Source organism: Indicator indicator, chromosome 5 (assembly GCF_027791375.1).
Source record: "Indicator indicator isolate 239-I01 chromosome 5, UM_Iind_1.1, whole genome shotgun sequence".
Lineage (NCBI taxonomy): Eukaryota > Metazoa > Chordata > Aves > Piciformes > Indicatoridae > Indicator > Indicator indicator.
In genome coordinates this window covers 23,147,739-23,219,827 of record NC_072014.1, presented here as the reverse complement: position 1 = coordinate 23,219,827, position 72,089 = coordinate 23,147,739, and the positions used below count along the sequence as shown (strand labels likewise).

Below are 72,089 nucleotides of genomic sequence, written 5' to 3'. Positions count from 1 at the left end.
TTTCATAAAAATAAAAACAAACAAACAAACCCCCCCCCCCCCCCCAAAACCCAAAACACAAGCTAGGTAGGCTACAGCTTTATATGCCTTACATGGAACCAGCAACAGAAATGCCCATGTTTAGTTCAACCAACTGACTTGGGCATTAGATTAGATTAAGAAGACTGCAATGTTTTATGCACAGCAGTACAATTGCACAATTAAAAGATCTGAAGCTTCAACTTGTTTTAAGTAGCTCACTAAAGGTATTTTCAACCTTTTCCTTTGAAAATAAAAAAAACAACTAAATACAGCAAAAAGATTTTGAATGCATCAGTCAGTCCCACTGCATGACCAACGTGTAGCTCTACGTGTCAGACATTTACACCAGGAGCTGTGAAACTGCCATCGTCATTCTAGACTGGAGTCACAGGCAACTCTAACACTACAGCTATTTCTGACTTTGTGGAATGCAGCCAATATTTTTCCCATAAATAAAGGTTAGAAAATTAAAAGAGCACCAGTTTTATCTCCCTTATCTCTTCCTGGAGAAGACTGGGCAAGTTAGTGGGAAAGAAATACATCAAGAGTTACTAAATACAAAGCACCATCTCTGGATCAGGAAGTTCCTGACCAACAGATTCCTTAATAATAGGGATATTTGTGTAAGTATATATGCTTTCCCTTCATTTACTGTGTTCCCTGACATCCATTTTTGGACATTGTCTGCGACAGGATACCAGGTCTGACAGAGAAGCCATTCTTATGTTCTGAGATTCTTTTAAGTAAATTTGGGGATCCGACTTTAAAACAGAATTTTTTTAATAAACGAAAAAGACTTCTATAGATGTGGTTCCTTTGAACCTGCTGTAATTATTATTTCAAGATTTTGCCTTCGGTCTTATTTTTCACATTGTAATGAACCACACTTTTCAAGCACTAGGCATTCAAAGAGCTGGTAGAGGCAGTTTGCTGGTGTTACAAGGTAAACTACAGCTTTGCTGAATGGCTTTGATTGGGTATTGACTTTAGAAGCTCTATAAAGTGATGATGCTGAATGGCCTTATTGAGAACTCTGGAGGCCAGTGTGTGTGAAAATGTCAGCATTGGGACAAGGAGACGTTTTATCTCTCTCTAGCAGTCTATGAAATGCTTATTGACCTGGTTGAACCTTGAAAGTCAGCCCATTACAGTCAGATACAAGTTCCTGGGCTTCATTCCAGGCTAAGATTCACAAAAGGAAACATGTATATGCTAATAAAGGCATCAGAGTCTATTTAGGCCAAACAGTTAAAGAGAAAAGGTTGAAACAGGATTGAAACTGTCCCGATGCAGAGGAAAATAAGGGGAAATAAAAAGTCACCCTAAATGGTTTATACTTCTTTTTAATTTTGCTACTTATGAAACTGCATTTGAGAAATAAGGAGCTCTAGACTCTGGTTATGTGATAACAGTTTGGGTTGAGTCACACAACCATTTTCAAGGGAACTAACTCCCCTCTCTTGATTTTACAGAGAGAAACCCTGCTGCTTAATCCGTTTTAAGTAATTCAAGATGCACCTTGGAAAATCCTTGCCTCCAGGGCAGAAAGTTTTTGAAACACTTAAAGTGAATGAAAATGAATGTGGCTCAGGGGATAGATTCCTGTGAAGGCAGAAAAAAATTGTTTTGAAATATAGACTCTGATTAGTAACATTAAAAGCAAACAAGTAATTTTTCAGCAGAAAATATGAAGACTGAGATGAGAGTAAGAGAATTAAGAGGTTAAAAAAGTCCAGCAAGGCCAGACTACATGGTAAAGGAACATGAAGTTATAGGAACAAGATTCATGGCACAATAAAAAAATCCTGTTCCTAGGCTGGACAGGTGATTAACCTTGCATACTGAAGCTTTAATCTCCAAGTCACTCTGTCCTTTCCAAATCAGAGTGAGTATTAGGATAGACTGTATAACTATTGGTCATTATTTGTAGCAAATAAGCTATCATTATTATCTTTTCCCCTTTTTCAAGCCACCTTTTTCCATTTCACAAGCCACTGATGAAAAAAATGCAGAGTGCATAAAGAAAAGTGCAATGTGAGTTTTGCCACAATTTTATCCTTAATCAGGAAGGAAACAATTTAATGCTGGTACTTTTTAAGGTCTGGAATTACTGAATACAAAATTAAATTATTTTTGCCCATGTTTTTCAATAAAATTCTTCTTATGATAAAAATTGTATGTTTTAGAATAAATCTGTAGCTGAAAAAAAATAAAGATTTGAACTACTAATAGTGATAGGATTAAAGTGGGTAGTGTCTTTACAAATTAATTGGCTAAGAGGAAGCTGAAATAACACAGAAAGAACCAGACAGTTCACCTTATCTATGTGTATGCAAATCACAAATAAGGCCCTGCTAAGGGCCTTATCTGGGGTCTTGCTGTAAATCAATGGGGGGCTGTCTGAAGACAACAGACACTGAACACAGCCTGAACTTCTGAACTTTTAGGACAGAGTGCAAGCTTAATAGACTTCTGAATATTAACTTCTCCATCCAGAGAAGTGAAGAACAATGCATGATGCAGGGGGGTTACACGTGAAGGGGTACATGTAGTAGGTGTATCGGGAAGACTGTAAATCCTGAGTACCTCAGCCAATGGGAGAGAGGGAAATTTGCATCTGGGAATTTAGGATAAAAAGAAAGATGTGCCTTCCAGCAATTTGAGAGACCCCACCGGGATTTGTCTTGTGGACTCTCCCTTTATCCGAGTAAAGTTTTACAGAACTCCTCTGTCTTTGCTGTGAACAGGAACTTCTAGATCAGATTAATTTTTCCTTAAAATAGTTAACCTGCATGCATCTTTATTCGGTTGTTATGTTGAAAACAAACAATAAAAGTGAATCTGTTTTATTCTAAGTCAGAGTCACAGAAACATATGTTGCTTCTCCATAAAATAGAAATAACTCTAGAAAATAATTTATTCTACTGAGTCACCAAGGCAGAACATGCAGACACCATGAATAAACTCCAACCCACTGCCTTCAAGGGCAAGATCCTTTGTGATTCTTAGGGGTGTAGATTTACCTGATGTTTCAAGGTTCAAGCATAGGTGTTTTCAGGGATTTCCTTCTTCCTATCATTCAGACTAAGGAGTTTAATTTCTCAAAGAATTCTCACAGATTTAAGTCCTCAATTCTTTCAGTTCAGAACAGCAGATGAAAGACAGGACTTACTTAGTAGCCACTCAGAGAATAATGAGCAAGGGGAAGTTATCTCAAACTATTTAAAATGTATGTGTAAGCTTCTTAATTGCTTTCTTTTTCCTAAATAAATTTTACTATTGTGGACAGCACGTACTTTGCTTTAAATATGACATAATTCTATCTGGTATGCATTTTCTTTTATTAAGACTTTTAGTCTTGATGCTACTTACAGCAGATTTTGTTGTATGGTTTATGACTACGACTTTGATCAGAAGCTAGTTCACCTGTATGAGGCAGACAGCTGGAAACTGCTGTCCTATCTTCTCAATTGGTATCAGGATTTTCATCTCTGCTATATAGGTGCCCGGAAGTGTACCGGTAGCAATTACTGATCCTTGCAAAGGTCATCCCTAAGTGATGGCTCTTAGAGTGTAATTTTGGAACACATTCCACAGTTTTCTCTAAGTTCATAGAAAGATTTGAACCACAGTGCTGAAGAAGAAAAAAAATTCAGGAGGCAGATTTCAGAGGAAAATTTTTGTAAAATATCGACACTCTAACCTTACACATGCATTTTTCTAGTTTTAACTCAGCCTATCTCTTAAGTCCAACTTAAATCACAAGATATATTCTGAAAGTTACTTATGTGAAAGAATCCTAGATATCTAGGGCCCATTATAAGAAAAAAAATCACTTTGCAGTCTTCAGCAAAATAGAACATAGAGGAGATAGTGAGGACAGTGTTAAGAATTTATTATCAGTCACTGTGAAGAGAATTTGTGAAGAGCTGCAGCAATTACATATAGCTGTTACAAACATGAATCTAAGTTGCATACAATTCCTTAAAAAAAAAAATGGAAAGCTTTTTCTCATGACTGTGCAAGACAAATATCACCCAGGTAAAGAAACAAGAGTACAGCACAGAAAAGATAACCAAGTTCATTGTGATATGGCACATCTGTAATGTGTTTAAGTTGTAGCAACTTCAACCTGATGCTGGGAAGAAGAAAGTGAAATAATATTTCTTAAATCCTTCCATGCAACATTGCTTACTCCTCATGTTTATCCAGCAAACCTGCCTTTCCAAAGATCTCTCCAGGTTGCATTAGATACCAGCAAGTATCACACATTGCAAAATACCACAGTAGACAGCAATCTGATTAGAATGGTAGCATTTCATTTGTAAACAGTCTACTTCAGTTACAGATTAACAGAAAGAATTTAATGTATTGAGGGAGAAAATTAGTAGCTGGTAAAAGCATGGTATGAGAAAATGGATGCTGGAAATTACAAGAAAACCTCAGGACTCAACTGTAGTACACGTTTTAGCTTTTGCATACAGCTATCATTTTCATGTGAGAAGTCCCATTGAGATCAAGTATATTTTTCACAGATTATTAATGGCTTCACCTTATCAAATGATTTTACAGTGATTTTACAGTGATTTTACTGAATTGTAGAAGTCAGCTCAACACCTCCAAAGTCTTGCCTCAAATTTACATAGCAGGCATGACAAAAAATGGGACCTACTGGGAATAATAATCTAATCTATTAAATTTTTTATGATTGCCATCATGGAACTGGTGATAAAGGAATGGGGTTTCCCCCCCCTTTCCCCACTTCTGCTAGAAATCTCACTGCTTATCTGCTTCAGGATCTACTGCACCAGCAGATCCTGCCTAAGTAGTACTCTTGTTTAATCTGCAGCACATGAAACAGAAAAGGAGAATAATAAAATTAATCGAATCCCCTGCCAAACCTACAACAAACAGCAAGTTCCAACAACTCCTCTTGTCCTTTCTTTCACGACCCAGAGGCACACAAAAACTGGGTAGCTGGTGCAATTCAATCTCTTTAGCAACACCTGACCCAGCAGACCTAGAGTATTTACTTCTACTCTACTACATAGATACATGCACTAGGCATCATAAGCCTAATTTACCAGAATATTATACAGCCCATTGTAAGGATGGGGAGATTCTACAAAAGAGACCTCAGTGTCAGCCAGCAAGAAAAGCTTTCCTGGATTTCTTCCACCTGGCAATCACTATAACCCTAGCCACTTTTCAAATTGTTAAGGCACATAAACTATTTTACTGAGAGTGTGAATAAGCAGATAGGTCTCCATATTAAAAACATGATTAAAAGCAGCAAGTCTTAGCACACCATCTGCAGTGACTGCACTCAAATATTTATTATGTAAGTTCCACTAAGGAATAGTCAATAAGCTTTGTCAGAAAGCTGATGAGAGTTCAGAGGAGAAAGCTGTGTGTCAAACAGCTTGTGACAGTATAAAGAGACTACAGAAATATATGTATCCAAAGGGAGAGCTGTCAGGCACTTAGAAGTTGGAATATAGCATCCCGTCACTCTCAGTTTCACAAATACATGCTGGATTATTACATGAAAGGAAACTGCAGTTCTAGCAATACAGGTGTGTCTGCTGCCAAGGATGACCTTCATGACAAGCACCTTATCCTCACCTCAATGCCCTGGATTTGCAGTGATATACTTCACAGTTTCTTTGACATGATGAGTACAGTTTTCCTCAGAAGATTGTCTTACGGCTTGTGGTAAGAACAAATGCTCAGAAGTAGAATGAATAGTCTCAAAAAGAGGCAGAAACTCCTCTCTCTCTGCTTCTTAAAACTCTATTCTCAGCTGTTAGACTGCTAACTTTCTAACAGTTATTCTCTTCCAGAGGCATCTAAGGATCAGCAACTTTCTCATGAATAGGATCTCAAGTGCTCTGTGCTTCAGCTTGTCTCTTGTGCAGATGAATACTGCCCTGCCAGTGTTTGTTCAGCAGTTGCCATTGTCTGATACAATGGGCCTGGGTTACCATTTATCAGACCTGTTCTTCCAGCTAGTCTACATTCTTTGCCATTGCCACTTCCAGGACGGAGAGATCCTTTATGAAGATACTTCCTGAACCTCCCAAAGGGGCATGTGCCCTCTTCAAGAAAGAAGCAACAATCATTTTCACAATAAATCTAAAATAAACAAATGCTTTGAAAGATATTTTGATTAATAGCCCTGTTTTAGTGATATTTTTCTTCTTATGCTTCTTGGTTCAAAGTAAATAATATACCATCTTTCTACACTCTAGCTTGATTTTATTACATCTTTTCCAAGATTTTTGTATTTGCACTTTTGCTTTTCTCTGCAAGGTCAGTGCAAACTCTGTGGAGTTTGAAAAGGACTTTAATAGTGTAGCACTGTACACAAACTAAACGTAAAAAATTATTAAAATGCGTTATAAATTAGTAATAATTGTAAAAACATCATAACCAAAATGAAAAAGTAGTTTAGCAAGCAAAATGGTATTTTGGTTTATGAAAATACCTGTCCATCTCATAGAGCTTTTCTTACAATCGTATTTTTCAGCTATTTCATATACACCCAAGTATAGGTTCTTAGTATTCACAGAAGGCAGGTATGCTCAGTAAACCAAGTATCACAAAGCCCCTGATTCTTGCACCCTTAACTGAGATAACCATAAACAATGCCTTGAATTCACTGCCAACTGGAAAGGATGACGTATAGCACGAATGCCCTCTGCAGGTAGAACGAGAGACTGCTATAACGCTGTGGTTGATTTCAGTGAGTTCATTTCTTAGGTAGCTACTAAATAAACAAGTCTGTATTACTCTTATTAGCCTGTTCTGACATTGCCTGAAAATTGTAAATGGTGCAATTATATCTCCTGATATCGTTGACAAACAGCTGATAATCTATCACAGACTTTTCATTAGCCATAAACGCAGGCTGCATACATACTGCTGAATTACACAGGAACAGGCAAACAAGATTGAAACCTGCACCCTAGTTCATCAATGCTGCTTAACTGTTACACTATTGATACGGTTTGACTGTACCAGCTAGTGTTCTTTCCCACCAGTCCCATGAACTGCTGCACATCTTTCACATAATTCTAAATATTTTGAGCTGAAAAAACTCTCCCACACATGCATGCCCACAGAATATCTATGTCTAGATCCAAGCAGTACTCTATTCTGTCCAGGGGGGGCAGTTGATAGCTATTGTGGATATAAGAGTTGTGTGCCACATGGCCTCTCATCCAGAGACCAGTAGCCTCTCCCTAAAGCCTCAATAACCTACTGCAAGAGCCAGTAATCAATATGCCATTTTCCTGAAGGGCCAATTTTTCGTGGAGGACACTGTATGTTACACATCCCACTAGCACCAGGTGAAAATAGCTTCCTGTTGAAGCTATTGTCAAAACAGATGCTAAACCACCGAGGCTGATACAGACCTGTTCTGAGCCTACTGCTATCTCTGTCCACTACATGTTGCCAGAGGTTTCAAAACCTCTGGCACTGCCATGTCCTATTCTCCACAGGAAAACAGCAGCCAGCAACTACTGCATGCCTGAACTCTGTGACATTCATCCCCATGACCTCCATCTCAGCATATCCATGCTGGTTTTCTGATTGGCCAAGTCTGCTGTGGATGAGATCAACAAAAATATAAATATATGCACTCAATTCAAGAGAATGATCTCATCCTCTAGCCAAAGATGAATGTGAATAAAAGTGTTTGAAGACTATTATGAATTCAGAGCAGGAAACAAGGCTTTTAAAGATAGTCTTTACTGGAAAAGGAGGAGTGATGGACATTATGTGGAGTGCAGTAAATGTCATGTGCAAAAAGAGTTAGAAAGTAACAAAAAGTACTAAAAATCAAACCCAGGAAAGAATGGTGGTGTGACAAAGAAAAAACTATGGCTATGTTTAATATTCACTGTAATCCTTATTTCCAATGGAGTCCCCAATCATTTCCATGAGAAGATGCCCAAAACATCTTGCTTTGGGGTAGATTCACTCTAATGATTTGCCTTGATTTCAAGTTGTAATTCTAACTTCATATGCAGTAGAGTAAAGGCTGTACTGAAAGATTCTGGCTGTATATATAAATGACTTGCTTATATTTGTCTGTAACTCTGCCACACAAATTCAGGTAACGCATACAATCCACAAAATCAATATATACCATTATACTGCTTTTCTGTGACTAAAACATGAACAAATTTCTTCATTCATATATTTGAGAAAGCAAAGAGGTGGTCTACATATAGAAGCCTAAGCTGCCAGCACGAAAGAACTGAGCATAAACCTGTTTGATCAATTTTTAGTTCAAAGACATGTCACAGCATATATAACTTCCAAACTGGATCACTGTGACATTGGTAGTTATAAAGATACCTTTCTTTTTCTCTTCATGCCTACAGCATACTTGAAACTCTCTCTCCGTATGTATGGCTTTGGAATTGCTGAGTAGTCTGATTCATTCTCAGTCTACCAAAGACAGTAAGTCACAATAATAAGTCCACAAATATCACATTGCATGTATGCTTGCACCACTTTGAACTGCATCCTAATTTACATTTTAGTAATTTAATTATTTTCTACTGGAAATCCAGCAATCTCAGTAACTTACAGCAGAAAACCTAAAACAGAGAAATACTGAGGAATATACAGATCAGCTATAAGAGCTGTGATTATTTGAAAATGTTTGTGTGGTTTTGATGGGGTTGTTTGTTTGTTTTTTGGGGTTTTTTTGTGCGTGTGTGCGGTTGTTTTGTTCAAGGCATTATATTAATGCATTAACAGCAAGAGAACAAAGACTGCTTCCTTGCTTTATTTGCATGCTCTTTCTAAATTATAGTCTCTCCTTTCCAAGGAATGCATGGGTGGTTTTGGTTTAGGGTTTTGTGTGTGCACATATGTACACATGTAATTTTGACTTCCTAAGTTCCACTGTAGCGCATACTCTGCCTGCATTTTCCTGGAATGTAGGTAACCCAAAAACTGTAACTTGCCATAGACTTAAACTAATTGTAAATTCTACACCTGTCTCCACTGATATGGAAGCTAGCACTGTATACATGCCTGCCCTGCCAAAGACCAGTTGAATTCATCCTTCCTTCACAAAATGCCACTATGAATATACCATTTGTCATATTTTTGATTCTTTGTCTAATTTCTTTTTTCAGTACAGCTACCTCAAGGCAGTTACCACCAATGTTACATTTTTACTATGCAAACAAACAAGTTTCATTAGCTTGCCAATACATTTAATTAAAAACAGATTATACACTTTGGGTGGTATTTACTGAAGTGCCCAAGCTACGTTCCTTTTCACACTCTTGCATAAATTGAAGTGGGCATTTATCAAGGTGCCTGAAAGTGAAATATCCAAAAAAGCAAGAGCTGCCAGGTTTTGAAGTACCTGGGCATATAATTTGCAGCATCTAGAATACAGCATGTCAACAGGCTGTCACAGCTATAGACTGAGAGTTAACAGGATGGCAGCACTTGTTAAGTTTACTGCATTTTAACACAGGCCAATACTTGCTTTCTGAACATTAACTTAACATTTAATTTTCTGATTTGCTGAAGGTTTTACAGTTAATATACTGTGCATAAAATTCTAATGGCTCTTAAGATGGTGTATCTTTGCATCTTACCTTAAGTTCAAGCATGTTTCCATTAGTCATGCATTATTATCATCCTAGAGGAAATAACAGAATTCACGTAATAATGCATGGCTACAGAGGATGGGTTGGAAAAGTTACAATAACTGCTCTGTAGTTAATATAGGTTGAGGTAAGTCTGTCACAGTGATATTTTTCAGCTGAAAAGGTTTCTAAAGCACACATTAAAATGAAAGCAATTTGGCCACCGTTTTCATCTAAATGTACCATATGTCACCCCTACCACAACTCATCAGCAAGGAGGAATGAGATATCACTGCCATCTTTTATTTCTTGCAGAGTCTCAGACGCTACTGGAAAGAGTTGTAGTGAAATCTACAAAGACAGAACCTCACTTTCAAATATATCATCATGATTACTTCTTGCTCACCTCTTGCTCCTAGCAATACAGTGCCATCTGCCTTTCTTGTCTTTCTCTTTACTCCATTCCAAAAAGAGAGAGACCTAATATTTCCTCTAGGAAAAGATGACAATGTCCCATTTTAGGAGCCTGGATTCTGATGAGTTCAATCATTAGCAAATGGGGAGCCTTATTCTTTTTTCCTTCTCTCTGGAACACAATATACATATTTGCTTAATTTGCACTTATCAAAGTATTCTGTAGTATTAAGAAACCTGTACTTACTTTCTGTTAATTTATTTCCAGTTTGAACTGCCTTATAATATCTAGTTTAGAAGAGAGCCCTTGAATCTTTCCACTTTCTCCCCACACATCTGCTAAATTACTTAAATACCACAAACACGTATAATTGACTAAAGTAATTTTTAGCATCAAACGATTTAAATAACGATTAGTTTCAGTATCAAACTGGACATACAGTCTGCAAGGCCTAGATATAAAGTGCTGGTCTGCTGATACACTGGACAGTTATCTAATTAATTTGAATATTGAATTATTGATTAGTCAGTAATGATTATCAATTGAATTTTTAATTTATTCATATTGTATAATTGCATGGTGTACTGTCGAGAGTATTGTAGTCAGTGTGGGTACATTCTAGCTAATGGTCCGTATTCCACAGTAGACTGTTGCCAGAGTAAATCTCAGTTCCTGCAATACTCCAACAAGCAACTGAACCTTATTTCTTTCTACAGATTGAATAGGACTGCTTCTACATTGTCAATTAACCACGTAAATTCAGGATTGAGACTTTGGAAACAAAAATTAAAATCAAAGTAAGAGATCATGCAGAAGGTTGCTCTTTATGAATTGAGTCTTTTCAGAATGGAAATGTGCCTCAAACTTCAAAGAACACTAACACTTCATACAGGAGAAAAATACCCAAGTTATTAGTCTGGATCAAGATGGTTCTAAAAAATGAGAAAGAGCAAAGAATTTGTAACAGCCACTAGTAATTTGCAGGAATCTCAAGCCAATTGATACATTGTTTTGTACACAAAAATACTAATAATAGGGTTAGTCACCAAACAAGTATGGAATAACATAAACAGGAATGTTTCTGCAATCCTTTCATGTTCCAGTTAAGACAGTATTTTTGAATTTGCAAAACAGCAGTTTAATGGTTTGATTTGTGCTCTTTTTTCTAAAATGGGAGGCTATACTACGATGAAAATATATACGTAACTGTATTGGTTTAAGCTGACTGGCACCACTAGGAGGTATGAGGGATGGGAGATGTGAAGACGGAGCTATTCCCTCCCTGCAGTGACACACAGAAACAGAGCAAGCTGGAGTGTATATTCTACACCATGCTCATGTCATGCTCACTGTATGACAGGAAAGGGGTTGGCCAGGGTTTATGGGACTTGTAATATATTCTGTAGTTTGTAAAGCTTTCTGTTCCAGGTTTTTTGTGTTTCTTCCCCAGTTTCTGGGCTGGGGTTCATCCCTTTTTGTTCTGGTTTTGGTTTGTGTGTGGTGGCAGTAGTTTTTTGCGGTTTCTTCTACTGTGTACATTGGTACTTTTTCTCCTGGTTTTGTTTGCTTTCCCTTTGTATAATCTGATGTCTCTGCAACAGCTGCCAGATGAGTTAAAACCAGGACAAAAACTTTTTATTATTGTTCTATAGAGAAGGAAAGTTAACTAAAGATTTTAACACAACTGTTTATCTAGTTGCCTTGTGTATTTACTTCGTCTTTTCACACTAAGAACTTTTCTCTTGGGTCATGGTGATATTCTTGATGAACTTGCACCAGTCCCATGATACTCTGTCCAGCACCTAACGACATCCTGATGCATAGGTTCTGTTATTTTAAAATCCTGCATTGGTACTATCCCAGTTTTTATAGGCAGTGACTAGAAGTTGCTGCACAAGTTACTAAGCATTAATTACCTGTAAAACATTATCTCAACAATTTAAAAATACAGTCCAATGAAATGCAGTTTACATTGTTAAAATATTGATGTTAAGAACGAGTTCCAAGCGAGTTCCCAGCTTATATTTAACTATAGCACAATGGGCACAATGTTATTTTTGGGGTTTGGGCTTTGTTTGGGTTTTTTTCTCTAGTTTTTGAAGCATTGTGAGTATTTCCAAATTTTCATCAAAGATCCTTCCTCAGTTTGTGATGGCTACTCCTTTTATGCCCTACTAAAGTTTCAGGATGTCTTTCTTGTTGCATCCTGCTTTAGTTCCAAAACAGAAGCTGTCCTGGAAGCCCCCTGCAAGTTTCAAAGTCTTCCAAGGAAAAAAATTACAATAGTTTTGCATTACAATACATTTCTGTAGTCTGCTACTTTTTGGTTTTCTTCCTAACTTCTATCCAGTGTTCACACCAGACAAAGCCCAAGTAAATCCTCCCATTTAAGTTTTGTTTGCTACTAAGTCACAAATACTAAATAGTTTATCTATTAAACAGATAAATATCCTTCCAATATTGGATCCAGATAATATGTGTGACATGACAGATACATATAGATAGATAGATACATAGAATTATGTCCATTTGACAAACCTGAGCCATTCAGATGCCTCCTCCACAGAGATAACAGAGAAGGAATAAAAATTCTCTAGGGAGTCTATGGTAGTACATAGGTTTTGCTTATCTGACAGACTTTCATAAGAAATTTTGTGAATGTGCAGAAGTCTGATTGATAAGCAGGGTCCTTTAGAAAGTCAGAAACTGTCAGCTTAGCTCCTGTAAGAATGGTAATTGTACATCTGGTGTCCTGAAATGCCTTCTCAGCTGGAGAGAGGAACTTGGAAGAAACAGTGAGTCCCACTACTAGATTTTGATGTGAGAACCCTGCCAGCAAGTGCTTGTGGAACATTGCTGTTCTCCCTGTGCCTGGACTCGATGAAGGCCTGTCACCACAAAGCATTTGGAGCTGGGGGTATTGCTGCTTCCAGCACTCCTTCCATTTTAGTGCACAGCACACCTGTGCTTGAAATCCTATGGTAGTGGTGCGATTCTGCACATGCTGAGAGAATTGACAGCATCCCAATGGATTTTACAAAGCTAGAACAAAACTCCGTCTGCACTGTTAGGAAATCAAAACAAGTTAAAAACCCGAGAAGGTACTAAGGGGTGAAGAAGAAAACATTATCATACTGAAACATAAAGAGCCAAAGGCTGTGACTTGTTTAGTAGTTAAGCAATGCTAAATACCTCTGTCTTACCAAACAACCCTGCTTTAGAACTACAAATTTAAAGTATACTCTTCAGTGCAAAAATTTGTCCAATAGTATAACACAGGTAGCTACTAGTTTTCACTCTAAGTGAGCTCCATTAAAACTAGCAGATTGTCAAGTGCTAATTTTACCTATTTTTTTTAGCCACAGAAAGACATTTGTGTGTCTTAAATTAAGCTTAGACTAAGTATAGTTGCTAGTAATTTTTTACTGTTTGTACTTTCTTTGCTGTAATGTTTTCCTTAAAGTTTACATATTTTTTTCTGTTGCATCAAGACTTACCTACTGACATACTTAAAACAACTTTACTTTTATATCCTTAAATGTTTTCTGAATCCTTTTGGTGATAAATATAACTGTATTTTGGGGCATTTTAACTGTTTCCAAAAAGACAAGGGCTATCACCATTTTCATTATGAAATTAAAAGGTGCTTCTTTCTGTATTCAGACTTCCTAATTCTTGAGAAAGCATAGAGCAGGTCATTGTTATTTGTCATTTCATAGAAGTAATACTGGGAAGGAAGGAACCATAGCTTCTACAAAGCCATTAATCAAATAGCAGTTGGAATTCTGGCATCTGTGACATCTGACTTCCCTTTTTCAGTATACTTACGATTGGGAGAAACCCATCATCACTTGGCAAATTCATGAATGAAAACCACTGAGGATGTGATTACAAGATTGCAATTAGTTTTGGCAAATGAAACTTTAAAAAAAAAGCTTTATCAGTAATGAAAACATTTAACTGACCATTGCTGCCTCAGACTTTACACTGTTCAAATTACAGAGCATTGTGGAATTTTTTTCTTTACATCTGCATTTGTAAAGTAGAAAGGCTTGTCCTTCATAACGGACAATGTTAATACAATTTAATACTGACACAGCCTCATCAGAATCAATACTACAATGCATCCTGTAAATCATTCTACTCACCCTCTAAAGCAAGGATAGCTTACAATTTAATACTTGAAACAGGGGGAAAATACTTCAACAAAACAACATAAAAACAAATAAAATCAGAAAAAATAATGGGAAGGTGCATGAAAGATTTCTGATTCATCAGAAAGATCTCATTGTCTGTCACAATGAAGTATTATTTAACTTCATTTGGAATAGAAGAAGGGTAATCTATCTACTGACTATTCACCCACAGCTAAGACAAAAAACAGATACTGTTGCATATAAACTGGTGAAAAATATTCTCTGTCAACCATACCAGCTACCTGGACAACATTCAAACTGGACTCCAAGTAGGGAAACCAAAGCACAGTAACACCCTATGTTCTAATAGCTTTACAACATAAAAAGAAAGAAGAGAGAAAGAGAGAAAAATACAAACAAAACCCAAACATAACTCAAAAAATCCTTACCAATTATTAAAACGTGTATAAAACACAGCTTTTATAAACTGTGTTATTCTCATGAGTATTATCATCTAGTGACCCTCACTTAAAGATATATTTAGCCATAAGTCTTTGTCATACAGGATGAACTGAAGACAAAAAACACCACTGCATAAAAATGGACTAGCTTTATACATCTGGTAAAAGGAATCACAATGATCACAATAACACAAAATCTAATTCAAAGTACAAGTTTGGCAACAAAACGTTTTTAAAGTGCTGATATAGAGGATACTCATATTACTCATTCTCAACTTTGAATTACTCATATTCTATAGACATATGTATGTATTTTTATAAATGTGCATACATCTATATACATATATATATAATCACAGTATCACAGTGATATGATCCTTAGCGTTAAATTAATACATAAGAAGTCCCCGAAATTTAACAAACCATGATGAAATCAACACCCATATATTGAAAAGAATCAGAACATTAAAATGATAGTCAGGTTTAGAATGTTTACTTACACAATTTGCTCACACTGCACATGCCTGGCATACATCAATGTTTCAATCTCATTTCAGAAATAATAAATAGGGATATAAACATAAGAATCAAGCTGTGTTTGTTACAAACATGATTTTCTTATGTCAGTCCTGAAATCTCTGCAAAGACCATTTACTTGAATCTTTTTAAATTAACTTGTGTGGATTTATTAATGCAGTATCTTTTAAATAGAAGACCATAAATTGTAACAGTTACAGTTGAATTGCATCAGTTACATTTCAGTCAGAATACAAAATTGCCCTTGATGCAAGAGCCAGCACAAGGGATGCTTTCAGCACTAAAGGACAGTTAGTGCAAAACCAAACTGAATTAATAGGCGTCTTCCAACTTAACAGTAGAAGCTTAATACACAAAGACACAGGCATATTTTTTATTTCCCAGCCTTAAAAACCACCTCCATACTATAGTGTACTAATTAATATACATTAAAAGATTACAAAATTTAAAAAAAAAAACTAAATTATAGCAACAAAACATGGGAGATGTTTACATTCCTAAACATTTAATTTATAGCTTTTAAACAGCACTACAGACTAAGTTAAAAAATGCAGCCTTGAAATTATTCAAGTAATGTCTACTAAAAAGCACCTCTGAGAACTTCTGTTTCAACAGCTAAAACTTAAGTCTTATCTGGAAAAAGATGGCAGCATGAAACCAAGTATTTAAATGCAATTACAGTTTAAAATTCTTAGCGCATACCAAAACATAAAAGCGCTCTGTTCCACTCTCCTTCAAACTGGAATATATGGCTTGCTGCAGGATGTACCTGACCTAATCTGGAGATTGGTGTGCTACCTATGGTGGAAGTGTACTGTTTTGAAAAGAAACATTGCTAGGGAAGCAATAGAACATTTCTTTTCCATGGCTACATTCCTGGGGATACAAGATAGTCAAAACAAACCCAACTGTCATCACTAGCACACCGACAGCAAGAATCAGGCAGGATATGAGGTTATCTGAATGGTTCCATCGCTCTTTGGACAGCCTTAGATAACACGCTGTTGGGATGATAAAAACAAGTGGGGTAGCACTCAGAACTCCCTGTGTGTGGGAAACAATAGAAAAGAACCCTCATAAGCATGTGTATTTAGACATGAAGAACAAAACCCCTTCATTTTCACATGGTTGTAAAAATTAGATTTATAGAACAGTAAAGGCAGAAAATGGAAGCCTCTTCCAATTTGCTATAAGGAACATTTGCTTTTCAAAATCAACAATAACTTGAGAAAGTATCTGTAAAATTATTCAGATTTATTTAAATATGTTTGCTTTGCTGATACAGAGTACTTTCTGTTGAATTTTCTGTACTATTAAATCTGATTACCAGAGGTTTCTCAGTTTCAGAAGTACAGTAAAAGTCCATACATAATAGTTCTGCAATACTGTAACTGACATAAAACAGCTAAGATAATTCTATGTAGGAGTCTACATATAGTACTGCCTTCAAAAAGGGGGAAAAAAAGAAGTGGAAACATCACATAGCAGTTCAACACAATCTAAAAAATTTCTGCATTTATGACCTGATTTACTTGAACTTCCCTATGAAAGCAAAGCTTCCTTTGAGAGAGTAGAACCTTCCCTTATTTAAAATTCAGCTCCTCTTTAAATGCTCTCTTATATCAGAATAGATAAAAAGGACCTGCTTAAATGTTTTTTTTACAGTAAAGCCACTGCAGGTTAGCATATGAGTTACATGCCAAACCAGATTTTTATGCAGAAATTTTGAAAGTTTACTTTGTCACATGCTTAACAAACACTATGTTTCATTTTAATTATGATGAGGTAATAATCCAGCCTACTGAATAGTTTTGTGTCATTGTGCAGAATTTTGTATGTTTTTATGGTAGAACCTGTTAGCAGTGATCAGTAGAGATGTCAAAAATAGGTACATACACAAAGTATCTTCTTCATAAAACCCAAGACTCTTAAGTATGTGAAGCAACACAAACCAGCAACCCAAGTTGAATAGCACAGCAAAATCTGTGGACCCTTGACTCCCATATGACAGAACCATTTCCCTGGGGAATTATCACAGGGCAAACACAAACACTTCTGTTTTGTTTTAAAACCAGAAAGCAGGGGGAAAGTAAGCAGAGACAGAGAAACAGCAACAAATGCCATCTGTGGCAAAGGGCCAAGGCACCTCCTCTGATGGACACAAAGCCTGCTGAAAAGACAGATCATCCTTCTCTCATGTCAAGACTGCCTATTCATTTTTCTCTACTGACAATCTTTCTAAGCAAAACTATTACATCCAATAAATGCTTAGTCCTCTCTGGCTAAAAATATTGCGTTTATGGAATGTTTGCTTTTAAGTGGTTATTTAAAAACAATTCCAAATAGGAATCACACATATTTATTTATGCTAAAAAGATTCACTAGCAGTTTTCTGGTGTTAATTTATTCTTAACATATTACATCATGTAACAAACTTAAAACACATATACATACACAGACATACATAGTTAATTAGGTTCATTATACCAGGATTTGGGTATTTGGCCAGACTAGGCATGTGTGTAAGTATGCACACATTTAAATGTTTTTTCTGCTGCGTATATACATACACAGGTGAATTTTCTACACTTGTAATGTAATAACAAGATGTTAAAAAAGATGGTAAGAAATTACCAACAGATGCCATGAATGAGAAATTTTAATGAAAGCATGACCAAAACAGTAGGAACGTAATTATTTTGAGTTATAACTTGGAATGATTAACTGAGACAAAACAATATAAGTAAGTATCTTAAACAGAGGGTAATTGGATAGCTTATCTGAATATTCAGACCTGCTCTATATTAGTGGAAGTATGACATGCTAAATCATTGCTACAAAATCACTCATTACTGCTTGGTTAGCAGGTAAACTGCACTGTGGATCAGAACAGTTTAGTGTATCATAATATATGTAAAAGTACATTTATCATGGAGCATAAAGAAAAAAACCCTCTGTTTTGTTCTGTTGGTTAGCATGCAATATATGGCTTGAAACTGTCAATGAATGCATGGACAGGGATTTAAGGAGGCAATTCTGAAATACTTTTATAAAGAAGCAAAGGCTGCCCTTAAAAAGTTTCCTCCACCTTTCAACCTTTATATCCTGGAATATAATATTTCCATACCTTCTTTAGTTATTAAAAGTAAATGACTTGGAATTGAAGGTTAACTATTTAGCCAAGCCATGTTCACCATAAATAAGTGTGGGCCCATGTGAACCTCATGAGGTTCAAAGCCAAACGCAAAGTCCTGATATGAGTGCACAGTACGGGCTGGGCGGAGAATGGACTGATGTGTGCTTTCAGCCAAGAAAATCAGCTGAAATCTGGGCAGCATCTAAAGAAATATGACCAGCAGATCAAGGGAGGTGACCCTCCCCATCTACTCCACTCTTGCGAGAGACTGCTTGCAGTACTGTGTCCAGCTTTGGGGCCACTAACATAACAAGAACATGGACCTGTTGGAGTGGGTCCAGAGGAGGCCACAAAGATGATCAAAGGTTGGAATATCTCTCCCATGAAGACAGACTGAGAGAATTGGGGTTCTTCAGCCCGGAGGAGAGAGGACCCTGGAGAGAGACCTTACAGCAGTTGGTCCTACAGGGACTTTTTACAAGGGCATGTAGCAATAGGACAAGGTACAATAGGTTTAAACTAAGCGAGCGTAGATTTAGATTAGGTATAAGGAAGGAATTCTTGTCCATGAGGATGGGGAAGCACTGGAAGATGTTGTTCCTCCCTGGAAGTGTTCAAGGCCAGGTTGGATAGGGCTTTGAGCAACTCAGTCTAGTGAAAAGTGTTCCTGGATTTGCAAGCTTCCTCAGAAGCAGGCATTCAAGAAAGAAACACTACATTCTGTCTTATAATGCAGTTAAGATTTCCACTGCAATTTAAATGAATTCTTTAACTCATAGCCACTTTCCATACCTCCAGAACTGTTCCAAAAGCCCTCCTCCACCACATGAACTTTACTTTTTGAACTTTCTCCTTTAATTATCCAATTTTGAAGCAGTGAACAATTGCTTTTTTTCCTACTAACATTTCTAATATTATGTTGAATTACATAAAATTTTTGGAGTTCTTCTTTATAAAAAAAGTGATTCATTAAATAGAAAGAACATACAGGTTCACTTACATTCAGCTCTAAAACTATTCCAAGGCAATCATATGCTAAAGATACACCAGTCGCCACTGCAATGATAACAACTGTCACAACAATATGGAAAACTGTGGAGAGGTTCCCGTGGAAGAACACATTTGCAACCACCTGTAATAGAACCACAATTTTAACCCTTTATTTTGATCTTTATGTTAACAAACAATTATTCTGTATCTTCTAATCTTAGGAAGCTCAAGAATGCAGGAGAATATACTGGCTGAACTTACCTTGTTTCAAGAAAACATCTTCATCCACTTCGGAAAATAGCTCATTTACTAAAGTTACAGAACACTTGCAAGATTGATTTAGTTATATCTGCAGGACTTAGGGTGTACTTACTTTCTTTTCATTTGTCCACTACAGAATAAAAAACACTTGCAAGTATCTATGGAACAGATAGATTTTCTAGATGGGAGATACTTTCACAGAGCAAAACTAACAGGCATAATAAATATGCTATTTTCACCTATTCTCAATCTAACAACAGCAGTGACATTTATGCCAAACTTGAGACTTTTAAGCAGTCCTGGTTTTACCAAGTCATTATTATAATATTGGATAATATTATATTCAATGTAATATAACATTACATTGCCAGAATCTAAACAGCACAATTAGTACTTAATACTCATTGCATATAGCAGGATAGAGTAATATGCTATATACTATATATATATATAGTATATATACTATAATATACTATAAAGCAACTATTGACTTCAGCTACAATATGCAGTGAGAATACTATTAATACATATCAACATTGTTAAAGGGAGAATGTAATAAATTCTTACCTCTCTGGTCACAAAACATTCAAGGGGGAAGGTCAGAATTACAGTAATTCCATAACAAAACCTTCCAAATGTAACAAGGTTGTCATCTCTACAGTAGTTTTCAAATATATCTCCTGAGGCATAGAAAAACATCAGTTAGTTTGAACTTCATCTCATCTGCCTATTTGCAAACTGAAGTGAAAGTTACTGGAGTTACTGGAGTAATTGAGACTTCCTGATCCTCTCCTCTCACACAGATCAAGAAAATGTAGTTACAGTCACTAATTATATTCAGAAGGAAATTTCACTTTATCCTGTTAGCAGACATGTTTTTATTTCAAGTAGTATTTATCATTCAAAAATATTTTAATGCATACACATTGAAGTTTGTCATCTGTTACACATTTCCCTTATCACAGATTTTGTATGAGATTCTGGTGTTTGTTTAAATAACTACATGACAGATTCATAAAGAAAGCTTGTAAGTAAATTTCCTTTAAAAATGTAATTCCTAGAACAACAATTACACAAGGAAGACCAGGGAATTATCTCCAGAGAACTGCATTTCCCTGATAGCATCTAATCATAGCTGTTAAACTGCAGTGAAGGGTTTAAAATATTCTGATTCTGAAAGCCCATTAGAAACATAGGGATTATTACCTAGCAAATCTTAAATCTAACAAAAGCATTGCTAGAGAATTCAATTCATCATCCTGCTTAGCATTTACTATGAAGAAGCTAGAGTAACAATCTCTGAAGTACAACAGACATGGAAAGACAGTGATCAGATGATCTATCATGTCTTTTCTACCCAATTCCTATACTCTTCTATGATTTACTACTTTTATGATCATAATGACACTGAAGAAGCAATAATATGAACTTCAGGGAAAATAGCCAAAAGATTTTGATAGGGACCTGCTTATAGTAGAGTCATATGCTTAAGGATAGCTGAAGTCAGAGCTTTCTATACTTGCAATAGCCAGCTTTTACTTAGTCTAGTGACAGTTGCGTCTGGGACAGTCAGTTATTCTGCATAAACAGCACTGGAAGCAGGGAAAAGGGACAGACTGACCAGTAATCCCCATCCTACAATTCTGTTTTCAACTGCATGCTGCTGCTCGAAGGGAAGAGAAAAGAGCCTGGAAGCCGCCTACAATTTCAAACAGCACTAAACAACAGAAAATCTGCTTGCTTATGAAATATGTGATTTTCCTTAAGAAACTAATGCACTCAACAATATATGCCTTAGGCTTCTGAAAGCAGCTTTTCCGCTTCAACAAAATGATGTTAAACAGTACGATGTGACATGGATTATACACATTTATACACATATGCGTATTTACATACCCACAGAGGTGACAGTAGGATTAGTTATGGCAGAACAGCTGATGTAAAGATAGGAAATATCTCTTAGTCAGGGCTAGGATGCTATAACAGCAAAGACAGGAAAAGATACAGAAGAATGTAAATGCCAGGTGCCCTGCAGAAATATCAAGGCAATGTTTGTTCTTACTGATCTCTGCTCTTGGACCATGTAGCTAAATCATAGATGTTTTGTCCTCAGAAGCACTTTACTTATGGAAGGACTCAAAGGACACTTTTCACAGGTGAGGCTTACACTTGGGAATCTGACACCTGTTAGCGTGTTACCATCTTTGTATCCTGTTTTAGTTGTTGAGTAACAAGAAACATTGTGGATTTTTTAACTATTTCTGGGTTTGCATTTTTAAAATCACCATGATATTAACACCAAAAGTCAGACAGAAATGTAAAGATTACAGCAAGCATCAAAATTGAGGAACCAAGCAGTTTACCTTCTGTGTATCCTGTAAAAGTTATATATCCACATGCAGCAAACACTACACTGATAATAACAGCGAGTAAGACGGACACATGTGTGACCAGAGACCAGTTCTTTAATGTGGGTTCTTCCAGAGATCCATATATTAAAAAGCTGTTATGGTTGCAGATGAATGCTGAAACACATGACAGTTAAAGCAAATGTATGAATTCATGCATATATGCCTATAAGTAAATCTATGGACCATTCCACCCCATGTCCTCTTCCTGCTTTTTTGCTTATGAATCCTACAGCAGTTTTAAGATTTTGGGTTTTTTTTCAATCCACAGAACCATTTGCTACTGTCAGACTTTCTATGACATCCATTTTAGGCAGCAATCATTGGGAGTAATACACAGGATCCTGCATGCAGGAATGGATTTTAGAATGAGGATATTGGAGGTGAGCGAAAACTTGCCGGAATGGTTCATTGTGAGAAAGAGGAAGCAACCAGAAAGCACCCTCTAGAGAATGCATGCATTGCACTGTAAGATTTTTCTGTTGGAGGTTATCCAAGGGGATGCAGGACAACCACAGCCTTCTCAGTTTATCAATTAGACTAACACTAAGGTGCAGGTGTTGTTAGATGACCTGAACAGCTGAGTTGGATTCACATGCCACACCACTGTTTCTGCTACAGTGGCAGTAACCTCCAGGTCTGGATGGGAAATAGATGGGGAAAATATCTTAAAACATTCACATGGATGACTCAAGGTCAATTTCATTTTTTTCTAAAACGTGAATATAAATTTTAAAAAATTATTTTTAAAATGCAATTTCTATGCAGTGGATCTGAATATCAAAAGAAGAAAAAAAAATACTTACCAAATGACATGACACCAACAGCTTGTACTGCATTTGATTTTGCAAATATCCACGCATTTTCTGATTTGGGCCTAAAAGAGACATTTGTTTTAATATATTAACCTCTTTCCAACCACCAGTTATAAAAATAACTTAAAATTAAAAATAAACCTTAAAAAATAACTTAAAAATAACTTTTAAAAGCTGTAGTAAAATACTGATCTCCAGAGCTCTCTGAAGTAGGCCACAGTGCTCACCAACAATGAGTTTAAGCTAGGGAGATACCCTTCTCACATCACTTCTTTTGACTCAAGTATTTCTATAACCAGTTTTACAGGCAAAAATATCAGCCTTTTTTAGTGACCAGTTTTATAAGTAAACTTGTCAAGTCATCCTATACCAAGAAACTGCAACAGTTGTTACTGATTCTGTCTAAGGTTATCTCAAATCAAAATCTCCAACTATTTAAAGGCAATTTATTCCTTTGAATTTGCACATACAATCCACGCAGTCTTGAGATACCTTTTTCCTAGGCTAGAAATCAAGTGAAGCAGTTTGCCCTTCTTTACACCTGTTCCAATTGCTCTGCATAGTAAAGAGACTCTGCTAGTTCCCAAAGGAGTGATAAAATGAAGTGTAAGAGAGCATATGCAGACTTTTATAATCATGCAAGAATGTAAAATTGCATCATCTGCTCCTCTAAGATATACCCACAATTGTAACTGAAATAACTATAATTCTTAGAGAAGGACCATAGAAAGCCATCAGCAAACTTTGTAACAATCCATTTGATGCATGACCATCCCCTCTGAATAAAGAACCAAAATGAAGGAAAGGGGAAGGACACAAAACTCCTTTCTCCAGAACTACAAATCAAAGGAAATCAAAGGAAATTTACAAGCCAGTTGAACATTACATTTGTAGTATTAAAGTACAGAAAAAGGAACAGTACAGAGAAGCTTGCCCTTAGTAAGTTGTCTGCTGCTAACTTTCATTGCTCTGGTTTCATTTAGAGAGAAATCTGATGCTACCTGAGGCCTTAGCTGCTCTTTTCCTACTGCCCTAGAAAGCTGTATGGCACGCATGCCACTTCTGTGATGGTAACAATGGCAGCTTTGTCTCTCCCTCTATCTGGTGTTAACTAGCTGGTTTTGACAGCCTTAGTGGCACATGCAATTCTAGGTTTCATTGCTTTCAAATATTTTAACTCCATCCCCACTCCCTCAAAAGAAAAATAAACAAAGCTGTTGCTGTTTTCCCTTTTAGAATTCATATCTTGCTATTTCTTGAGACCTCAGATAGTACTTTTCCATATTTAAAAAAAAACAGTTACGATATCTAATGCACATTCACTTCAGATCAAAATCAAGTCCAGATTCTTGTTGGATGAAGTATATTGTCTTGACTACTGCAATGTGCTGTTTCTAGTCTCAGTCAGCTGAATATGGCCCTCCCGAAACACTGTTAGATTCAGCATGTAGATATCATACTATGGACGGAATACAGATATCTGGGATTTGTCATGTCAGATAGGAGTTCCAACCTAATATGGCTGCTGTAGCTCCTTATACAGAGTAACCTCCCTTGAAGCTACCGATTTCAAATCACTAGAGATGTCTGTAGGCAATTCATATTCGTAATTCTGAATATATTATTTATCAGGAAAAGATTTACATCTGGTTGAAAAAAATATACTTCAATACAAAAATGGAATATAGAAAGTTAACATCACAACTGTCCCATTCTGTACCCAGTAGAAGCCAGCTTTGGTATCAAACATAAAAAAAATTTACAATGGAATTCATGAGTCTCCTTATCCTCCTTTCTATCAGTAATTCTTAGATTCTCTAACACCCTATATGCCAAAACATTTTTAAATGCACAGAAATAAACAATGCTTTTGTCTGAAATACATTTAATTTTTGCTAAAATGGTACAGCCTGTGCAACAGTATAGCTGTATTATAAGCTGCTACAAATGGAGATTTTAAAAAAATGGAATGCAGAAAGACATGTGAATTTTAGATGAAATATTTTTAATAGAATGGCCAAATACTGAATTAAAAAATAAAAATCACAAGAGCTAGTTTTTCTACACAATGCTGGCTTACACATTAGCAATATGCAACAGATCAAAATATAGCTTTGCTTTACGGATGAACAACAAATCAGATTAGGAGTAATACTCAGGGGAAAAAAATCCAAAATAACAAAATCCTGCTTATTTAACAGCCTAAGAAGATAAATTCCTTCCATTCTAGTTGCAGAATTGAGAATTTCAGATCCATGAACACTACCAGCAGATTGCAATGTCATACAATGCAAGTGGGTGCAGATGACATATGCAGCAGTATAGGACTACTTCTTACGCTAAGTCATACACTGCTGCTTGTGTTTTGAAAAACATTTTCATACTCTGGGAATAGAGGGATTTCATACAAACGTGACATGTAAGCTAAGTGAAAGCAACACAGTGAAAGATTTAATTTCTGAGGGTTTAGAACCAAGAGTCTGCAGGTCTAGAGTTCTGACCATATCAGCAACAAATCACCCTCACGTCCAGTCCATAGGATATACAGATTTAGGCAAAGCTCCTGGAAAAGGGTGCAGGTGACATGAAAATGTCAGTATAAAATAAGACCTCAGGAAAGAGGAAATTGTGTCACAAAATAGCCGCTGTTAGTTACAGAAGAGCCATACAGTGAATAATCACCTAATGGAAGTATCAATTGTCAATTCATAGTAACATTCAAACACACACACATCTGTGTAGGTACATGCATACAAAGGCTGAAACAATTTATCTTCTCTATTGTTAAAGATGGATTTTTAATTTTTTTTTCACAAAGACTTTTGATCTGACCAGTCTGACCTACATTCTTGTTAGGATTGCTAGGGAAAGATTTTAACTGCTGCTCATACAAGAACAGCAGCAGCTGCATACATCCATGAATGACAAAACCAGCTAGCTTACTGCTCCTCACTCAGTGTATAAAGACACATGTCACGCCTGCAAGAACACCAAGTTTTTTTCATGCTGGACAAAGAGAAGTAGTTGATGAAACACAATTAAAGTTAACAGAAGAAATTCGTGGTAATAAATGCACTTGTTGAGAGCTGTACTGTCTATAGAATCATAGAATCATAGAATCAAGGAGGTTGGAAGAGACCTCAAAGATCATCGAGTCCAACCTGTCACCCTAAACCTCATGACTATCTAAACCATGGCACCAAGTGCCACGTCCAATCCCCTCTTGAACACCTCCAGGGATGGTGACTCCACCACCTCCCTGGGCAGCCCATTCCAATGGCCAACCACTCTCTCTGTGAAGAGCTTTCTCCTCACCTCCAGCCTAAACCGCCTCTGGCACATGTACAGTAGAGGCTGCAAGACAAAGTAAAAGCTGAAAGGTCATATAAATGTGACATTTAGAAAAACAAAACAAAAATCCATACAAGACTGAACAAAAGATGTTCCAAGGGAGATCTCAGACAAGAAAAAGACTCAGCTGAAATTAACAGACCAGCTAGACAGACTGAACTGTCTGTAGGAAGGCAGGAAAGTCTATCAATGAAGAAAGCCTAGAAGTTAAGAAAGTAGGACTCATCTTCTGCATACTTAAGAGAAAATACAACATAAAACATGTTAGTGAGTTTTTAAGTTTTGAAAATACTAATTCTTATCTACATAATAGAGGAAAATGAAAAAAAATGAAGGAGGCAAAGGCATTTCACATTCATATCATGAGCAAGAGTTGGGCAAATTTGCATGGCAGTCTAACACCAGCATATTTCCTACTTCTTGTAAAACATGTAGAGTATAATATTCCTCATCTTAATATCCATGCTATGCAAAAACCTTTCCTGTCATGTATGTAGAAATGCTGCCAACTATAATACAGAAGCAGAATGCTTCAGAAGCAAAATATCTTTAAGGAGGGCAAGAGAAACAGATGTCCCTGATCTCAACCAAGCTTTAAGGTATGAAATACTGACTAAAAAAATAACTAGCAACCAAGTTGATTTCTAGAGAGAAAGCAGAGTCGTATGTTTGACAGCAGAGCTAAATGTTGGAATTAGCAAAAGGTTTCCATTGTTTAGGATGAAAGATCAGTGACAAACCACCAAGTTTAGGTGCAAACCAACAGTTATCAAAATAATCCAGGACCATATGACAGATTAATTTGGTCTTAAATCAATGATTTAATAATTCAGGAAACTAATTGTACAATTTCAATTCAATTGAATTCTAAGTAAAATACCTTTTTAGCTTTTTTGTTCGTTTTGTTTTGTTGTTTTTTAAGCTATTGAAAAAATCACAGATGCTGTGTATAACTTAATTATTATAAATAAAATGAGTAACGCCCAGAATATCCTTGAAATGTATATTAATCAAAGTCATCTTGGTTGTTAAAGAACACAGACATGGCAAAGCTATATGCCAACCCCACTTATATTCAGCTGCTTTAACTCCCTTTTCTTTCTTAATGAACTACTTAGCAGTTAATATATGGTAGCTTAGTTTTATTTTTCAATTTCATCACACATTAAAGTTTAGCTTTGCTTACTATTTGATTATTTATATGAAGGAATCAACTTTCTACTTTCAAGTTATTTTCCTGAACACTTGGTTTTTCATCTCTGATCAGTTGCCAGTTGAGTAATTCTCACATCCTATTTATGTGCAGCAGATGCTCTTGAAGTTTTTCCTAGAGATTTATGTATTATGCAGACACTGACATCATGACATTCTTTCCAAACAACATCAAATTAAAATGATCCATTTTTATAAGATACATAAAATATTGCTTTTTATGGCAATGAGTTTCAGCTTTGAAGCATGAAGTTCTTTTGCACATTATTAACATACTGCACATTTACAGTTTGAGATAATTCTAATCCATTGTTTTTTATCAGAGTAGAAAAATATTCAGATATAAGTAGATTGAAATAAAGAATGGATCATAAAAATGTATTTTTATCCAACATCTTAAAACTATGGAGAGTAAGCCTGAGTCCAGATGCTGCATTTAATCTGCAGGTTCATTATATTTTTCAAGCAAGAATAATCATATGGATGATATTAAAGAAAAAAAAAGGGGGAGAGAAAAAAAAACTACCCCTGTTCCATATCTGTCATAAGAGGAAATAAATGAAACCAAGTAATCCCTCATCATAAATACATTAGTTTTTTTTTTTCCTAGGAACTATCAAGAAAGCAACATTCCTGCAGTGTCCGTGGACAACCTGTTCCACTCCCAAAGCAACTAAAAAAAAATAAATGCAAAACTCCGAAGACATAATTTTGGGGTTTCAGTCTACAGGTTCAAGCACATCAAACCCTTAAAAATAATAACATTGTTTTACTGATGGTCTAACACACTGCAGAAGGTTTTAAAGAAAGATAATTTTCTCTGTTGCCCAAATAATAGATATAATTTTCAAGTAGAACTTGGACTGCATTTTAGCATTCCCAGATAACCTCATTATACTTCTCAATGGAAAGCAATCTTCACTTTGAAAAATCTAAAGGTGAATGAAAACTGATTACTACTTAGAGAGTAGTTTGATCAAGTGTGAAGATATCTAATCAGGATTCCTGTGGAACCTGACTTGAATCCAGCACTTTTAAATGTATTCAGCACTAAGTTGAATGATGGAACAGAGAAAAAAATCATCCTTAACAGAAAGCATGAAATCTGCAATTAACAAGAGCATACTAGAGAACAGGGTGAAAAGACAAAAAAATCACAAATATGTTGATAAATGGAAAAAAAACCATTAGATTCTATACTTATTGAGAGGAAAAAAAAATGGCTTCACAAGAACAGGGATGGGGAAACAAGCTAAAATACCACCTAAACTTCATGAGAACAGAGTAAAAGAACAGGAAAAATTGCCAGCTCATGGTTCTGTAGAGAAGGGCTTGGTACTTCTATTAGCCTGCAAACTCAAGGTTTGTCCACAAAGTGATGCTACTTTTCAAAGAGACAAACATCAAACTAGGTTACATAAACAGAAGCATGGCAATCCCCAAAAGATGCAGTTGAAAGGGATCTCAAGATACTCTCCATGCAAGATACATGCAAGATACATCTTTCTTTTCTGCTCCTTATTGGGAATACCACAGGAAGCTGGGGCACCATGACCTCATGTAAATTTGCAGAGGACTTAAGGCAGCCATTGAGAATGATGAGTGGCACAGGAGATGATGAGAAACACTGAAGGAACTATGCTTGTTTAGTCTGTAGTCTATACAAAGAATTGTAAAGGAGGATAAGTTACAGCTCTATACAGTGTCTCTTAAGCAGCTGAAAAATGGAGAGTTTGCTCGGTTAGGCCAAGAAGCAACTAAGATGAAATGCAGTAAAAGAGACATATGATACACATTTAGGAAGAATCCACAAGAAAAGACTATTTAAGAAGCAGAATGGGAAATCAGGGAATTGCCAAAACCAAACTGAACAATCATCTCTCATCAACGATAGGCATACTATCAGTTCTACCATGAGACAACAGTAGGGATTAAATATTCTTTCTTGGCCCCATCAAGCCTTGATCTAGGATTGTACAAATTCACAGAATCACAGAAACACATAATCAACCATGTTGGAAAAGACCTCAGAGATCGTCAAGTCCAACCTATTACCTAACACTGCCTGACAACTGAACCATGGCTCCAAGTGCCACATCCAGTCTTTTTCTGAACACCTCCAGGGACAGTGACTCCACCACATTCCTAGGCAGCCCACTCCACTGGCCAGTTACTCTTTCTGTGAAGAACTTTCTCTTCACCTCAAGCATAAACTTTCCCTGGCACAGCTTGAGAATGTGACCTCTTGTTCTGTTGCTGGTTGCCTGGAAGAAGAGACCAACCCCCAGGTAGTTGTAGAGAGCAGTAATGTCTCCCCTGAGCCTCCCCTTCTCCAGGCTAAACAACCCCAGCTCCCTCAACCTCTCCTCATAGGGCTTGTGCTCAAGACCTCTCACCAAGCCTCGTTGCCCTTCTCTGGACACGTTCAAGTATCTCAATGTCCTTCTTAAATTGAGTAGCCCAGAACTGGACACAGTACTCAAGGTGTGGCCTAACCAGTGTTGAGTATAGGGGAAGAATGACTTCCCTGCTCCTGCTGGCCACACTATTTTTGATACAGGCCAAGATGCCATTGGCCTTCTGGGCTACCTGGGCACACTACTGGCTCAAGTTCAGCCAGCTGTCAACCAGTACCCCCAGGTCCCTTTCTACCTGGCTGCACTCCAGCCACTCTGACCCTGTAGCACTGCATGGGGTTGTTGTGGTCAAAGTGCAGTACTCGGCACTTGGACTTGTTAAATGCCATACTGTTGGACTCTGCCCATCTGTCCTGCCTGTCAAGGTCCCTCTGCAGAGGTCTCTCAAAAAATAAAAAGTAAAACTTCAAGATCACTCAAAACCCAACATTACTTATTGTAAGAAAAAAATATAACCATGCATTCCATATTTTTCAGTGCATCAAAACTGTTGAGAAGACATGTTACCAGAGTAACAAGGTCACAGCAAATATTATATATAGCTTCTTCTCTGTATGGCAGAGGATTTTGAGATCACTCTTTCAAATATCCCTTTAACACAGTATGAATAACATGGTTCTTCAGAAAGATGGGGCGTAGGAAGTCCCACACTGTTTGGAGTGCATCATTTTATGGATGATAGATAACATCTAACTTTAGCAACTCTCTTCTAGCTATCTTCACAGAATTAAACATGAATGCTCTGCAATTCACCCATGTATCACAGCAGTGAAACAAATGAACAATTACATGTAAGCAGCAACCAAACCTCTTTATCTAGCCAGGCCAGCTTTCTTCCCCTCCAGCTTGTCTTTCAGCACATGGGGACAACCTGTTCCTGTGCCTTTAAAGAGTTACATATTGAACAGTGTCCAGCCTTCCTGGACCCCTTGGCCCCTCAGGACTGCCTCCCAAGGGACTCCATCCACTAGTCTCTGTACTGGTTTGGAGTCTCTGGCAGAAAATACCAGGGGAAATATAAGGATGACCTCTGGGGTTTTGGAGTCAGAGCTACAGGGGAGATGAAGCCTACTACACTCTAATTGAAAAAGAAATACTGGCAGCATATGAAGGAGTTTGAGCTGCCTTGGAGGTGATTGGTACTGAAACACAGCTTCCCTGACTACCAGTGGTAGGCTGGATGTTCAAAGGGAAAGTCTCCTCTACTCATCACACAACTGATGCCACATGGAGCAAGTAGATCGCATTGATAACGCAATGGGCTCAAAGAGGGAGCCCCAATTGCCCCGAATTTTACAAGTCATCACAAACCCACAAAGGCAAATGCTATGTGCTCACAATGGTAGAGGCAACCACCGGATGGCTGAGAACATATTCAGTGACCCATGCCACCACTCAAAACACCAAACCCATAACACCGATGCAGGCAAAAATCTGCCCGATGAAAGCCCAAGGTGGCTGTTCTGCTGACCCTCCTCTTTATTTCTCCACCTACTGAGAAATCTACCATTTTGTGATCCCTGTGCCCAAGACAGCCCCCAACTGTTATATAGCCTACAAGTCCTTCTCTGTTCTCAAACAGCAGGTGCAGTGAGGTGCCTTCCCTAATCGGCTCGGTCACCAGATGTGCCTGGAAGTTATTCTCCACACACTGTAAGAGCCTCTGGGACTGTTCCCTCTCAGATGTATTTTACTCAGCGGATATCAGGGAAGTTGAAGTCCCTGACAAGGGCCAGTGATTGAAAGACTTCTGGCAGACACCTAAAGAACATTTTATGTCTCTTCATTCTGCTTGGATGGTCTATAACAGACTCCCACCAGGATATATGCTTTACTGGTCTCCCCCCCTGATTCTTACACATAAACCCTCAACTCTATAATAGCATCGCCAACCTCAATACAATCAAAACACTCCCTAACACAGAGGGCCACAGCCTTCCTTGCCTATCCTTTCTTAAGAGGTTATAACCATCAATTGTGGCACTACAATGATGTGAGACATCCAACCACATTTCTGTGATGGTTACTATATCATAATTTTTCTGACAGACAATGGCTTCCAGCTCCTCCTCTTTGTTTCCCATGTTGCACGCATTAGTGTAGATGCACTTCCATTGGTCTAAAGGTCTTGCCACCTTTTTGTAGTGAGAAGTCACAATTTCTGTCTGTCTGTTCTCAGGTGTTCTTGTGCTATCCAGCCCTGATTTATGCCTTTCTCCCTTCAAATCTAGTTTAAAGCTCTTTCAGTGAGCCCTGCTAGCTCCTGGGCTTCGATCATCTTCCCACTCTGAAAGAGGTGTATTCCATCTGCTGCCAGCAGGCCTGGTGTCCTGTAAATCAATTTTTATTAGTAAATCATTACATTAACAGAAATATTACTAGAATGCTATCTATATTAAGATTGTAAATACAGGTCATCTGAAAATAATGGACAAAACAAAGATTTCTCAAATGATTGGCAATCTCACATGCCCATTCAGGAGTCACTTGCTATCAGCCATCTCACCCACATTTTCCAGTTCATCTACAGATATTTTTGAAAATTTATAAAATTTGCATATGTGCAATGGGAGAAAAGAAAAAAAAAAAAGGATAAGTTATGGTATAGCAGTTCATTTTATAGTACTGTTAAAACAGATTTGTTTTTTCAATTATCTGTTTCTCCCAAAACAATCATATTCCAGAACTACACAGATACATGTAACAGTGAAACAAGAAGAGTATATATGATTAAAAATTCACTTTGTGCCAAATATAATACTCACACTTGTGGACTGAATGTTACTGTTCTCAACATCACAATAATCAGAATGACAACAGTTAAAATCAGAGAAATAAGAGATACCTGTAAAGGCAAAACCATGAATTCAGTGACTGATCTGCTGAAAGGTTATCCTCCTAGCAGCGTATTGTACTTTTTTTTTTTAAGAATAATTAACAAACAAGTTCTAAATATCATGTCAAATATTTTTAACTAGAAAGCTTGTCCTATATAATCATGTCCTAATTCGTTATTCTTTTTGACTAAGTAGCTAATTACAACTATTTGTCTAATTTTAAGTGATACTCCCATTTAAACATTTCTCGTCAGTGGTGTTCAGCATTTCAAGATCAGGCCTATCTCACCCACTGCTTTACAAGATTTGAGTTCTACTAGAAGTAGACGGAAAAATTCCAGTGATTCATATGAAGATCAAAGTTTTACTTTAACGATTCCAAGTTTTCCAATACCCCTTGAGACTGAAGACAGTCTTAACTTCTAAAATATTTAACATACTTTAGCCAGATGTAACTGAGTTCAAATACATGAAGTTATGACTTATTTTCTAATGGCATACACATAAAAGTAAACCAAAAAATCAGTTGCTATTATGATTTACCTTTCCCAGTTTTGCTATGTCTCGATATAAAGATATAGGTAAGGTAAAAATGATGGTGGTAAGAAGAATTATGAAGTGACGGTCAGTAAGCACGTTATCTGGTCCAACTAAAGCAAAAAAGAAAATAATTTATTTCTGTAAGAGGCTGGCTTGAGGCACAGGTGAGTTACATTAAAAAAGCTGGAGTAACAAACTGATGTTGACTAGGCTTTTACTCCCTTTATTCAAGCTAAGTAACACATTAGGATAGACATTAACTAGTCTTGAGGAAGACATACACAGTGTGTGCATGATCAGAAGAATTCAGCAAATTCAAACCAAATGAATAACATATGGGATATATAATCAGACACTTTGGAAGTCTGGCATTCCTACATCCAGATAAGCATTAATTTTTTTCATTATGTCTGGGTCAATGTAGGCAGACTGCAAGTAAAACATTCTACTACTTTTTTCTGCCATTTACTTTTTAGCTATTTTCAGTACTGCGTGTTCACATCAATTACTGTGCTGTTGAATATTAGCAATTTTTTAAGGAACAGTACTAAAACAAGTTAATTTTGAGGTTTCTTTTGAGTACTTCCCTACTTGCTGTCAGATGGCTTTCACTGCCAAAATACATATTACTGTGTAAAGGCAGCAATAACACTGTAACGTTCTCTGCAATAAGTGAGATTTGTGCAAATGGTGAGGGTTTTTTTAAGCCAATGACAACTCAAACCAAAACATAGCTCAGTTTCAGTCAGGCTGCCATGAATCACAGGCTTCAATGAAAGCTTGCTGAATAATTACGGATGGAAAGTGATTGGCAATTGACATGGAAACTCTATGTTCAGTTCTCTCTGTTCTTTGGGAGATTATAATGCTTTCCCACATCTTTTCAGGCAGGCACCCTACCAGCCAGGTGAAAAGATGTGTCATGCAGGGAGTTCCTCCTATTGCAGAAGTAGTATTTTATATAAATTCTTAGATATTCACTGTCACTATCAACATGATGAGGTATTTGCAGAACAAGTGTGACAGTTAAAACTGCATTCACACCTTGCAGGCTTCACCTGCTGAAAATGATAGTTCTCTGGAAATCAAACAGTTCATTCAAATACTAATTTCCACTTCATTGCCGACGTGTTCTTTGTAGTTTAATTTGCTCATGAAGAATGTTTTAACTTATCTGGCTTTGTGCTAAAGTAGATGATAAACATACACAAATTGCTCCACTGATTCTGCTATGAAAACTCACAGCAGAAGAATGGAACAAGTCTATGAGTTAAAAAGCTCAAAATGCCACATCTGGGTTTGCAGTAAATATCTAAGATAAATGAATGTTACGTATGCAGTTCATCAGCAACTACTACATATATGCTTAAGCACTAAATCTATCACATTATTTGCAAGTCACCCAGAATGATTCACTAGATGAAGTGCAGTTTCAGTATTTAAATTACTATTATAGAAAATACCTCACAGAATCACTGTGGCTGGAAGGGACCTCGAAAGATCATCTAGTCAAACCACCCTGCCACAGCAGGATCACCTGGAGCAGATCACACAGGAACACATCCAGATGGGTTTTTAGTATCTCCAGAGAAGGAGATTCCACAACCCCCTGAGGGAACCTGTTCCAGTGTTACATCACACTCACAGTGAAAAAAGATGACAAAATATGGTGACCTTGTAAATATATCACTGTGAAACACTCCTTCTACTTGCTTAGTAGTGCGTTTAAGCACATGGTCTCTTCTCTGAGTCCAATAACCAAGGACTATGATTCATAGTTTTTACCTCAGAAAGACTTATTTAAAAAAAAAACAAACAAACCTAAATGCCACCCAAAAAACCCACTCATACAAATACGCTTCAGATTCTTAACTTGAGATATATTTAAGAGCAATTTAGAAACAAACTAATAGTAGGACTTCAGACTGACACAGGATCCTAATTCCTAAATACTTATGCTATATTGCTATTCTATTAATTTATTCCATTCCAAATTTTTAAATGCATCTTACCTCCAGGAATTCTCTGAAAAACTTTAGTTAAAGTGTCTCCTGTTATTATGTTGTAACTGATCATAGCTTAAAGAAAGCAAAATTTTTTGTTAGTACAAGTCAAATACAAAATACTTGATAAACATTTAATGCACCTGTTTTGTAGATTTCAGGCCTATATGCCACTATCCTGCTTGCATGAATTCTGGCTACCAACTTCTAAGTTTCAGGATTAAAATAAAATAAAATAAAATTAAAATTAAATAAAGAAATACAAAATCTTCAATGATCCTCATCCCCTCCTTTATTTTTTAAACAGGTACAACCTAAGCAAGAATCCAGTCTGATAAGCAAAGCCATTGTACTGACTTGCCATATAACATTATTTCAGAAGAATAAAAAAAAAGGCCTTTTGAAATTGTTTGTTTCTAACACCAATACTTTGCCAGTTTATTTTTAAACTCTTGCTTTCATTTAGCAAAATTCCTGTCCTGCAATCAGTCCTGCAATCAAATGCACAGGGCTTCCTAGCTCATGTGAAAAGTCAGCAAAATCTTTAAACCAGAAGAAAGGAGGAGAAAATACATGAAGACATGAGATATGGACTTTCATTCCTTCCTCTCATTAAATAAAAAAATGTGGCTTTAATGTTAATACTACATTTTTATTTTATTCTACACTGGAAGCGTGTAGATGTGTGCATGCATATGTACACATACACACAAAATAGTCATGGGGTCTTCACCATGTAGACAGCATACATATTGACCTTAACTAAGGCATAAATATTTACTCTTGTGAAACTGTAGTCATAACATTGCTTATAGCAATAGATTTAAGCACATACATATGTATAACTAGTTCCATCTTTTCCTTATTTTCTATGAGCTAGTAAGTATACTCTTTTTTTAAGTAAACATGTAATATTGCTGCCTGCAGTAAGAGTAGCCTGACACCCTGAAAAATCTCAGCTCCCTCTAATAGATTCAGACAGACTACTCCCAAAGTAGGGATTTTGATGTGGAACTCTGTTATCAGGGAGTCAGATTAGGTATCTCAAGTTACCATCTCTTGGAGCCCCATGTGTGAAAATCACAGGATTATAGAATGGCAGGGGTTGGAAGGGACCTATGCAGATCGCCTAGTCCAACTCCTCTGCTAAAAGCAGGGTCACCCAAAGCAGGTTGCCCAAAATCGCATCCAGGCGTATTTTGAGTATCTCCATACAAGGAGACTCCACAGCCTCTCTGGGCACCCTGTTCCAGCACTCTGTTACCCTCAAACTAAAGAAGTTTTGCCTTGGGTTTAAGTGAAACCTCCTTTGTTCTAGTCTGTGCATACTGACCCTCGGCACCACTGAAAAGAGTCTGAGCCCATCCTGTTGACACCAGCCCTTTAGGTATCGATAATCCTTGATAAAATGAAGGTCAAGCTTATTTCAGATTTAATTATGTTACTACTGTAGGGGACGGATTCAGAATATCACTTTATTTTAAACTTCCATTCCAATTAATTCCTGCCCAGACTATACCCTGTTGCTCTTTCACTATTTTTTCTTCAAAGGGGTCTCAACTGCCCAATTTCCTAGTAGCTCATTGGGTATGAGGCTGAATTAATGCTTTAGAAAAGCAATGACAGCACATAATGCTCAAGAAAGATCTGATCAGTGGCCTTCCAGTGACATTTACATCCTTGGAAAAATATTAATTCAATACACTCCTATATATATTCTATATATATTGAATACATTGAATATACTCCTAGGTTCTTCACTTCCTTTCATTTGAGGCACATCAGCTCTGTGTTCTGATACACATTCTAAGAACAGAATGCTATTTCTTATAGATACTTCTGTCATTAAGTGTGTGATCCACGAATTTCTTTGTTAATACACTTCAGTGCATTTCTATTATTCTGGTCCTCCAAGTCACTGAATTTCAGAACACACCAAGTAAATTTTAATTTTTTTAATAGGAAAGAAGCACATTCAGTATATTTACAGAGTTCTTAATATTTAACCAGTGAGAGAATGAGGTAATGTGAAAAACTTGTTATTTATAAAACTAAAACATTTATATTTTAAGTGATCTTACCAATAAATGGATATAAAAATTGAAGAGCTGAAAGAATAAGGTAACCTACAAGACCATATGTTTTTCTGACCAGCTCTTGATAGGTGTTGGTACTAGAGAGGTTTCCTCCTTTGATCAGTAAGATAATGGAATAATCTGTTAAAATAAAAAATTCCCGTTAAAGACGGTACTTGTGCTTGGTTACTTATCTCTTTCACTCTTTAGGAAAAAAGTCTGTGAGAAGGAAAACAGTGGCACTGAGAAGAGCAAGGATGAGAAATCTCACAACGCATCTCAATTCACCAAACCCAGGAATTATGGGTTCATATTCTAAGGAAATCCCATCTTTCCTGATAAAGGACAGCAGAAACAGACTCATTTTCGTTGGTTTCCAGTATGGACAAAGGAAACAAGAACTTTGGTCACAAGCACCAAAACAGGAACATTCAATTAATAATGCAGAAAGCTCCTGACTGGAAGGAGCATTTCACTGTGTGCTGAAAGGTGGTAAAATGCAAGGACTGCCTGAGTCATGGTACTACAATTCCATCACTTCACTCAGCTATTTATCTGGTTTTTGAAAAATAAAGCCTGATTAGTATGTGGTAGCTTCTCTACTGCTTATTATAAAAATATTATGCACATTCTTACTGGATATTTTTAAAATAAAACACTTGCAAAGTGATTTATCTGGAAAAGTATAAAGCAATTTGCTTTGAGACAGGGCTGATGTCCAAGAAGGAATTTCTCCCAGACTGAATCTCATCTTTTTGCAATGAATACTTTGAAATATTGCTGTTATGTCAAGCTGTGTTTTAGTCTTCACTTGAGCACCATGGAATTTTCCAGTTCAGATTAGTTACAGTACAAAAATGATTACGTTAGTGTAGATATCTTGACAGATAGCAGCTCGACCTTGTCTATTCCTCATCCGACTTTCACTTAGCTTCTAAATCTATGCTGCAATAGCAACAGTTCCTTTCTGTGAACAGTATTGCTATCTTCTGGAAATTACTAAAATTATGACATTTTTACAGTCTTTACAAATAATATTTATACCATTTATTAATGTGAAAGCCAATTCAGAAATTCCCATAAGCATATGCAATCCTTACACAATATATACTTTGTAATTGGAAGCAGACAAAAACTGAGATACAGAAGTGTTCATTATCAATTATGATGCATACTGAGCTGATCTTGTACAAGAAATATTAAGTCTTTGTAGCATGATCCACAAAAGTTTGAAAAATTTATCATTAAATTCCCTAAAATTGTATTTTTCTGTCAATCTAGGACTACATTCAGTATAATAATAAAAAAATAAATGCAATACTATGAGAATTACTAACTAACAGCTATTCACCTGTTATGCAGTAAAAACTATGGAAGATAAATGTTACATACCTCACCAGGTCTTTCCATGCAACAAATCAAAAAGTTGTAACTAAAGTTAAAATTCGATTGTGCAAGATGTATCGAGCTACATCTTTAACATAATGAAATCATAGAATCATAGAATTGTTGGGGGGAACAGACCTCAAGGATCATCCAGTTCCAACCTCCCTGCCATGGGCAGAGACACCTCACACTAGATCAGGTTGCCCAGAGCCACACCCAGCCTGGCCTTAAAAACCTCCAGGGATGGGGCTTCTACCACCTCCCTGGGCAACCTGTTCCAGTGTATCAACCCCCCACGGTGAGGAATTTCTTCCTAACATTCAATCTGAATCTACCCATTTCTATTTTTTTTCCATTTCCCCTAGTCCTATCATTACCTGACACCCTAAAAAGTCCCTCCCCAGCTTTCTTGTAGGCCCCCTTAAGATACTGGAAGGCCACAATAAGGTCTCCTCAGAACCTTCTCTTGTCCAGACTGAATAGCTCCAACTCCTTCAGTCTGTCCTCATAGAAGAAGTGCTCCAGCCCTCTGAAATGCTCAGTTAAATTCACAGGTTCTAGGCCTCTATCTATAAAGTCTTCAGAATACTTAGAAATGCAAAGGACAAATTTATATCCTATAGAAAAGTAACAGAAATTTCTGTGTATGGTATTAAATCATTGATGCATTTGGCCACCAGCCATAGAGAAAATTTTCCATTCATAAGGAACATATTCCTTATATTCAATTGCTCTCCAGTCAAACTTCAATCATTTACACAGACCTTTAAATGATGTTCTAAGCAGTGAAAAGCATCTAGTGCTGCTTAGCACATGGGTAACAGATTCTGTGCCATTCAGGTTGACTTGGTTTATCCCCTTAAGACTTAAATTCACAGTCTTGACAAAAATTTTCTTCTGATGCAAGTGGACTTACTTACGTGATTTTATGTGATCACTCATTTACTTATGGGATCACTTAACCTGTGATTTCAAAATTTATCCCTTCTTGAAGGTAAACCCATTATTTTTTTTATAAATTATAATAAAATATTCAAAATCATAGTGCAATCAAAGGTTTCATTCTGTGGTACATTTTTTTCCAATAAGTGATATAAAACCAACTCGAGCATCAGTCTCTTAATTGGGGCAAAAAAAGTGGACTAAACCAGCTGAAGCACAAATAAGGGCTATTCTTTCAAATGTCAACTTGACCTAGTCTAAGAAATTAGGCTTTACAAAAATAAAGCACACACACAAAGTAACTTTAATAGTTGTACAGAATAATTCTCTACTTTCACTAATCTGCTCAAGAGATTAGAGAGGTAAAGAAAAAAATTGTCACATTTATCATCATAGATATATTTGTTTCAGGTATCATTAAACCCGAGATCAGCTGCATGCTGCAGGACTTAATTTTCACTTTAAACAGAAACTACCTGTGATATAGGCAACTCCAAATAAAAGCAGCACTCCTAGTGGAAAACCAGCTTCCTTCATTGAATACGGCAGTCCTGTAAGTAAGAAAAGGAGAGATTTCAGAAGAACCTTTTCAAATATCTATTTGTGATGAACAAAATAAAGAATTATTTAGATTTTCAGAAACACTATAAATCTCCCAAATTGGACTAGCATGCTTAATAACCTCAAAAAGATCACTTTTAGTGAACAAAGTGTTGCCTAGGTGTGAAGTTAAGTCAGCATCTGCCTAAACAGTTCTCTCAGATCACTATGGCAAAGAGGCTGCAAGCATTTATCACTATCAGACATGATCTTAAATGGTATCTCTGTATTTTTATCATTGTGAACAAATAAAAATAAAAAAATACATTTAGGAACAGCAGCAGAAATTAAGACAACAGTGGTATTCTCCAAACTGGACAGTCTCGCACATATAAACAAGGCTGAACACAGGATACTGAAGAAAAGTGTCCTTACCTATAATACCTGATCCTATGATAGAGTTGATAATGTTAAACCCAGCTGATGCCAGATTACTGTTTCCTCCTTTATTCCTGGTCTTATTAACGAGGGCTGTTTGGTCATTCGTTGGTACCTATTTCAGGAAGACAAAAAAAAATTGTATGTGAGAAAAATAGGTGAGAACAAGGGTTTTGCACAGTCTATTCAAGATAAAAAAAAACTGTTGCAGACTCGGATCTGTAAGATTTTACAGATACTCTATTAAAGATCAAAAAAAAAAAAAAAAGTCATAGACTCAGATTTGTAGAGATATTTATATAACTAAATCCCATTTTTTTCAGTGAGAAATCAAAGGCATGTTAGGCATATAATTCCTGTATAAGTCTGACCCATAATCTTCTGTAACTAATTCTTCTCTGAAAAAAAAAAAGTGGAAAGACAAAAAGGTATGTAAACTCAGAAACAGGCTGTTAAACAAAGAGCTTTTTAATCATGCTCCAAAGGCAGAAATGTCAATCAAGTGTTTCTGAAAATATTGACTGGTTGTATCAGACCACTGAATCAGGGGAATGAAACCAATTTCAAGAGTTATAAAGTATGACAACATCTGAAGATGCTCTAATTCAAGGGTTTATCGAGCATTTTAAATATTTCCCTGTCATCCAATGGTTAATTATGAATAGTTAACAACACTATATATAAATTGGCTAGTCCCATAAAGGTTGTATGGAAAGGTCTGATACAAACTGAAGTTCGAAGCACAATTTATAGCCAGTAGCTTCACAAACTACAGTCATTTTACAAAAAACATTTCTTCATAAGCACACAGTAGTCATCCCCTCAGATTACCACTCTGCCATCCCAGCACATTTTAGAATCATTGATTAGAAGGACAGTATTTTAAATGAAGTCATGTAATTCAAAAGAGGAATTCAATGCAGAAAATACCAACCTGTATTCAAAAAGCAAAACCCTGTGTACTTACCATGAAAATAAAATCAGTTTCATGGTTTTCATGGTATATAAAAGGTAGTACAAACTCAGATGCTTGTCACTAATACTCCAGGGGAAAAAGAATTACATGACTGATAAATCTAAGTCATCTGGAGATAGGGGTATAAGCTGGCAAGTATAAGAGTACCTCAAGGAGGGCTAAATATTTAAATGGAACCTTTAATCCTTAAGCAGTACTAGCATGAGTAATACTGCTCAGATCAAAGTCCAGTATAGCCTGGTATCCAATTTCTGGGAGAGGCAATGGAAAGTCCTTACGGAAGAATATAAAAAACATGAAAAATGAATAGTTAGCAAATAACTTTTCTGCCCCAGCTTTCATTAGTTTGCCCATCCCAGACTTCTTGAAGTAGATATGTTCTCAGTGTATCACTCCCTTAATAGATTGCACCTTGAATTTGCCCCTTTTTTGACACCATATATTTCTCTTAGCATCTGTAATGTCATGTGGCAATAAATGGCATATTTTAATTATGAATCACATGAAGAGACTGGTACTCTTCCTTGTTCAAAATCTACTATTAACTATTTCTGCAAAGTCCCCAAAATTTTGGTATCATCACAAACCACTATTTCCTACTTATCTTCTCCATGTCACATACAGTTCTACAGGTACATCCTCCCTCAAGAGTGGCTACACTTTATTTCACTACTGGTTTGAGCAACAGAAACATCACTATCAATTTTGCCCAAAATGTTAATGCTTCCTGCTACTCACACCACAGTACTCATGAAATTGCACTGAACTAGAACAGCCCAGTTCCCTCTTTTTGGTTACAAGAAAACAACATGAACCGTATAGCTCAAAGACTGTCATCAACACTAATCCCTTCCCTGCTTTAAGGAGACATATTTGAGTTTGCAAAAAGGACAAGAGAGGACAGCAGAAACTGTAACACAGGTGAAATGGCTCCTGTGTGCTGACTAGTGCTCTTGAAGGTGGACTTGGACTGTGTATAGGGAGGGAACACCTGTTGGGAGGTGTGCTTGCCATTTAGGCAACATGTAAGGCTGTGAGGACATGAATGAGATGTGTTTGCCTGTCACTGGGTCCTCGCAGGAATCAGCTGTAAGCCATTACACAGCTAGGGCCACCCAACATGGTATTGACGGTAGTGGGCTCACTGGGTCCTCAAGTGAAACTGGATTTTAGCTGTACCAAACAGATACAGTTCATCCAGATTCATAGAATGGTTCAGGTTAGAAGGGACCTTAAATGTCATCTAGTTCCATTCCCCCTGCCATGGGCAAGAACACCTTCTATTAGACCAGGTTGCTCAAGGCCTCATTCAACTTGGCCTTGAGTACCTGTAGGCAGGGGACATTCACAACCTCCCTGTGCAAACTGCTCCGGTGTCTCACCATCCTCACTGTAAAGAATTTTTTCCTATTATCTAGTCTAAATCTACCCTCCTCATGCTTAAAGCCATTCCCTCCTTGTCCTGTCACTACAAGCCATTGTAAAAAGACTCTTCCTGGCTTTGTTGTATCTCCCCTTCAGGTACTGGAAAGCCGCTTACAGCATCTTCCCAGAGCCTTCTTTTCTCCAGGCTGAACAGCTCCAACTCTCCCAGCCTGTCCACACATGGGAGATTCTCTGGCCCTGTGATGACCTACATGGCCTTTCTCTGGACCTGTGCCAGCAGCTCCATTTTTCCTCTTATGCTGGGGGCACCAGAACTGGACGCAGTACTCCAGGTGGGGTCTCAAGAGAACAGAGAAGGAGAATCACCTCCCTCGTCCCTTCTTTTGTTATAGCCCAGGACATGGTTGGCAATCTGGGCTGCACATTCACATCGCCGGCTCAGTTGAGCTTATCGTCAACTGACACTCCCAAGTCCTTCTCCCCGAAACTGCTCTCGAGCCGCTCCTCTCCCAGCCTATACCTCAAAAGAATAAGGCCACTCAGATTGCATTTTCTTCCCGGCGTGTAAACTACGTCTCTTTCTTCCTCATACGCGTTAAAGGGAACTGAAGAAAAATGAAAAAGCCGTTGCTGCTGTCAGGTGGCCAGCACAGCCGGGGAGCCGGGCTGCAGCACGGACTGGCTCGGGCGCTTCACGCAGCTCCAGCGGGTCGCAGCTTCACCCGACGGGCCGGGGAAATAGACAGAAGCCGGGTGATGCCGACGGGCTTCCCGAGCGGCCGAGAAACTCCCACGGTACCCAGCCCCGGTACCTGGTGAGCAGCGGTTGGCGGCGGCTCCAGCCCGCCGCGCCCCATCGCCGGCTGCTGCGGGGCCGCGTAGAGCCTCCCTCACCGCGACGCCAAGTTACTGCCTGCGCCCTGCGGGCCCTCGGACAGGGAAAGAAGGGCGCAGAGCGAAGCGGCGAGCAGGCTTTCCCTCTCCTTCTGGGCAGCCGAGGACAGGGCTCCTCTCAGGCGGACTCGGAAGGGTCCCGCAGCGCCGCCACGGCGTTAGGAGAGGCGAGAACTTATGTGCCTGGCTGCCTCGCGCCCTGCCTGGCACTCTGTCTGCGCAGAAGCCCTGCCGAAGCAGGGCCGGCTGCTGAGAGGAGTGCCGGGGCACAGCGCGGGCGGGCGCTGCCTCAGGGCTGTGAGGCGGCGGCTTGGGGCGTCCCGGCGTGAGGGGGTAGCGGCACCTCCTCCTGTAGCTTCGTCGTTTGAAACTTTCCAGAAAGTAAGCCTTTCTGCATTCTAGTTATGAAACAAGCATTCTCTGTAGGGTGTGTAGCAGAAACCATCTTCAGTATCACAGATGCTTATTTTCTGTTGCTTTTCAGTATCCGTAGCATAGGTATTGACCTAATATAAGAACATGGACCTGATGGAGAGGGTCCAGAGGACAGGCACGAAAATGATCAAAGCCTGGAGCACCTCCCCTGAGAAGACAAAGATTTGTGGTTGTCCAGCCTGTAGAAGAGATGTCCAGCCTGGTCCCCTCCCTCTGTGGGGGGACCTTATATGGCCTTCCAGTACCTGAAGGGAGCCAACAAGAAAGCTGGGAAGGGACTATTTACAAAGGCGTAGAGCAATAAGATGTGGGGCAATGGTTTTAAACTAGAGGAGGGTGGATTTAAATTGGACATTGGGAAGAAGTTCTTTACTGAAAGTGTGGTGGTACGCTGGAACAGGTTGCCCAGGGAGGTGATGGAGGTCCTATTCCTGGAGATAGTGTCAGGCTTGATGTGGCTCTGAGTCTGATCTAGTTGGGGATGGCCCTGCTTACTGCAGGGGGGATTGGACTAGATGGCCTTCAAGGGTCATCCAACCCAGTGCATTCTATGATTCCGTGATTGTTTAAGAGGCCTCGCTACTACAGTTAGCGTTTTTTTTTTTTCTCAAGAAAGCTACTGCAAAGATTGCTAAGCAAAAGAGAGGTATAAGTCAGCTAAAGAACATACAGGGGTTATAGTGAGAGTATAGGAAAAGGACTAATAGATGCAAAATTACACTGCTGAATGCTTGGGGTCTGTAGATAACTCAGTAACCTTGAGCTGAAACCAGGCAGTCTCCAGCAAAAACACACAGAACAAACCACACAGTGTAAACATACTTCTTAAACAAAAACATGTAGGAAGTAGTAAGCAATAATAAAATAAAAATGACACAGTCGTTTATTTTGTAAGTATTACAACACATAAAATCTAGGGCAGATATGAGTAAGACAAGTAACTGTGGGAACTTGCTGCAATTATTGGAGGCCTCCATCAATAGACTGTGAACCTAAAACTTTCAATAAGATTAAATCATTATAGGAAAAAAAAATCCTGAGCGATGACAACTAAATGGCTGAAGAAAGTAGAGCATACTAATTTCCTTTCCATAATCTTAAGAACTCTTGTATTTGATAATGAGTCTTTGCTACAGTAAACTGCAGTGGTTAAAGGAGTGTGTGTGCCATGCATCAGTAGTTTTGTCCTTAAAGATCTATGATGCATGTGATTTAATATGGAGAATAAAGTGTACATAAAGAGCATATATAACATTTTTGTTCAATAGCTTAAGCACATTAGCTTCAGCTCCTTCAAAGAAAATTTCTAATCAGTTCCATGACAAGTTACAAACTGACATGTTTTCTTGTGTGACCAGTCAGATGACATGACTCAGCAGAGAAAATTTGAGAGGCCTAAGGTGCAGAGAAAGTTTCTGTGATTTAGTAGCAACGTTAATATTTGGGTTTTTTTCCCCTTTGTACTAAAAATTCTGGGTAAAAACAGGGAATTAAGCTACTTTAAAGCAGAGTGTAATAAAGCATATAATAGGTTTTCATGACAGTATTATACCGAACCCTGTATGTTCAAGAATTGTAGGAACTTCCTCACAAAGCCATTATATCTAACACCCCCATGCACTACAATAGTCCCTCTGAGTTCTGTGATTATGTTTTAATTCCAGTTTGAAGTGTGCATTTGTTACCTTAGAAAATAATAATCTGTTTTGTGCAAATGCTTTCTCCTTATATTAATCAGAAGCATTCTCCAGGCATTTATTTGATGTGTATTAAGTCAAACTCCCACTATGCAGCTATTAACATGTGAGGGTGCCAGTGCCTGAATGTGACACCCTCTTATTTAAATGAGTCCTTGAATTTTACTTGTTATCAGTCATACTGGCACAATTCCAAACAGTGTTTGTAAGGTTAAAAGCTTTAGTTCAGTATACAAGCAACTGAATTATGAAAAGGAATTAGCACTTCCCAAAAGATTGCATAGACAGTATTTTTACTGTACTATGACAGTAGTCTTTGATCACTTGGACTGCTCTATGCTCCTTGCTGTGATTTGGGATGTGGTTATTGTATAAAAAGCTTAATACTGGTTTTAATCTAAGAAATGAGACTATTAGTACATTGTGAATAAAATTACAAGGTTCATTGAAGGTCCATAATCCAGTGTCTGCATTATGTTCTTTGGAATTTTGCTGCAGGACAGCTTGTACAATTGTTTACTCCTGTGGTTGTAGTAGAGGACCCAAGATATGAAGGATTCCAACACAACTAAACCAGAGGTTAGGACAGTTATAAAAACCAAAAAATAAATCATCTTCCAAAAAGAAAGACATGAAGGAGTTGTGTCCTAAAAAGTAACAGGAACAGATCATAGATCTCCATGTGTGTAAATACATTAAGGCAAGCTAAAACGAGCTAGAGCAATAACTATCAAAAAGGAATCAATATTAGTAACTTTAGTATTTATAAGCAGATATCTAGCAAGAGAATCCTGGGGAAAAAAAAAATTAAGGTGGAGCAAGAAGAACAATCATGGTAACCAGAATAGAGAAAATACAGAGAATATTTGTTCACTGGAGAGTATCTTAGGAAGATTTCCACAACAGAACTCTTCCCATACGGAGGACCAGACAGAGAATATGCCTTAAACTGAATTGCCAGTGCAGTGAATGGAAAAGATAAACAGTTTGATATCATAAATTTGTAGCTGGGGAAAAGGGAGTTTTGATTTTTTTGCTTAATATCAGTGATACTAAAAGATAGCAGAAAATAACAAATGTAACATAAATATTACTGCCTAAAAGGACTCCAGGAATGATCCAGGAAGCTACATACCAATCAATATGCCTGACATCTCCACTGAGCAAAGTAGTGGAAACTGTAATAAATAACAGGATGAGATGGCATTAAGCTGTGTGGGCAGAGCTTTGTGGAGAAGCCTGGACTGTTACAGCTTTTGCTTTGCTAGTGTTACTGCTTGAGAACTAAATTTCTAAATGCCCATAAAACAAATGTCATCTTTCACAAACGTTAAAACAAAGAAGGAATTAAAAAACCCAGAGAAAACTCAATACTGCAAGCTCTTTGTGTACTCCAAGGATGTGGTCTAGATCATCTGAAAACATATGAAATAAATTATCTAAGAAGAATTAGATGGAAAGCAGGCCTAGAAAAAGAAGTGCCACATGATGCAAATTGCCAAACATAAAAGAGATTTCTTTAAAGGAATTAGTAAAACTGGAAAAAAAAAAAGAAAAAAGAAAAAACAATTTTTTGTAGGGGATGATTGTTAGAATCACTTGACACATTTTAATGTCAAATTCATTTGTCCTTCCTGAGAAGGTCCAGTAACCTTTTTTTTTTTTTTTTAATAGTGTCTTTATCCATGAGGCAAACATATTAAGGAAGATAAATACTGTTTTCAACAGTAAATTAGTTTAGCTGTAAGATAACCTAATCGCCCATAATCACTCTTAAAGTGAACTCCTTTTAAAAAAGATTTTGATGAGAAATGAGCCTTTGTGAGGTGAGGTGCCTGAGCAAGATGGAATGAAAACTGCCCAGCTTAATCAGGCACCCCTGCAAGGATAGACAGGACTACTGGTAAATGCAGCTTAGTGTTAGAGCTGTAAGGAGTCTGTTGCTTAATCAACAAGTTTAAACACCTTCTGGTCTCCAAAAGGAGTATATAGAGCAGAAACTAATTAAAACAATTATGATTTGAGCAAAATGCTTGTTTAGGCTCTAAAAGTTCTAACCTGGTCTTCATAAGGACATGTAGTCCTTCTGAAGTTAATGGACAAATGCTAAACTGACCTGGAAGTTACCACTATAGCTCTTCCTGTCCTATGAGTTGTATCTACCATAATACGTTTTGGAGGAACAAGAAGCCTTTAAACGTATAGGCTTAGTATTGTGTAGGCAACCTCTTGTTGATGATTCTCATTGTAGATCCTGGGTCCTCAGACTTTTGTGATAATGAAAATCTTTTGCTTCATGTGTAACATGTCCGGCACACTTGTCAAGAGAAGCATCTGGAGGAAAAAAATGTTAAACTGCAATTGGATCTGCCCTACTAGTTGATTGCAACAAGTAATATACTGTTTATTTAATTTAGATCCCACTCAAACCCAGCTAAATAAGAGAATATGAAGTTTGTAATTTCTTTCCAACTAATTATTTCATAGGGTCTGTATCCAGTAAAATCACACCCAAAATTATTCTGGTTCAAAATTGTTGAAATTGTTATGCTGTGTGTCTCAGACTTGATGCCCATGTAAAGATACAACATCCAGGCAGGTTTCAAAAGTCTCCAGAGGAGACTCCATAATCTCTCTGGGTAGCCTGTTCCAGTGCTCCATCACCCTCACAATAAAGAAATTTCTCCTCATGTTGAGGTGGGACTTTCCTGTGTTCCAGCTTATACCCGTTGCTCCTTGTCCTGTCACTGGGCTCCACTGAAAAGAGACTATTACAGTCTGCTTTTAGTTGTGTACTGCAGAGCCCTGTAAGCTAGTGACATGTACCTTAGTGTAGGTGGGATCTAGTAAGCACAGAAATGAGTGTCAGGAAACTCACTTGCTTCAGTTACTGCTTGCACAGACCCTAGTGGAAAAGTTTTCTACAAACACAGTGGCAACTGGAACAAACAATTAAAGAAATTATAATGGATGGTCTGTATCATGAGTTACTTACTGAATATGCAGCAGCAGATAAATTGCTGTTGTCATGAGGCGTTGAATTACGGGATCTTCAGGCTTACTATTTAAATTTCTCTTCTTACTACAGGATTATAGACATAAAGAAAAAAACAACAACCAAAAAAACCCACACCACACACACCAAAAAACCCCCAGAACTATTTTAGATGAAAGAATATAGACATAATAAAGAGCACGAGAGCTGAAGGCAAGATGTTAAGGTGCAAGTGACTGATGAGATAGCCAGTGACCAGCCTGAAGGCATTCAGTGTTCAGAGAATGAAAGGTAAGGGCAGAGAGGCGTGTGACAGGTGCATGTTTATGTGTAAAGGGTGAAATGTGCTAAGTTTCTTTGCTATGTTCATAGTTTTTTTTTATCCTGAGTGCAATGGCATTGTGGTTACCAGTTGGTTAGTGAAATGGTTCAGTTTGCTTTCTGAATTATAGTGGAAAATGGTGATACTGCAAGTGCTGGTATGCTGCGGAATGTTCATGAGTCATTGATGATGTGAAGCCATGTGCCATCCTAGAACTTTAATATTTCTCCAGTGCCTTAAGAGGTCCTGTACAAACATAAGCCAAGTTGCTTTCTCTGCTACTTCAGTGCTTTTGTTTTCAAAGGATTAAAATTGGTGTTACAAGATTTATTTCTGTTACTAGTGCTTTCAGTTTTGGTTTTGTTTTTCTGTGATTTAATTCATGGATTCATAGAATGGTTTAGGTTGGAAAGGGTCTTAAAAATCATCTAGGTCCAACCCCCCTGCCATGGGCAGGGACACCTTCTACTAGACCAGGTTGCTCAAGGCCTCATTCAACTTGGCCTTGAATACCTGTAGGCAGGGGCCATTCACAACCTCCCTGGGCAAACTGTTCCAGTGTCTCACCACCCTCACTGTAAAGAATTTCTTCCTAGTTTAAATCTACCCTCCTCATGCTTAAAGCCATTCCCTCTTATCCTGTCACTAAAAAGACTCTTCCTGTCTTTCTTGTATCTCCCCTTCAGGTACTGGAAAGCCGCTTGCAGCGTCTCCCCAGAGCCGCCTTTTCTCCAGGCTGAACAGCTCCAACTCTCCCAGCCTGTCCACACATGGGAGGTTCTCCAGCCCTGTAATCATCTTCATGGCCCTCTTCTGGACACACTCCACCAGCTAAATGTCCCTCTTATGCTGGGGGCACCAGAACTGGACACAGCATTCCAGGTGAGGTCTCATGAGAGCAGAGTAGAGGGTCAGAATCACCTCCCTTGTCCTGCTGGTCACACTTATTTTGTTACAGCCCAGGATATGGTTGGCATTCTGGGCTGCAAGTACACACTGCTGGCTCATGATGAGGTTGTCATCAACTGACACCCCCAAGTCCTTCTTCTCAAGACTGCTCAGTAAGCCTGTATTTGTTCTTAGGATTGCTCCAACCCAGGTGTAGGACTTTGAATGTGGCCTTGTTGAACTTCATGAGGTTGGCTCGGGCCCATCTCTCAAGTCCCTCTTGATGGCATCCCTTCCACATAGCTTGGTGTCATCTGCAAACTTGCTGAGGGTGCACTCAGCCCCACTGTCCATATCACTGACAAAGATGTCAAACAGCACTGGTCCCAGTACTGACCATGAGAGATGCCACTTGTCACTGATCCGCATCTGGACATTGATCACAACTGTCTGAGTGTGGCCATTCAGACAATTTCTTATCCAGCAAGTGGTCCACCCCTCAAGTCCATACTTTTCCAATTTGGTGACCAGGATGTACTGCAGGACAGTATTCAATGCTTTACGCAAGTCCAAGCAGATAACATCAGTTGCTCTTCCCTTATTCATTGATGCTGTAACTCCATCATAGGAAGCCACCATGTTCTTCAGGCATGATTTGTCCTTGGTGAAACCATGTTGGTTAGCACCAATCACCTCTTCTTCATTTTCTGTATGCCTTAGCAAAGCCTTCAGGAGGATCTGCTCCATGATCTTGCCAGGCACAGAGGTGAGACTGACTGGCCTGTAGTTTCTGGGTCTTCCTTTTCCCCCTTTTTAAGGTGGGGGTCATGTTTCCCCTTTTCCAGTCAGCAGGGGCTTCACCAGAATGCCATGGCTTTTTGAATATGATGGGCAGTGGTTTGGCAACTTCATCTATCAGTTCCCTCAGGACTTCTGGGTGGATCTTGTTGGGCTGCATAGACTTGGGCACCTTCATGTTCTTTAAATGGTCTCAAACCTGCTCTTTGATTACAGCGGGCAGATCTTCCTTTTCCCACTCCCTTAATTAATCCTTGAATATATTCAGAACAAATACTAATCAATGTCTTCCTCCTTTTTAGGGAATCTCTTTTCTGTGTTTTCTTAAGTGTGTGGTGAGCTGAATCTATACTTGTAGCAGCTTAAAAATGCAGCCTTCAATATGACAATCTGTGGGCTCATTGGGAAAAACAAGGTCAATTTATTTATCATTTTTCTTATCACACAGGATGTTAGGTGTTGGAAGGGACCTCTGAAGATCATTGAGTCCAAGCCCTCTGCCAGAGCATGACCATAGCACCTAGCACAGGTTGCACAGGAATGCATCCAGATGGGTGTTGAAACTCTCCAGAGAAGGAGACTCCACAACCTCTTTGGGGAACCTGTTCCAGTGCTCTGTGACCCTCACAGTGAAAAAGTTCCTCCTCATCTTGAGGTGGAACCTCCTATGCTGTAGTTTATATCCATTACCCCTTATCCTATCATAGTGTGTCCTATCATAGGGTGCAACTGAGAAGAGCTTGTCCCCTCCCTCTTGGCACCCAGCCCTCAGATATTTATAAACATTTATGAAACCTCCTCTCAGTCTTCTCCGGACTAAAAAGTCCCAGGTCTCTCAGCCTCTCCTCATAGGGCATGTGCTCCAGTCCCTCAGTCATCATGGTAGCTCTCTGTTGAACTCTCTCAAATAGATCTCTGTCCCTCCTGGACTGGGGAGCCCAAAACTGGACACAACAGGGCAGAGTAGAGGGGGAGGAGAACCTCCCTTGATCTGCTGGACACACTCCTCTTAATGCTCCCCAGGATCCCATTGGCCCTCTTGGGCACAAGGGCATATTGCTGTCCCATGGATAACTTGTTATCCATCAGAATTCCCAGTTCCTTCTCCACAGGGCTGCTCCCTTGCAGATCACCTCCTAACCTGTACTGGTGCAGTTTATTATTCCTTCCCAGATACAGGACTCTGCACATATCCTTGTTGAACCTCATTAGGTTCCTCTCTGCCCATCTCTCCAGTCTGTCCAGGTCTTGATGAATGGCTGCACAGCCTTCAGGCGTATCAGCCAAGCCTCCCAGTTTGGTATCATCAGCAAACTTGCTGAGCAGACACTCTGTCCCCTCATCAATGTCATTGATGAAGACGCTGAACAGGACTGGACCTAGCATTGATCCCTGGGGAACTCCACTAGTTACATCTCTCCAGCTGGACTTGGCACCATTGACCACCACTCTTTGGACTCTATTTTGTAACCAGTTCCTAATCCATCTCACTCTCTGTTCTTCTATCCCACATTTCCTGACCTTACTCACAAGGATGTCATGGGAGACAGTGTCAAAAGCCTTACTAAGGTCAAGGTAGACTACATCCACTTGTCTAGTCAAGGACACAATATACTTTGAGTAAAAAATACCTTTTCCTAATTTTTTTTAAATCCCTTTTTTTAAATCCCTACTATGCAATATTAATTATTTCCTGAAGTTTGTTGTTAATGTTTTTAATTACTTTTGAGTGATTCTTACTGAGGTATATACTAATACAGATAATTTCTAAGCTATACTGTGTTGAATTCACTCAGTAAGGGTTAAGGAACACAGCTTTTTGCTGGGCCTTGGAATTAAGCATTACCGCAATCCTCCATGCTTCTGCTGCGAATTCCCGTGGGAAATCCCTGTAAGATTTAATGTAGAAGTCAATTGCTCGTAAACGACGCGCTCTGTGCTGCAGGCACCAGGGGGCAATGTTTGTCTGCTTTTGGTTGCGTGCTGCAAAGCCCTAACGGGCTTGGATAGGCTAGCGTTTTGTGTACCTCACTGTAGGTGGGATCTGGTAAACACTGGAGTGTCAGGTGTCTCTCTTGCTTCACTTGCTGCTTGTAGGGACCCGAGTGGAAAAGTTTTCTACCAACACAACGGCGATTGAAAAAAAAATTATTAAAACAGTTCCTAAACTCAGATCTGTTGCGGGCATTTTGACTCACTTGGAAAGATTTCTCAGGGATAGAAAATAAAGTCAAGGGATACTTTTCCAATTCTTTTTCTCAAAAAAAGAGTGTCATATTATAAAAACATGAGAAAAGTTAGGTGCAGTGAGTGGTAATTGTGTCAGAGATTAGTCAGACTCCTGTCTTTTGTTGACTTGTTCGTAGCAATCGTAGTAATTTGGCGTACAGGTGTTTGTCCATTTATGAATATTGATAATTTTCAAACTCATATTTTTCACTTTTTCTATGTAGAGGGTGAGGTGATGTTTGCAAATCTGATTAAGAGAGTTGTTATTTGAATAAGATGTATATTAAAGATGTTTTCAGTGTCAAATGTTAGAGGCAACGGGGAGAGACTGTTTACAAGGGCCTGCAGTGACAGGACAAGGGGCAATGGCTTCAAACCAGAGAAAGGAAAATTTAGATTGGATACCAGGAAGAAATTCTTCACTATGAGGGTGGTGGAACACTGGAACAGGTGATCCAGGGAGGTGATTGAGGCTCGACGATGCCCTGGGCAAACTGGTCTAGTTGAGGATGTCCCTGCTGACTGTGGGGAGGTTGGACTAGATGACCTTTGGAGGCCTGGACCATTCTATGATTCTATGGACACATTATAGTTTCTTTATGACGTACCAAGTGACTGAACAGTTTTTCTATGCTTTTGAAAACCATGAACTCCCTGTAAGTTTTTGCTTGCTTGTTATTTTAAAATCTGATTTATGGATAGAATATTAATGATGAAAACTTGGACAAAGTTAAACAAATGGTGTAACTCCTAAATGGTATTGTATGACTATACCATGACAGATAACCAATTACATACACCTCTAGGATGTAACAGATTCTTTTGTTATGTTTCTTGTGTGTTATTGTTACTTTTATATGTGACAGAATTGTTTCAGTGTGTGAAGTCCTATAGCGTGTTCTACAGCAATGCAGGTTTGCAGGGAGTTAGTAAATGAGAGACTGATGTGTTTTGGGAATAAACAAAAGGGCTAGCAAGGGGAAGGAAGAAAGAGGGCAAAAGTAGAAATGGACTGTGGGAAGTGATGATTTTAAAATGGTAAGACAAAAATAAGTAGGAAGCAATTTGGCTTATCAAATGCTGTTTTGCTAATGACTTCCCTTCCATTTAGTTTCTCTTTTGATTGTGGTTGCAGCCTCTCAGATTCTTCTTTCAGAGGTATTTTCTGATTTGCCACTCGTAATATTTTATCTTAGTTAGGTGATTAAGTGCTTCCCAATCACCATTCAATTTGTAATCACATCTGATTGCTCATTTAAACCCTAAATGAATACTTTTCATTGTGAAAGGCAGTGAAGAACTTTTTTTGCAAGAGTTTTTGATTTTATTTTACAGTAAGGTTGAAGAGCTACATGCAGATACAGTTTCCTTATTTTTTTCATTATTATAAATAAAGAGAAGTGAAGAAAGAAGAAAAGTCTCAAGAGGACAGAAAGGAAAGAGTATGTCAATATGTCCATTTAATGTTACGTGAAAAAGTCTTTTTTATAGTATCTACTCTATATGATCTTAGGGATTTGGCTAACACGTAGAGAGCAATGTTTAGTTGAATATAGCCTTTCTGCTATATAGAGGCTCCATCTAATTGAGTAAAGAGATTTCTTCATTAGCACTAGGATATGGATGTGCCTTACAAATATCATTTCTGTGTCAAAGCATAAATGACAGATGACATCAATGACGTCTTAGTTCTGTCTCTTGCTTCAAAATAGACTCACTGTCAATTAAATTCAGGGTAGGAGTGTTTTTTTTTCCCCCCAGTTAGTTAATACTTAGCATTTTTAGCAACTTTTTCAATGTTTGTTAACATTTGGAAGAATGAATCCCAACCTATGACCAAGACTCCAACCTGTTATGGTATGGTAATAAGATCAAATCAAAGACCTACATTCAGCATTCTATTTGATTTGCATCATGAAACAGCAGTAAGAATATATAGCGATATCTTCCAAAACATTGAAAGAACTAGGAATGAGAAAGATTGTATTTTCAGAAAGATATTTCTGATTTCAGCACAATCTTCTCTTATGATGCTGAGCATGCAGTACTGTCCCTATGTGCATGAATTCACTATTGCTAAAATGAGGATAATGACATCTTCCATTTTACAGAACTATTGTGAAGGAAATCCCATTAATATTTTTCCACGGATATTGGTGTGATATATACTGTAGAAAATACTACAAGAAAGCAACAACCACAGAAAACTGTTAACTTTATCTGAATTTGAAAAAAAAAAAGGTGTATTTTTGCTGAGATGTTAGAGAATAAATTCCATTATAGCAGTGGTCTGAATTTATTTTGCTTTTTATCCATTTGGAGAGTGACTTAGGTAGGAAGAAATCTGAGAGAAGTTAGAAGTTGCTAATGTGGAGCCTGCATGAAGTTGCTAAAAAGGAAAGCTATGTAGGAAGAGCCTATAATTTTCATTCCTATCTTTGGACTTGGATTAATGCCCAGAATAGTGACAAATAAAACGTCACTGGGGAAAAACTAAGAATCAGCTCCATTAGCAATAAAAACCATCTAAAGGAATGGATAACTGCATACAATTATAACAATAAAGTATTTGCTAATAAAAATAAAAAGTCTTTTACTATTTTCAGTACAGCTAATTGACAAGAGAAACTTAACAGCCAAAGTAGCATTTTCAGTGGGGATAAAGAAAAGAAAATCTTGATAGCTGTGTATGCAACTATGTAAATATATGCATGATAGATATACACATACCTGTTTTCAAAGGACAAATTCAGGTGAAGTTATTTCAAAAATATTATTATTACAAAATATGATTTCCCTCTCAAGGCTTAAACCATACTTTTGATATGTGAGTTACTGAGGAGGAACCTTTTCTAAGAGCTTGACATAAAAGGTTCATCATTTACCTGAGAACTTCTATTTGATAGGCATAAAGGTGGCATGTGATATGATAATTGTATTAATTTAATTTGTCCTCTCTGACATTAATCTTTTCTCTTAAAAAAGAAAAAAAAAGAAAAGAAAAAAAAAAAAAAGTACATGCAGATGTACTCTAGTTTAAGTGTTAAGTACTTCCCTATGCATTTTAGACCTGCATTGCTATTATTGCTATTCCTTCAGAAGCCTGACTTTACTCTCTGCTCCTCAAGAAACACTACTTTGCTGGCTCCTCCTCTGTTTCTGTCTTCCTTCCTTCAGACCTATAGAAAACCTCCTTGTGCTGTCTGGGTTAATGATATCCTTGGAGAAAAAATGGTAATGGATTTTTCTGGCTGTCTTTGGAGACTGAAGGAATAACAGTGGTCCCTGTAATTGTCACCTCCCTTGTTCAAGATTTAAATAATTCCATCTGTCTGGTTTAGAAGTAAAATATATGTGACTGTAAGATACAGCAACTTTTGGAAAGTTTAGGAAAGCGAGGCACTGGCATAAGGAAAACAAAAAGAGGGCCAAATGGAGCAAAATGATAGAATTATTTAATGAATAGCCACATAAATGTTGTTTATTTTTTTCCCCAGTATGGTTGTATGTATAGAGAAAGAAAGCATATCCTATCAACAGTCTGTGCACGGAACCAGATGTAGCTATAGTACAGTATAAGCAAAAGTTCTGCTTGTGTACTGAGGTATTAGATGTATTGTTCAGAGATTTTGGCTTCCTTGTAGTGTCGGCGTGCAGAATTGTTAAGTCTGCTGCTAATATTGGGGGGAAAAAGAATTATCCAGAAAAATCTCAGAAACTGCTCTTTGAGCGGTAGACATGTTTTCCTTATTGAGTGGAGAGGGTGCTGAGATAGCTGGCAGATGATCTGGCCAAGCCACTCTCCATCATTTATCAGCAGTCCTGGCTCACAGGTGAGGTCCCTGATGACTGGAAGCTGGCCAATGTGATGCACATCCACAAAAAGGGCCTGAAAGAGGAACCAGGAAATTCCAGACCTGTCAGCCTGACCTCGGTGCCAGGGAAGGTTATGGAACAGGTCATCCTGAGTACAATCACACAGAACCTGCAAGATGGTCAAGGGATCAGGCCTTGCCTGACCAACCTGATCTGCTTTTTTGATCAGGTTACCCGTCTGGTGAATGCGGGGAAGGCTGTGGATGTAGTCTACCTGGACTTCAGCAAAGCCTTTGACACTGTCTGCCACAAGAAGCTCCTGGCAAAGCTGGCAGCTTGTGGTGTGGACAGATTCACTGTGAAATGGGTCAAGAACTGGCAGGAGGGCCGGGCCCAGAGAGTGGTGGTGAACAGTGCCACATCCAGTTGGCGGCCTGTCACTAGTGGTGTCCCCCAGGGCCCTATCCTATTCAATATCTTTACTGATGATGTAGATGAAGGAATTGAGTCCATCATCAGTAGGTTTGCAGAGGACACCAAGTTAGGAGCAGGTGTTGATCTGTTGGAGGGTAGAAGGCCCCTGCAGAGGGACCTGGAGAGGCTAGATGGGTGGGCAGAGGCCAATGGGATGAGATTTAACAAGGCTAAGTGCCGAGTTCTGCACTTTGGCCACAACAACCCCAAGCAGCGCTACACGCTGGGGACAGAGTGGCTGGAGAGCAGCCAGACAGAAAGGGACCTGGGGGTGCTGGTCGATAGTAGGCTGAACATGAGCCAGCAGTGTGCCCAGGTGGCCAGCAAGGCCAATGGCATCCTGGCCTGTATCAGGAATAGTGTAGCCAGCAGGACAAGGGAGGTTATTCTTCCCCTGTACTCAGCCTTGGTCAGGCCACACCTTGAGTATTGTGTCCAGTTCTGGGCTCCTCAATTTAAGAGGGATGTTGAGGTACTGGAACATGTCCAGAGAAGGGCAACAAAGCTGGTGAGGGGTCTGGAACACAAACCCTATGAGGAGAGGCTGAGGGAGCTGGGGTTGTTTAGCCTGGTGAAGAGGAGGCTCAGGGGAGACCTCATTGCTGTCTACAACTACCTGAATGGAGGTTGTAGCCAGGGGGGGGTTGGTCTCTTCTCCCAGGCAACTAGCAGCAGAACAAGAGGACACAGTCTCAAGTTGTGCCAGGGGAGGTATAGGCTGGATGTTAGGAGGAAGTTCTTCAGGGAGAGAGTGATTTCTCATTGGAATGAGCTGCCCAGGGAGGTGGTGGAGTCACCATCACTGGAGATGTTCAAGAGGAGACTGGATGAGGCACTTAGTGCCATGGTCTAGTTGATTGCTTAGGGCTGGGTGATAGGTTGGACTAGAAGATCTTGGAGGTCTCTTCCAACCTGGTTGATTCTATGATTCTATGAATTTAGTTACAGAGTTGTTAGCTTCTAGGTATTCCTGCCTCCATATGACTCCTAATTTCTGAACATTGTGACTGTCTCAGGAAAGCAATAGATTATAAATGACAGGTCTATTCAAGTTGGGTCAATGCTGTAAGACTATCTGACCACACTGGAATCCAGTTCACATTTATTATAACAAAGGTAGTCTTCCAACATCCCTTCCTTTATTATATTGAAGTATGCTAATGAAAACATGTATCTAAAGTTAGATACATAATTTTTTAAAGTCCATGTTTTCCCTAGTGAATATAAAATTTGATTATGACTATTGAAACAATTCCATTTTCAACAAAGATTTTTAGTCTTATTTCTTGTATTTGGGGCACTCCCTGCTGTGCACGTGCAGTAAAATTGAGCAAAATATATTAATAATTTAAGTAAAATAGCATAATGGGAAATTTTAAAATTAAAAGCAACATTTATATTTATGGAAATACTTTTTGTTATGTGAAATATTTCACTCTATTAAATACTTCAGGGAATGTAACGTTTCTGCCATGCTTCGACATATAAAGAGGCAGTATTATTTAAGTCAAAACCAGAGACATATATGCATACGTATATTTTTATAAGAGAACTAAGGTGTAATAGGTACCCATCTTAATACTAGCTGATAGATCTACATTTGGGCTGAACAACTGCAGTTAAGTCAAACTAGTGACACTGCTAGGGAGGTGAAGACATGTTTTAAAAATTAACTGCTGTGAAATAACTTGTTGAAGCCTGTTGTTGACACACATTCTTCAAAAACAAGAGCCTGTTTGCAAGCAGAAATAGGAACACGTGATGATACAGCTAAGCAAAGTACAGTCCTCCATATTATGTGCAGTTGCTAGGGATATAAATCTATCAGTGATATCTCGTTTTAGGAGTTCAGAGTATGATTAATAGCTCTATGACTATTAATGTTATGGAGTGAAAAAGAAGCACTGTTGGGTAACAGAAGGTAAAGTCATTTTACTATATGCAGTGATGAACATTACCTTGCACAAACAGTACAGCCTTTAAGTAGAGTGGGTGGAGGTGCAGCTGAGTGGGAGTCAGAAAAGAGGTTTGAGAGAATATGATTTATGAGTGAGAAATAAAATCCTGTAAAATTTAACATTAGAAATTTAACACCAGAGATGCTGCAGACTGGGCTTTGAGTTTCCAGATGCTCCCTGCTTTGGGTTTTGGATTGATGATATTGTTATTTCCACAGCAACCATTAGTGGCATTGCAGAAAGGACTGCAGTTAGTTTCCATTGTTATATATAGTTATGGATTACTGCATTTGTACTTCTAATCATTTAAGGTGATCCTCCATCAATTCCTTTCCCTGCTACATGTTTTTGCTAATGTTGCATAAGCAAATAAGCATGCCCTTTGTGTGACTGAAAACTAGCTAAAGAGCATTGCCAAGGCTTTCCTAATGTTTTTGTGGTTTGTTTTATTTTTCTTTCCCTTTTTATTTTTTTTTTCCCTGGCACAACAGTAGAGTTATCATATTATTTAAATGGTTTTAAGGATTATTTTAAGATTACTGGTACTACCTTAAAAACATAAATTGAATATAAAATTGGAAATGTCTGCATGATCCAGGTAATGGGCTTCAGGTTATTGGTATGGGTGGCCAGATTTGGTTCAGAATTGCATGAACATGGTCAACAGTCATGGGCAGACTACACACAGATTGGCTTAAAGCCAAGAAACACACATTGCTTTGGAGGAATCGAATATCTTGATTCCTGTTACAGCCAAAAGATGGAATTGCATAACGAGTTACTGCAAATTAAGGCTAAGGAGTTCTTTCCCATGCGTGCAACTGCTTTGTCACTCCCATTGTGCATCTCTATTGAAACCGCATGCTATTGAAACATCTTGAGCTATTGCATTACCACACTAGCTCACAAGAGGGCAGTGTAGGGGCAGGCTGAAAGGATGTCGCAGCCAAGAATTGGAACTATTTAATAGATTTTGTCTAATTTTAGGTCAAGAGCCTGAACAATTTCTTTACAAATAATGTAAACCAAACTTAAACTATCTGAGTTGGTATTATAAATGAGCACTTTCTTTTTCAGTGTTATTTTAAAATTTGTCTTTAATTTGTATTTTGTGTTTGCATTTGTATACAATTTTTTTTTTTCACAAAGGAGTTACATCATTCCTTTTTTTCTTTCCAAATTGTGAGATATTTCAGTCATAATTCCTATACTTTTTTTTTTTTTTAATCTGGCTGGGTATTTTAATACATTCCACTGCATTATATTTTTTAAATGACGTTTAATAATGTATTTATTTTATGGAAGAAGACCACCATCTACAAAGCAAATATCTAAAACAATATGTGTTAAAAACCCTTTCCTGTGGACTTTATTTGGTTAGCTGCTTCTGAGAATTTTTTCTTTAACATAAAAGCAGCTTTTTTATGTATAGTATTTTAAGGTGTTAAGTAATTAGTAAATTATTGCAAAACATATAGTACATATATATAGATACAAATACCTTTAGTGGACAAAAAGTAACACCCAGTTAGATACAAATGCAAAATGCGTGCTACAATATTGATCCCATTACTTGGCATCTATAAAAAGCAAGAATCAATTTATACAAGATGAATCTTCTGATTGGGCAACCTTGGTGCAGAAGTATAGATCACACACTACTTTTACTCTGCTGATTGCATACATTTGACTCAACTAGACTGGGTCCTCCATTCCTTGAGCTAGACAAAGAACTGTTTGAGTAGTACACCCTTGGTAGCAAAACTCTGCTTACTATTATAGGACCTGACCTAGTGTAATCCAGTTACTGAATTTGGTCCTTCCTGAGCTGCTTGACAGCACTTTAAGGTACAGAGGATTAAAAAAAAAATAATATTTTTGCAAAGGTTTTTCTTGTCTTGTTGCATAATTTATCCCTCACATTCCTAACCTGAAGGTCCAGTGAGTGAGTGATGGTGTTGATTACTTGTGTTGGTGGTAGTTTGTTTGTGTAGCTGAGCTTACCTTTAGATCCTTTTGTTCTAAAAAACACTTGATGGTCTTAAAAAAAAATGCATCAGTGAGTGTGCATGAACTAAATAAGCTAAAATTAATTTTAAGACTCTTTTGTCTCATGGTAAGTGTCCTGTAGCCCACAGAGTTGGAATTCAAGCATGTTCCCAACATGCTTTCCTAGCAGTTTTAAGTGGAAAAGGTGGTTCAAAAGAGAAATGAACAGCAGCTTTGATTTCAGAAGAAAAGGCTAGTACAATTTTGGCTTCCCGTTGTGATATTAATATGAAAAAAACCCCAAAAACCAGTGTAATCCCCTTCTATAATACAAGGTCAGTAATAATAAAAACAACTATAATGTTTTAGCTTTTATATACTGCTCAATGTTTGAGATGTTTGTTTTCAAACACTTTTACTTCACTTCCAGATCTGTACATGTTTATGGAGACCTAGTTCTGTCAAAAGAAAAATGGTGATAAAATATGCATAGTATTGTTAATAGCACAAAGATAACACAGTATAAAAATGTCTTAAGAAATTAGTGCCACAGGCTGAGGACACAGGGACTTAAACCTGTCTTTAGATAGTCTCTATTTTAAATCCACGTGCTCTCAGGCTTTGTAGTACTCAGATTTTTTTTCCATTTTGCTGTAGAATGTTCTTTTGGCTGCAGATATTTGAAGAGAATAACTGTACTGAAAAGCTATTTAATCAATAGCATATGTATTAATATTTATGGCACTTGTTGTAGCAATAAAAAAAATACAAATAATGAATTTGAAGCAAACCAAAGTTTATTACGTTAGTTGCTGAAGAATAATGTTATGGCACAAAGTTCAGTTGGAGGAAAGTCACTAATTGATGTCTACCCCAAGGCTGTTCAGTTTTTATTAATAACCTGGTGATGGGACAGAGTAAACCTTCAGCAAATTTGTAGGCAATATAAAAATGGTGAGGAGTTACTACACAGTATCATACACCAAATGTTTATGCTCCCATTCAGATAGACCTGAACAGGCTGAAGAATTGGGCAAAGAGGAGTTTCATGATCTACAAAGGGTAGTGTCAAATCCTGCGAGTACATACGGGGGAAAAATGGCTGGAAAAACAGCTCTGCAGAGTCAGATTTTGGGGTTCTAGTATTGAACATGACCCAGCATGTTCAATAAAGCCAATAGCATTCTGGGCTGCATTAGGAGGAGCACTGCCAGCAGGTTGAGGCAGGTGATACTTTTCCTCTGTATTGGCACTGGTACCATCTACTTCTGGGCTCCCCAGTACACAAAATATGTGGACTTCCTGGAGTAAGTCTGTAGAAGGACTCCGAAGATCATGAAGGCATCGGAGCATTTATCATATGGGCGAAATGGGACTTTTAGCCTGGAGAAGAGAAGGATCAGTGAAAATCTTGTTATGTGTGTAAGAGCCTGTTGGGAGAGAAGAACAGAGAGCTATACTTTTGGAAGTAGTGCCTGCTGATACGCAAGAGGCAAGAGACAGCAACTGAAACACTTGAAATTCCTGCACAACCTGGTCTGGGTGACCCTGCTTGCTCTAAGGGAGTTGGACTAGGTGATCTCAAGAGGTCCCTTTGAACTGAAATAATGTGCAGTTTCTCAAATACATCCAGATAATGTATTGGAGAAAAAATCATCACAATGGCTGGCTATGTACATAAATCTCAGGCAGTTGTACTTCATGATACTGAAATCTAGAAAAAGGCTGTGGTGGAATCTTTTGTTGGAGCAGAAATGCATTCTGTGCTCAAATGCTTCCCCATAAACATACTGAACTATGCTTAGACCAGTGGCTTCTAGTACCTTTCCCACTATTTGCTCCATACAGATTCATGGAAGAAATTTTCTAGTTTCAGCTGTCATAGCCCAATCTGTCATCAGTTATGGGAAATGTTCATTTGGCACTGGAGTGTGACAGTAAAAAGAAAGAATAGCCTTAAAAAATGTTTGCACAACACTATTTTCACTTCATACAAGAAGCTGTGATGGAAGCATCTATAGACAGTCTGAGATATTTAATGCATTGAGAAATTAAACACTGAGAACTATACTAGTCGTAAGAGGTGGCCAGTGGAACATGGTTCCTTTGCTTTCAAGCATACAGCTCTCAGTCAGTCTCCTTTTCAGGTTTTAAAGGCCCATTCTTGCAGTGATAAGTAAAAATCGGTAGTAAACATGATTTTGTTAAATGCTTTTTATGCATCAGCATCAACTCAGATAAGATTCTATGATGTATGAAAATCTTTATCTAAAACTTTGTTTTTACCATTATGTTTATTAAAACCACTTTTATTCTTTTTCCTAGGCTTTTCTGCCTAGCAGTACACATGTATAAAGTGTCAGTTTTCTGCTATAGTAGATTGAAATTTTCTGCACTTATAATCTACTGCCAGTGGTGCAGCTACGGGCAGTAGATAATGTTTTAAGCATTTGCATCAGTGAGCACATTTTACAGGCATTTTGAGCTATCCTACCATGCATCTGAAAGAAGCATTGTGTCTCTTTTGACCACAAATTGAATTTACTTGCAGGTCTCCATTTTATAAAATATAAAAAGATGTTCAGTTTCTGCCAAATTCAGTTTTGTTTTTTAAAGTCTCTGTGCTTAAGACAAACACAAAGGCATTTTGACTCAGGAATATCCTTCTTGCTTTCCTATCTAACAATGAGGTGAAATATGGGAGATAAATATCTGGGGGAAGAGGGAGAACAAGAAGGGAGTCGGAGAATTGGTTTTAGGTAAAAAGCATGATGTACTGTAAAAACTAAGAATTTAAGTTAGTTTATGCATGCATCTGAAAACAATAATGAATAGTGCAGTGGAATGCTCACCTCTCCAGACTGGAGAAGGTCCTACTGCATATTTTCGTGTAGTTGTGTTTTCAGTCTACTGGGATCAATATTTTTGTTGATTCTAGTTTCTAAATTTGCCAGCAGTGATTCACAAGACTTTCAGAAACTAGAAACATAGAGGACTTCTGAGCAACAAATTCACAATCATAATTTTGATCAATACGGACTTTAACTAGATGCAAATGCACTCATCTAATTTAGCCTTCAATAGTTGTGTCCCATTTCAGTACAGTTAATTCCAAAATGTGTAGTGAATGAATCTCACACCAGAAATAGTCTATGTTCACAAATAGGTAGAATTCAAACCAAGAAGTTGTTGGGAATCAAATACTGCTTTTGTTTTGCAAGATAATTGTGTCTCCTTCCCCCTCATCTCTTTTTATTAAATTAAATTATTCAAACCAACTTTTTTCTACTGTCCCATTAGGTGCTACATTACAAATAGTGAAGCCCTGGGGGCTCCAGTGCTGAGTGCCATTCACATTCTCCTATTAAAACTGACAAGGAGTTTAAGGATATGTAGAAGTGTTACAGCTTGTGATGTGCTTCAGTTGAGTTAGTTAATTTTGTTTGTTTTCAGAGGCTATCACTAATAGCTTTTGCTTGGGGTTTTTTGGGGTTTTTTTGTTTGTTTGTTTGGTTTGGTTTAGTTTTGCCTTTGTTTTGTTTTGGCTTAGTTTTGTCTTTGTTTTTGTTTGGTTTGTGTCTGTTTGGGGGTTTTTGTTGTTGCTGTTACAGAGGCTTTTTTTACTGTGTTAAAGGTTCAAGTCTAAGAAACAGAAAAAATGGAATATTAGCCAGGAGAGATGCAATTTGGCACATTGGAATACTGTGAATTCCTGGAATGTATTAAAAATTAGGCAGCGATTTTTGTTGTCTATTAGGATACTGCAGAAAATTTTGGGGTTTTAATTGTCTTGAAAGCAAAGCAATTTATTGTCTTGAGCTTTGATTTATTTTTATTTTCACTGAAAAGAGGCCTACCTGCCCTTTCATAAGTCAACAAAGAACACTTCCTGGGGTACTGATATGTATGAAAAAAATCGTTAAACGATTGCTGTATATTCATGTAAATAAAATGGAGGGAAAAGACACTTACCCTGGAGGAGGTCAAATATGTAAGCCATCAGAAAGTTTCATGAAGAAACTGTTCCCCTGTTTACTGTTGAGTTCATTTGAATATATTGAGTGGATAGATCTTATGAACCTTTTTACAGTGGGTAAGCATCCTTCTTTAAAGAAAGAGGATTTAGATATAAGAGAAATTAAACTGGTGTCAGAGTAGCTTTTTTCTATTTGCTGCACAAGAATAACTACCTAGAAAGTTAGCCATAACAGGACAATACAAATTGTAAGGACTTTTTCATTCCTTTCTTTCTTAGTTCAATTATTTTGTAGATGATATAATATGAGAACATTGTTTAATTCAGTAATTTAAATATTTTCTTGCTCTAAATTACTAAATTTGCTGACACTCCCAAAAGGGTAGAGTAGCTTTATTTTGATTTGCAAAATTATGAATGTACATTTTAAAGGTACTAAAACTCATTCATACAAAGTTCTGAAAGTGCATCTTAAACAGTGGCCAAATAATATAAAGCTTGTTAGATGCAGTCTGCATCTAACTCAACTCAGGTTCAGATATATCAGTGTGATTCAAGGACATACCTTGCTAAATATGGCATCTAAAGTGATTTTCAAGGGAAACTGATAAAAAGTACTCTTTTCTGCTGAGTCACAATCAATGAATGGTAGGACCAAAAGCCCTGGATTGATAAATGAGTCTTCTCTCTTTTGAGAGCTGTAGAGGTTATTTTTAGCTATATTCTCCATCTGCTTGTTTAGTTGATACCTTTTCAGAAACGTTCTATAAAACATTAAAAATAAATATATACCCAATATTTTATAACTCTGATGCTGGTGTTATTTATATTGTGCACTCTGTTTTACTGTTATTTTTCAATCCCTTTTCCAGTGTGATTTGGCTAACACTAGTTTTTGTATTTATGAGTCTATTTTGAATAATTCCAGTCCTACAGACTTAAAAAAAAAACCAACTTAATTTCTTTCCCTTTTGAATGTTCTCTATCTGTATAGTGATTTTCACATTATTGTCTAGGAAAGTGGATGAAAAAGAGGCACATTTTCAGCATCACTCTTACTGTCTATGAACATGCTGATAAGAATGATTTCTCTTTGCTGTTGTGAGTATCTGAAAAAATGTTTCTTGCCTGTTAGAAATTTCAGAACCTAGTAGGTGATTTCAATACTAATAGTGTGTAGCAGAAAGGTAATTGAAATGGGTCATTTGAGTTGTTTCTGTTGCAACTTCAGATTCTTGAGTTAGTCTGTTTAAAATGTCATTTAAAGGCACACAAAATGTTTGTTCAATGTTAACAGAATAAAGAATTATTTGTATAGTCTAATTTCTTATTTATATGCTAAAAATAAAACACTTGGAGATTTGGACTGCAGTGAAAGATTATTTCATTTCTGCATCTTAGGATATTTTTGTTCTTTATCATGTTGATTACAGATACCAGTCAAATCTAAAATATAGTAATTCCAATTAGTTCCTATGCACTTTGAAATTATTCTGCAAAAATGTTATAGTAGTAAGCACCCTGGAGGCTATGGAATGTGACCAAATAGTTATTCAGCCTTAGAGGTACTTAGTGTTTATGTCTACACGTAAATTTTCCAGCTCAGCATTTTGAAAGAAGCATTCAACATCAACATTAAAGAAAAAGTGTGAGCTGTTTCTGAGAGAGTCTACAGCAAAAAAGCAGTGGGCAGAGCTCAAAGTATAGCTGGTGATGGCAAAGAAGGTCAGCTTTTACCTTTATAATGTGTCCTAATAATTTAGAAATAACGTGGGTTTTTTCTTGAATATTAAAACTCAATCACAGTTTAGTGACTTTTCAGTAAACAGAAACTAAACAAATGGATTTACATGCTTTTCTGTGCCACATAATGAAGTCTAGTACCATCAGAAGAAGTCTGTGGTCTATGTATTAAGAGTGGTTAAGTGATTGCTTTTCCCCTTTTTAAAGCACTAGTGTTCTGTTTTTATTCTGCTAACCCTGTATCGAAGCCTGTGCATCCTCTCTCCATATTCTGTAGGGCTTGTAATGTTCCAGTCCTAGGAAAATCTATTTATGTAATGCTATATAAAAGTAAGGGGGTTTCTGTGTTGTACAGTTGAGCAACCTTGAGATTAACTTGCTTAAAATTTATGGAACTGCCAAGCATCATTAAAATTTATAACATAATTTTTTTATAGCTAGATGGATTTTTCGATTTGGCTCTTAGACTCCTGAAGTTACTTTAGTCAGTTACTTGCTTTAAAAATGTGCCTTTCTTTTTGGAAATTCTGGGCTTAAAATTCCTTAAGTTACAGAATTTAGGTGCTTGTCACTTAAGTTAAAAAAGAGGTCTGATTTAATTTTTTTATGGAGTGAGATCTGTTTACTTCCACCTAAATGTTTTTTCAGTATCTTAAGAAATCTTTGCAAAATATTTTGCTTTCCTTGATAGATGTCATCCATATGTGAAGTTAAGATGTATAATATGACTTGCGGTGCCTTTTATTTCTCAGGAACTTCTCATTTTTTGCCAAAATGAATTTCGCAATGTAGGTTTTTCATATACATGTTTAAGTTTTGTACTCTGAAAATGAAACTACTACTACAGTTGATTTTATGTGATGTCTCCAGGCTGTAGCAGAAAGTGAGTGTTCACCTGCTGAAGTTCCCAGTTGTAATGTAAAGAGAATAAGGGGAAAATAAAAGGATCATGTCAACAATCTGCCACCTAACCCAGTAAACAGAGATGGAAATGTCAGCAGCTTATCTGTCAGGAGGCATGAATCACTTGTTTCCCTGTCTGGGGAGAATCAGGATGGAGTGAACTGGCTTGTCAGACCACCTGCCCAGAGGTGCTGTCCTAGGAGCAAAACAAGTCTGCTTGGCTAATAGATTCTAGGATGCTAACCTGTAGTCTTTTCTCAGATGGCACCATAAGCAAATGAATTACATAAGAAAATAAGGGAGTGGCAGAGAGAAGAAATCCAAACATAAGTCCCACTAAGGCAGAATTCTTCAATAACAAGTAATATGTGATTTTAAAAAATATCTTTTAAGAAGTGAAATGGATACTGGAGTCAGGCAGTTTAGATTCCAATGTATGTAATTCTGAGTGATAGCACAGTGAAGCTGGGGGGAGTTTGTATGATTATTTTGTTTTAAACATCTAATTCTTGTTATTTCCTATTTCTTGAAGGGTTTATGATTAGGGTTGATTATGTAGTATTCTAGTAATCATTCTAATAACTCCTCATGAGATGAAAATAAGCTATATAAGTCATACTTAAGTGGTGATTTTACAGAGCTGTAGGGCAAACTTTGTGTATGCAAGTATTCTACAAGAGTTCTGAGATTCTTTATTAGGCTTTGCATCTATTCCTGGATTGTGAATGTGTAAATAATCACGTTGCTTCACTTTTGAGATTAGTATGTGAAGTCCATTTTTCACCCCTCATTGTTTAAGATCAAAAATTGTTCCTTGACTCTTATTTCTTTTTTTCTGATAACTTTCAATTTCCCTCCTTTTTTTTTCCTTCTTCCTCTCAAATGAGTATACCAAAATGTGATACAAGATATGTTTCAGTCTATGATAAAGATGCCTGGGCCCAAACCAGCCACACTGGATCTGAATGGGAGTACTCCCTTGTATTAGTAGCACCACCTTTACATTTAGCTTTGGATACCTGCAGTTTACATAAATATAATTAATTTCAGACCCTATATGGAGGTTTTTTTATAGTACCTTTTTTTATCTCACATTGTCATATAAGGCTTCTGCAAGGCTACTTTGATCAATAAGCCTATATTCAGAAAAATGTGGTGTCTGACAAGATTTACTTCTCCTAAAGCTGTTCTCATGCACATCAGGATAGCCAAGGAATCAGGCCCAGCCAACATGGATTTAGGAAGGGCAGGTCCTGCCTCACCAACCTGATCTCCTTCTATGATCAGGTGACCCGCCTGGTGGACATAGGAAAGGCTGTGGATGTAGTCTACCTGGACTTCAGCAAGGCCTTTGACACTGTCCCCCACAGCAAACTCCTGGCCAAGCTGTCAGCCTGTGGCTTGGACAGCAGCACTCTGCGCTGGGTTAGGAACTGGCTGGAGAGCAGAGCCCAGAGAGTGGTGGTGAATGGTGCCACATCCAGCTGGCAGCCTGTCACTAGTGGTGTCCCCCAGGGATCAGTGCTGGGCCCCATCCTGTTCAGTATCTTTATTGATGATCTGGATGAGGGGATTGAGTCCATCATCAGTAAATTTGCAGATGACACCAAGCTGGGAGCAGGTGTTGATCTGTTAGAAGGTAGAAGGGCTCTGCAGAGGGACCTTGACAGGCTGGACAGATGGGCAGAGTCCAACAGGATGGCATTCAACAAGTCCAAGTGCCGGGTGCTGCACTTGGGCCACAACAACCCCATGCAGAGCTACATGCTGGGGTCAGAGTGGCTGGAGAGCAGCCAGGTGGAAAGGGCCTGGGGGTACTGGTTGACAGCTGCCTGAACATGAGCCAGCAGTGTGCCCAGGTGTCTAAGAGAGCCAATGGCATCCTGGCCTGCATCAGGCATAGTGTGGCCAGCAGGAGCAGGGAGGTCATTGTACCCCTGTACACAGCACTGGTTAGGCCACACCTTGAGTACTGTGTCCAGTTCTGGGCCCCTCAGTTTAGGAAAGATGTTGAATTGCTGGAGCATGTCCAGAGAAGGGCAACGAGGCTGGTGAGAGGCCTTGAGCACAAGCCCTATGAGGAGAGGCTGAGGGAGCTGGGACTGTTTAGCCTGGAGAAGAGAAGGCTCAGGGGAGACCTCATTGCTGTCTACAACTACCTGAAGGGAGGTTGTAGCCAGGAGGGGTTTGGTCTCTTCTCCCAGGCAACCAGCAGCAGAACAAGAGGACACAGTCTCAAGCTGCGCCAGGGCAGGTTTAGGCTGGAGGTGAGGAGAAAGTTCTTCACAGAGAGAGTGGTTGGCCATTGGAATGTGCTGCCCAGGGAGGTGGTGGAGTCACCATCCCTGGAGGTGTTCAAGAGGGGATTGGACGTGGCACTTGGTGCCATGGTTTAGATAGGCATGAGGTGTAGGGTGACAGGTTGGACTCGATGATCCTTGAGGTCTCTTCCAACCTTCTTGATTCTTGATTCTTGATTCTTGATTCTTGATTCTTGATCAGTCACTGTAGCATCTCTAATACCAAAATGACTACAGTCCTTACCTTCCGTTCTATGATTTTACCCAGGATCACTGTCAGAGTAACCAGTGCATATTTATATGGATGCTCACTTTCATCCTTTGAAAATACTTAATAAGAGAAAAAAATCAAGGAAGGTTGTAATTAAAAGTAAAGAAATCAAGACAATTCTAAGAGTTAAGAGAAATATAAGGATCAGAAAGTACATAAATATACAGTGAGGAAATACTAATATTGTTATTTCTGCACTAATGGCAACCTTGGCTTCTATTCTTCTATGTTGTTTTAATGCACCTGAGATCAGATATTTCTGTATGGAGATAATTTGTATATTGAATTATCTTTGAGCTTTTAAATGTAAACTCACCAAAAATGACAATATGTATTTAATTTTAGAGATTTAATTTCCTGTGACTTTGCTATTTTCCATCCCCCATCTTTAATTTATCAGTTATTTTATAAATGCCATAGTGTAAGGAAGTTGAAGTCTTAAGCAGTCATAGTATTGTGTGCTTGTATCTGTAGGGTGTCCTCAAAATAGTCTGTGTGCCTCACATAAAGTAGTTTCATAGAAAAAGTCTAAACGTTTGTTTATGCAGATCTTTAAGTGCATCTGTGTAAGTGGTGATATTTGGATTCTTAATGTAGAATGAAGTATGAATAAAACCCAAAAGTAACAATCTTGGCCAGAGGTCTTAAGTTCTACAGAGGAGCTGGTAACAAAATATAGTCATTTTGACTTCTGCATATGTGTTTTAACTAAAAAACCATCCTTTGGAGCAGCGACAGGGATGAAGTTGAATTTACTCAGAATAGTTTTTTAGTATAATATACAGTAAGTTCTGGTACCTTTTGTTACCCAGAACACTTTTCAGGATACTGAGAAGTATAAATTGCTTGGACTTCTTGGCTTCTATGGGTGCTGTAATGCCCCTTGGTCCTTTTTTCCTGTCTTTTTCCCTATGTTCATTTCCTGTAATGAATAGTGCATTCAGTAAATAACAGTAAATCCATCCTGAAATGCATAGTTAAATAGGAGATGCAAACACAATGAAAAACAAACATACAAACAAAAAACAGGTAAAATAAAATGGAAAAGTTTGCCTATATAAATACTTCCTGATGTTTAAAAGTCAGCTTTCACATGACATGTTTTACTAATAGAATCTGAGGGCCTGGATTTTTGATGAATTCCATACAAAAGTATACAGGTCACTTTGTTTATCATCTCAGAGCTTATTTATTAGAGAATGTTGTGTGGAATTACATGGCCTTTATGTGGTTCATGTTTAGGAAATGCTTAACTCTACTGTTCTTGTATATTTCTGCATACATTTTAGTATCTTCTATGATTTGTTTTATTCATAATATGACTGTTAATTATCCTCTGTTATTTTGAATATTACTTAATGCATGTTGGGTTTTTTCACAGAAATTTGAGGGAAATAAGAGTTTCTTCTTTCACACTTGTTTAAATTTTAATTGTCTTTTCAAGTAACAAACAAGCTTCAAGCTAAGGCTTGTGGATGCTGAAAACTAGGTCATC

General features: G+C 37.9%; 1 protein-coding gene across 1 annotated transcript; it reads right to left on the bottom strand.

Annotated features, from left to right (window-relative positions):
- Positions 1–15,991: 15,991 nt before the first annotated feature.
- SLC38A11 (solute carrier family 38 member 11) lies at positions 15,992–40,647 on the bottom strand. The gene is made up of 11 exons (XM_054381200.1): positions 40,542–40,647; positions 40,043–40,117; positions 37,245–37,379; positions 35,173–35,238; positions 33,164–33,270; positions 32,549–32,628; positions 22,795–22,865; positions 21,944–22,105; positions 20,148–20,260; positions 19,330–19,461; positions 15,992–16,237 (listed from the first exon to the last, which is right to left on the bottom strand). Exons 2-11 carry the CDS (start codon positions 40,101–40,103, stop codon positions 15,992–15,994), a joined length of 1,173 nt encoding a protein of 390 aa, XP_054237175.1. The 5' UTR covers positions 40,104–40,117; positions 40,542–40,647.
- Between the last annotated feature and the right edge of the window lie 31,442 nt (positions 40,648–72,089).

Coding starts and splice junctions, on each gene's coding strand:
- SLC38A11 (XM_054381200.1), bottom strand. CDS start 40,103: ATGAAGGAAGCTGGTTTTCCACTAGGAGTGCTGCTTTTATTTGGAGTT. Junction 37,380..40,042: donor TGGAGTTGCCTATATCACAG/GTAGTTTCTGTT, acceptor TTATTTTAACAG/ATTATTCCATTATCTTACTG. Junction 22,106..22,794: donor TGTTGGTGTCATGTCATTTG/GTAAGTATTTTT, acceptor CATGTGTTTCAG/CATTCATCTGCAACCATAAC.